The sequence below is a fragment of the Ursus maritimus genome, unplaced genomic scaffold (assembly GCF_017311325.1).
Source record: "Ursus maritimus isolate PB19 unplaced genomic scaffold, ASM1731132v1 scaffold_30, whole genome shotgun sequence".
NCBI lineage: Eukaryota > Metazoa > Chordata > Mammalia > Carnivora > Ursidae > Ursus > Ursus maritimus.
In genome coordinates, this window is record NW_024425564.1 from 19,806,482 (window position 1) to 19,878,570 (window position 72,089).

Genomic DNA, 72,089 nt, shown 5'->3' on the forward strand with positions numbered 1-72,089 from the left:
TTGTCTCAGATCATGATCTCAGGGTCATGAGATTGAGCCCTCTGTCAGGCTGGGTGAGGATCTTGCTTAAGAATCTCTCTCTCTCTCTCTCTCTCCCTCTGCTCCTCTCCCCTCCTTGTGTTCATGAGCTCTCCCTCTCTCTCTCTCTTAAAAAAAAAAAAAAAAAAGGAAGTAGAGAAAACTGCCCTTCAGGAAGAAAGCAAGAGAGAAGCAAGAAATGGCTAGATGAAGAGAAGGGACAGAGGAACTGCAGAGATCCTAATGGTTTTCTTTGTCTTTCTTCCAGTGCCTTTGGACGGAGTCCAGTTTGCAGTCCCTGCTCTTGGGTGGTTCTTCTAAGAGATACAGCAATGTCCTGGTGGTAAATCCACGTCCAGCCTTTGGAGAAAGCTAATTAAATACAACTTTGTAGCACTTGCATTCAACAATTCCTTCATTACCATACTTGATTTTGGCAAACTACTCTAGAATTTAACCAAATTTGTATTCTTTTTCAGCCAGTGTCCCCTTATTTGCTTTCTTCCCCAAAGAAATCATACATAGTTTGCTCAAGCAGTTAGCAATATTGTGCTAATCTGGTCAAGTGTGGCTGTAGACTGAAACTTAATGAGTTGAATGACTCATTTAATGACTGAAATTTAATTTACCAGTTAGTGATCTGGCACAATTTCCAACAAATACATGCTCTTGGTTAAAAAGAAGCAGTCAGGTTTCTGAAAGGAGTTATCTCTGCAAATCCATCACCAGAAATCCAACTAAAAATGCACCATAAATTTAGGTTAGTAGTGTCAGTATGGGAAATGAACTGTTAGTTGTTATATTTGCTTATTGATTAATTTATATCCACAAACAAGAGTAACTCCCAAACCTCACAGAGATCATAATTGCCTGGGAAAACTTCAACATAAATTCCTAGGACTGTCTCAGAACTATGGAATGACAACCTGTGAGAGATGAGGCTCCTGGAATCTGTATTTTTATGGTTTCATAGGTGGTTTTATGTTTATCCAGCTTTGAAGACCACTGTTCCAGAATACATACAATGACCAGGGGAAATATTGTAATTGAAAATAAAATCCAACAAATATAGAAAAGTCAATTGCATTTCTATACATCAGCAATGAGCAACTGGAAAATAAAATTTTAAAAGTACAATTTATGATAGCACTTAAAATACGAAATATTTCGGTATAAATCTCACAACATGTACAAGATCTACATGTTGAAAGCTGCAAAATACTGATGCAAGAAATCAAAGAATGCCTAAATAAATAGACATATACAGTATTCATGGATTAGAAAATTTTATATTGCTAGAATGTCAATTCTCCCAAGTTGACCTATAGTTTCAACTTAATCCCAATCAAAATCCTAGCAGTGTATTTTTTTTTAAGATTTATTTACTTATTTGAGAGAGAGAAAGCACATGAGCACAAGTTGGGGGGGTGTGCAGAGGGAGAGAATCCCCAAGAATAATCCCTGCTGAATGTGGAGTCCAAGGCCAGGCTCCATCTCACAACCTGAGCCAAAACCAGGAGTCAGCCACTTAACTGACTGAGCCACCAGGTGCCCCCAGCAGCATTTTTGAAAAGAAATTGACAAGCCTATTCTAAAATGGAAGGACAAAGAAACCAAATTAAACTAGACAGTTTTGAAAAAGGAGAACAAAGTTGTAGGACTCGTATCGCTTGATTTTAAGACTTATTTTAAAGTTTCAATAATCAAGACAGTGCAATATTGGGGGAAAAAAAAACAGAGGCAGAAATTGATGGAATAGAATAGAGTTCAGAATTAGACTGATGCACATGGATTTTGAACAAAAGTGCAAAGACAGGTTAGTGGAAAAAGGGACATCTTTCCAATAAATGGTGCTGGAACAATTGAGTATCCACATGCAAAATAATGAACCCCATACCTCATATTTTAAGCAAGTACTAACTCAAGAAGAATAACTAGACCTACACGTAAAATCTGAAACTATAAAATTTCTAGAAGAAAGCATAGAAGAAAATTTTTGTGATCTCAGGTAAGGCAAAGATTTATTGGAAATGGTCAAAAGCGTAATCTACGAAAGAACACAATGGGGAAAAAAATCATCAAAACTAAAAGCTTCTGCTATTTGAAGAATATTGTTAAGAAAATGAAGACAAACCACACACTGTGAGAAAATATTTGCAAAATCTGTATCTGATAAAGAATGTGTATCTAGAGTATAAAAGAATATAAAAGAAGTCCTAAAACTCAATAATAAAGTCAGTAAAAAATTGGCAAAAGATTTGAACAGACACTTTACCAAAATAGATATATAAATGACGAGCACATGAAAAGATACTCAACATCATAATCATTAGGGAAATGTAGCTTGAAATCTCAATGAGATACATTTATACACCTATTAGGATGGCTGAAATATAAAACCTTGTAATACTCAGTGTCGGTGAGGATGAAGAGTGGCTGATAGGAACACCACTTTGGAAAACAGTTTGGAAGCTTCCTAGAGTTAAACATACACTTAGCAGGTAACATAAAGATCCTACTCCTAGGTGTTTATGTACTCCCGAGAAATGAAACTTCTGTTTACATAAAAACCCATACATAAATGTTTGTGGTACCTTTATTCACAATCACCAAAATTGGAAAGAACCCGAATGACCATCAAAAAGTAAAAACTGTGGCTCATACAATGAAGCATTACTGTAGTGCAAAGGGACAGCTTGCATTGGCCACAACAGAGATGAATTTCAAATGCATTCAGATAAGTGAAAGGAGCCAGACTCAAAAAGTTGTGCATTCATTTTGATTCCGTTTTAAATGTCATTCTGGAAAAGATAAAACTGTAGAGACAGAAAACATGTCATTGGCTTCCAAGAACTGGGGTGGGCAGGAGAAGAGATGTTGACTACAAGGGCATGAGGGAATTCTGGGGGTGTTTTTTGGCTCTTCTAAACTCTATGTCACAGTATTGTAGGTATTTGCCAAAATTCATAAAACTGCACATAAGAAAGGGCAAATTTTACTGTAAGTAAATGATGCCTTAATAAATCTGTTTAAAAAGAAAAACCAAAATAAAGACAAGCAAAATTCCAGCTTAGTGTATCAAGGGATATGTATTTTGTTTCCATCAATTTTAGGAGCCAAATTATCTTTCTTTTTCCTCAAAATGGCTATGGTAATAGATGGGCTGCCAGTCTATTCCCGCTGTGGTAATTCGGAGAGGACAGGGAGCTATGTAGTAGTGTATTTGTGGCTGTGAGGGGCTTTCGGCTCCACCATTACTTATGGCTCAGGCTTAGGATATAATGGGGAGGTCCCTGTCCAGCTGTGGTGAGATATTAACACACTGGGATAGACAGGGAGATGAAAACCTTTGTTGTGTTTCCACTATACATCAGATAACCTGTGGGATGAAAAAACAATTGACAGACCTACAGATGTTTTTGGAGAAATTTCATTTAAAAAATGTTCAGATTGAATTAAAATGTTAGGTTGAACACCAATTTTTACCCTGGAAATGGGGCATTGTTGAATAGTTCTCAGCTCCTGGGCCCCTGCATGACATTTACCCCGGAATCTTCACGGAGGAGAGAGGGAGCTGCTGTGATCTCAGGGGTACTGGTATGCCTTTAAGCAGGAATTTTGCTAAAAGAAAATATTAGCTACTCTCCAGAAAGCCATCAAATTTTTTAGTATTTGGAAGTAGACAATGAGGACTAAAGAGTTGAGGAAAATGAATTGAAAAAAAAAATACTCAAAATATGACATTTCCAGAATTTGCTGTCCCCCTTATTGGATCTCAGAGAGGTTAAATGATTTGCCCAAGCTGGTAAGTGGCAGGAATCATATATAAACTCAGGTCTTCTGACTCCAAAGCCAGTACACATTGATATTACTTGACTTTTTCTCTTAGAAGTCCACAAATGTAGGAGCCATGATGCTGTGATAGATCACGCCAAGAGAGGCCAGCAGTATTTCTTCTCTTGGTCACTATGGCTATTAAGTTGAACATAAATTTTAATTAATTCATACTTAGCACTCTATTATGATTAGACTGATTTCACTGAGCTACATTTTTAATATTTAGAGTTAGAACGCATATGACACACAATTTTCTTTTATGACTTTTAAAAATATTCTAGCAATGAGGAAGCACCTTGAAGGAAAATACTTGGTAACTTTCTTCACCAGAGAATAACATTTCTTTTCTCTTGCTTTCCATGCCACCAACCTCCTGGTTCCTCTCTTCCATTCCGGTGCCTTGCAGACCCCTTGGTGGGATCATCTCCCCCTGCTTGTCCATTAGATGAGGGTGTTTCTGGGAGTTCTGTCCTTGGGCCTCTTTCCTTCTCACTGTGTATGACATCTCATAGGCCATGTCATGAGTTCTGTTTCCATCTGTAGTCTCCCATCTGTAGACTGATGACTTCATCTTTGGCACAAACTGTTCTAACTTGCAGAACCATAAATTCCATTTCTTTCTTGTTGGACAATGCCACCTGGATGACCCAAGGAAAGCTACATCTCACCAGGTCCCACGAAGAATTCAGTGCCGCCCCAACACTGTGCTCTGCACCTCCCTTCTTCCTGCTATGTTTCCCATGTTATAGATGGCTCCTGGGAGCCATCTCAAGTGTTTTTCCCCTCTTCTCCCATCCATGCTGCCACTCAGTCTTATTGGGCTGCCTCCTTTATACCTCGCAAAGTCATCCCCTCCTCTTCCCTTCCACCATAGACCTCATCAAGTCTAATCTGCATTATTCTGACATCTCCTCGTGAGTCCTTCCCCCCTTCAGCTTTGTCCCCCAGTCATTCCTGAGGCACACTGCTGAATCCTGTTGCTTCTGGCAGCCAGCCGCACAATGGCTTCCCACTCCCAAAGGGCAAAACCCAACTCCAAGCTTTCCCCATCTCCCTCTGCAGCTTAACCCTAATTGAAATCCAAGTTTCAGCTGCAGTGAACGACCTGCAGCTCTCCGCGCTCCCTGTACTGGTAATGATCTTCAGTTACTCACATACGCTGCTTCTCCACCCAACCTCTCAGTGTTGGGTTGGCAGGTTTTGCCTTTACTGTCCTTGTCATTATGGATTTGTTCAGCAAATGTTGTATATATATATATATATTTAACATTTAAAATTGTTTTTTTATTTCCACGTTCTCCCCCGTCAATTGTTCACAATGTAACCTTTACTAAAATATCTTAATAAAAAAAAAATACCTTAACGAATAGGTAATGGCTTTCTCTTTATTTTTCTGGTATGGTTCAGGTGAATATAGGCATTGTAAAACTTCAAAAAAGTTGTTATTCTTGAAATCTATTTATATTTTCAACCTTTTAATTTAATGAGTAACTCACACCATCTTGAAGCAAAAGGCTTGGCGGGGGAGGCGGGTTGTGGATTTGCTCCCAGATCTCCAGTAAGAGATTAGGGCATTCCTTGTCTACAATGATTGGTTTCTTCATTCCCTTCTCTCTTTTGTTCAAACAAATAATTAATAGGCTTTATTTTTAGTATAGTTTTGGATTTATGGAATAATTGAAAAGGTAACATACAGTGTCCCATATATGCACCCCACCCCTCATCCTGTGCCCCCATCCTCACCCCACCACCCCACACATGGTTTCCCTATTATTATTATTTTTTAAGATTTTGTTCATTTATCTGACAGAGAGAGAGACAGCCAGCAAGAGAGGGAACACAAGCAGGGGGGAGTGGGAGAGGAAGAAGCAGGCTCCTGCTGAGCAGGGAGCCGATGTGGGGCTCGATCCCAGGACTCTGGGATCACACCCTGAGCTGAAGGCAGACCCGTAACAACTGAGCCACCCAGGCGCCCCTGGTTTCCCTATTATTATTATTTTTTTAAAGATTTTATTTATTTATTCGATAGAGATAGAGACAGCCAGCGAGAGAGGGAACACAAGCAGGGGGAGTGGGAGAGGAAGAAGCAGGCTCATAGCGGAGGAGCCTGATGTGGGGCTCGATCCCAGATCGCCGGGATCACGCCCTGAGCCGAAGGCAGATGCTTAACCGCTGTGCCACCCAGGCGCCCCTGGTTTCCCTATTATTAACAACTTTCTGTAGCGTTACATTTGTTGCAATTAATGTATCAATATCCAATTGATACACTACTATTAACTATAGTCCATAGTTTACATTAAGGCTTAACTCTTTGTGACATATAGTTCTATGGGTTTTGACAAATGTGTAATGTGTATTCAATGCAGAGTTTCACACAGAATAGTTTCATTTGTGCTTTATTCATCTTTCCCTTCCCTCCCCTTCTTCTCAACCAGTGATCTTTTTACTGCCACTGTAGTTGTCCTCCCATATTATATTTTGAGCCAAAGATTGGGTCACCTTTTTAAGCAGATCTGTTTTCTTAAAATGAAGAAAGAATATCTTCATGAAATTTTAATTATTTTGTATAAACGGTAGATATTCACAGATTGGATTTTTTGTTAGTGGTAGAGGTTTTTCAAGGACCAACCAGGATGCATTTTTCTATTCCCATGAATTTTCAGTGGATACATTGTTGGTCAATGAAAGCTAGAGGAAGAAGAAAGACCCTTGGGGAGATATGAGGGTCCAGATAGACCCAGAAATGCCCATGAAGAACCCTGATTTCTCTTACCTGTTACCAAATTGCAACCAGTGGTAGTGGACAGCTTGGTAAGAGTTTATCAATTTCTCACATATGGCAAAGATAAGATAATCTGATATACGATCTAGGAGATTGCCATGGTCAGTATTATTATTTTCTGTATTTTTTCATTAGAAAAATTTCAGTTGTGAGAGTTCAAACTGCAAACCTCAGCACCACTCAATTTCAAATAGACACAACCTATTTCTAGATGCTACCACTCCCATTTACATTTGGTAGGATTGACACCGAAGAATGGAGTGCATACTTACCACTCTTTGTTTTGGAGTAAATGATCTCAAGACCAATTTAACAGGACAGCTAAAAGCTTGGTGCATGAATCTGAGTGTTACCATGTGCTAGAAGCCATGACCTTTGCTTACCCACGTTCTGTTCTTTTCTTTTCTTTTCTTTTCTTTTCTTTTCTTTTCTTTTCTTTTCTTTTCTTTTCTTTTCTTTTCTTTTCTTTTCTTTTCTTTTCTTTTCTTTTCTTTTCTTTTCTTTTCTTTTCTTTTCTTTTCTTTTCTTTTCTTTTCTTTTCTTTTCTTTTCTTTTCTTTTCTTTTCTTTTCTTTTCTTTTCTTTTCTTTTCTTTTCTTTTCTTTTCTTTTCTTTTCTTTTCTTTTCTTTTCTTTTCTTTTCTTTTCTTTTCTTTAATTGCCAGCAGACTCCCCACTAAGCATGAAGCCCAATGCTGGGCTCCATCCCATGACTCATCCCAAGATCATGACTTGAGCTGAAAGCAAGAGACACTTAACCGACTGAGTCCCCTAAGCGCCCCTGCTGGACCACATTTTAATCATTTGATGGAAAATAACTTTAAAGGGAATGAGCGGAAGTCCACATGGGATACAATCAAAGTTATAAGAGAAATTATTTTTAACTGTGAAAGCAAGATAGTTTGGGGAAGCCTTGCTTCTAAGGAAAGCGAGAAGGGCAAACTGTGTTAGAAACAGAGTGACTGGCATGATCAGTGGTAGAGAAGAATGTGCTCAGACTAATAGCTTAACAGAAATTAATCCCTTTATAGAGCTTTGTAGTTTTCGAAGTGCCTTTTCTCACATCTATTTTGATACAAGTTATCCTTGCCAGATGTGTTATTAACATAGCAGTGTTTTAAGATATTGAAAATCTGCTTCTGAGAGCAACAGATTAGAGTGATCAGAAATGATCCCCTAGTGAAAATATAATGGCTTTCTTCTTCCTCTTTGCTTTAGTGAAATGCTTGAAAGCCTACTCTTTGAGCTGCAAGTATGTTTTGCTATTCCAAAACGATTTGAGTCTCAGCAGAGATGGGAGTTTGCACATGCATTTTCTATAACTGGGGCTGACTCACATTAGGGGAGAAATAAAGTATATGATTCATAATAAGAAATGGCTGCCTTTGAAATCACTTCCTACCATAATACTGGCCACTTCATTACAGTGGTAATTAGAAAGAAAAAAACCCAGAAATGGCCATTTGAGGGGGAAATTAGTGCTTAATTTCCAAGACTGTTTTATTCTAATGAATGCAACACTGGCAGGATTTTATACTTAAATTGCAAATGGAAGAATGAAAAGACTGGTGTTTTAGATCGGTCTTCTAAATGGAAAACACTTAATGCAGCATGTGATGAAAAAGTATCTTAATGACTGACTACTTCCCTTTAAGTCAAATATACTGTCTTAGAAGGCAGGTTTAAAAAATAGATACGTATTTATAGGTAGGCGTGTGTGTGTGTGTGTGTGTGTGTGTGTGTGTGTGTGTCTAAGTTCCACCCATTTAATCAGCTGCTGTCATTAAGAAAGGAATAACTCTTTTCATGTGCACCTTGAGCTTGCTAAAGGTATTCCGATAAAGGAAGTCACCATTAAAATAAAATCTTGTGTTTTATTAAAAGGTCTGATACAGTCTAAAATGAAGGAGTGGATCTTTCACTGAAAGAGGAAAACAAGACTTAAGACAAAGAAATAAGCCTGGTTGGTCTAAGATGCCCCATTTCTTAGAGAGCTGTTGAGTCATCTTCTCAAGAATATATTTTCTGTTTTCCCCCTTATTTCCTCTTTTAGAAAACTGTTTAATGTGGAATGTAAGACTCATACAGAAAACTGCACCAGATAAAAATATACAGCTCAATGCTTTATCTGAAAGGGCACAACTGTGAAATCACCACACAGGGCAACAGAACGTTGCCAAACACCACCCGCCCCCTCCTGCCACCCCTCCTTCCTTCCTTACCCCTCAAATACAAGTCTTTTATCATTCTTTGCTTTCTTCAATAATTTTACCACCCACACATGCATCCCTAAACATTACGGTTTTGCTTTGCCTTTTTTGAGGACCTTTGTATAAATGGAATCATACAGTTTATATTCTTTTGTACTATGTTTTTTCATGCAACATTATTAATTTGAAATTTATTCTTATCCTTTATTTTCATCCCATTTATATGTATATACTACTTTTTTTCTTCTTCCCATTCTATTGTAGGTGGGTGCTGTATCTGGGTGGCTTTCAGTTTCTACTTTTATGAATGATGTTGCTCTGAATATTCTTACGTCTTTTGATATACATGTGCACACGTGTCTGTTACATGTGCATAGACATATGCCAAGTAGCTTTCCGAAGTGGCTATATCATGTACATTTCCACCAACAGTGTATGAGAATTCCTCTTCCTCCACATACTTGTCAATATGTAGTACTTGTGATTTCTTTAATTTTTGCCTTCCTGGTAAATTTGTAGATCTTCACTTGAGGTTAAATTTATATTTCCCTGGGGACTCCTGAGGTTGTGCACCTTTTCTTATGTTGAATGGCCATTTGGCTACCCTCTTTAGTACAATGCCTCAAGTCTCTTTCCAACTTTTGTGTTGGGCTATCCTCCCCCCCCCCCCAAGTTTTAATTTAAATTCCAGTTAGCTTAACAGGGCTGTCTTTTTTTCTTCTTGATTATAGAAACTCTATTCAGAAGAGCCTGGGTGGCTCAGTCAGTTAAGCCTCCAACTCTTGATTTTGGCTCAGGTCATGATCTCAGGGTTGTGAGATAGAGCCCCACATGGGGCTCCCTGCTCAGTGGGGAGTCTGCTTCTCTTTCTCTCCCTCTGCCTCTTCCCCCAACCCCCCGCCCATGCTCGCTCTCAAATAAATAAATAAATCTTAAAAAAAAAAAGAAACTCTATTCATATTCTAGATACAAGTTATTTTTGGTTATTTATGTGTGTGATGAATTTATTCTCCCACTCCATGGCTTGTATTTTTCTTCTTTTAGTGGTATGATTTGATAAGAACTTTCTTTTTTTTTTTTTAAAGATTTTATTCGTTTATTTGACAGAGATAGAGACAGCCAGTGAGAGAGGGAACACAAGCAAGGGGAGTGGGAGAGGAAGAAGCAGGCTCGTAGCAGAAGAGCCTGATGTGGGGCTCGATCCCATAACACCGGGATCACGCCCTGAGCCAAAGGCAGATGCTTAACCGCTGTGCCACCCAGGCGCCCCTTGATAAGAACTTTCTATTAAAATTTTGAATTGAATTAATTTTAGATCTACCATAAGAGTTAGAGTATAGGCAAATCCCATATGTGCTTCATCCAGCTTCTTCTAGTATTAACATATTTATCAAACAAAACATTTAGCAAACTCAGAAATTTGCACTGGTATGACATTATTAACTAAACTACGGAGTTCATTCAGATTTCATGAGTTTTTCCACTATTGTCGTTTTTCTGTTCGGGGATCCAAGCCAGGATACCATGCTGTATGTCCTGTCTCCTTGCTTTCCCTGGGTCTGTGACAATTTCTGTCTTTCATTCTTCCTCATGACCTTTGCACTTCTAAAGAGCACTGGTCAGTTACTTTGTAAAGTGAACTCCAAAATTTATGCTAGAATTTTCCCCCTCCTTTCCAACCCCGTTTTTAACACCTCCTAAATATCTCCGATATTTGTTCCATTCTCTCCAGCATCAATTTCCGAGTGCTTAGTCCTCGTAATTTCTTACTTGGACTTGCTTAAATATTACCTCTTGGAAAGTCTTTCTGAACATTTTATGTGTATTTACATCATAGAAATTATTGCCACATTATAGAAATTATTATGCCGTAACCCTAGGCCTGCCTCTCTCCTGTGGGATAACTGAGTGAAGGAGCTATGGCATTTACATATATCCTAATATATATTTTAGGAGTCTTTCAAATTGCTCAATACACATTTGTTGAATGGATGAAGCAATGTGACATTTGGGTCAATAGATCTCATAAAAAAAACAAAACAAAACAGAAAAGCTTACTATTTTCTCCTTGTTTATTACAATTGCTGATAATTCAAACTTTTCAGTGGAGAGGACATGTGGGTCCGTGGATTGTTATTTATTAACCTTTCTGAAAAGTCAGTTAGTTCAGATGGCACTACTAATTTGAGTCAATGTCACTTTAAAATAAAACATGACCCACTTACGACCATCTCTGCTCTCCAGGAAAAGTCTGTGTTCGTGAGGTTCTAATGAAGCCTCTGACATTATAACCACCTCATTTGAATATTCATGTCTATTTGGAAGATAATAGTCAAATCATAATACTATTGAAGTTGTATGCTTAGAAAAGCTTAGACAATGTCATTTGAATTTTGAATATTATAATTTCAAATTATATACTACTTAATAACAAAACTATCATAAGAAAGAAATTTCAGTTCAGTGGTGAATAGGTTTTGAATTATCTCTTTTTCAATGTGGCAGATGAAGTACAGTAAAATCAAGCAATTGATGTTAAATCTCATCACAGTCCTGACAATAATTCAGGAATATTGATTCTGATTTCTAGATTCTTCCCTTTCTTATGGTGCTGACATGGTCTCAAGCTAACATAGAAGAGTCACATAAAATCATTAAGCATAACTTCTGATTTGGCTCTTACGTGTCATATTTTTGAAATTCCCATTGTTGATGACTTTTAATCCTTACCCCAGCTTTAAGTTTAGTCCCTTCAAGGTCTCCTGCTGGGGGAGACAAATGGACCTTGGAGTTCACAGCTTAGCAAGTTGGATTCCATTCCGTTTTCCTCTGATCCCGACACCCACATTCTCTATTTCTTTCCCTTGTGATTCAGCTTCTGCCATGTGTTCTATCCCAGTGATGTCTTCTCAGCCTTGATCATACTTTCTTTGGCTCTGTGCTCAGTATTTCTACTGAAACTCACATTCTGACAAGTCCTTTGAGTCTATGCCCCAACTCCACTTGTCCCTAAAACTTCTCCCTGTGGTTAAGTCCCGTTACCTGCTGGTAGCCTACTCGAAGTGCCTACCTGTAACATTGGCCATCTCACTGAGGAGTAGGTGGTTTTACCTAACCAGGGACATCAGGAAGAAACCCCCCCCTTTTTTTACCCACTGTCTGGGGATCCCTCTAAAGCCTGGTTGAGGTAGCCAGTCTCCTGAGATAGGTTAATAGGTAAACCAATAGAATTGTCCATAAAATCCCTTCCTTGGAAAAAGTCTTGCTCAGTGTTAAGTGGGCCAGAGAGAGAAGGCAGCATTAAGTCCTTTGGGAGGACAGAGAAACAATGGAGAGGATACCAAGCTTCATCCGGTGGCTACAAAGAGTGGAGGTGCAGGAATGGGTTATCAGACAGGCATGAGGATCCAGAGTGAAAGACACTTGGATTCAGGTCTGTTCTGTCTCTTACTACACGTGAACTTTAGGTACATTTATCTTGGGGAGGCCTATTTCCATGTCTGCACAACAGAAATGATCTCTGCCTTTCCTGTATCCCAGGATTTTGTACAAGTGATGATTCCTTCACTGTGCATTAGACAACAGCACAACTAGAGAACTCTTATAAGGTATATGAATCAGTATCATCTCAAATAATCCAGGCTTTAGGTGTAGTAAAGTTCTCCAATTTCAAACAATTATGCATATGTATTAAAACAATCTTTTCTAATTAACCATAATATAAAATTTAAGATTATTGTTAAAGACTGATTGCTATCTTATATTTCCATTACTTAGTTTTCTTTCCAAAAGATTCGAAATCTTTAAATCGTTAAATGTTACAAATCTCACTACTTCAATTTGAATTTTTACCAGTTTAAGTTGTAAATGAACCAGTATTTCTAAAATAAATTGAATCAAAATAGCAGCCAACAAACTATTATTTATATGGGTTGCAATGGCAAATCAGAGAATCATTGCAATGGCAAATCAGTGAATCGGTAAGACAAGTAAGAATGCAAGAACTTTCTTTTTAATTAGTTTTGGCTCCTATCAAGATGGTGAACCAGCACAGGCTACTGACTTCTTCTAAAACAACCCTGCAGAAATTATAGAAGAGAGAGAGAGAAAGGCAGAGAGATAAACATGTGGATTCTAGGAAAAAAGAAAAACAAAAACAAAAAGTGAGATGTCCTGGGGTGACTTAAGACTGTCTTACACCTTTCAATATGAAGAAGTAGAGAAGGGAGTTGGAGGGGGGTATGCAGCACCGCGCAGTGTCGGGGGGAGCGTGGTGTAGCCGGCAGTGAGAAGGCTGGGGCAGAGAAACGGGAAACTGTAGGCTAACGCCTATACAAAGGTGTGTAAAAACTGTAAAAGGAACATCAGAAACAGAATGATTAGAACAGAGAACCCAGGAATTAAAAAAAAAACATGATAAATGTAATAAGGGAAAATACTGCTAACATCAAGCAAAACCAAGAAATCATTAGAAAAATCTGAGTGGAAATATTAGGTATGAAAATGTAATCGTTGGAATATAAAAAAACTAACACCAGACTGCATGGGATAAATAGTAGGTTGAATAGATGCAGAACAAGTATAAAGATTAGAGTGAGGAACTCTCTGAGCCAGCAAGAAGGAACACAGTAAAGAGATGGAAACCATGAAAGAACAGCTCAGGGATATGGGAGGCAAACGTAGAATCGACACCATTTACAAGAGTCCTAGAGGGAAGGAAAAAATAAACTATTAGACCTTCTTAGTAACTTTGTAAATAGACAAGCCCTCAGAATTAAGGGGAAAAATTAAAAAAAAAAAAAAACCACCCAAAAAACCAAAACGCTGCCTATGCCTCCTTTTATGAGAATGGCAAACTGCTAAGAATGGAGTGAATAATTAAATATATGCCAGTAAGATTAACTTTGAGAATTTTTGAGATAGCAGGGACACTAAGGAGTGAGTTTCTTTGCTCAGCGCATGACCGTCAGCCGGTGTATGGCACCATTTGAACTGGTCCCCTAACGGTGCACTAGCTGCGTGAGCCCCCCGTGGCTGCAGTGGCACTGCACTCGCTGGGCAAGCCTCTCCTGAATCCCGCAACAATTCCTAGCGGTTTGGAGATAGTCTTGAGGGACGCCTGGGTGGCTCAGTCACTTAAGCGTCTGCCTTCAGCTCAGGTCATGAACCCAGGGTCCTGGGATGGAGTCCCCACATCGGGCTCCCTGCTCAGCAAGGAGTCTGCTTCTCCCTCTGTCCCTGCCCCTCTCCCCGCTGGTGCTCTCTCTCTTCTGCTCTTTCTAATAAATAAGTAAAATCTTAAAAAAAAGATAGACTTGAACTGGCTGTGGATGTGTTTGTAGGCATTTTACAGTAAATTACCGCCAGCCCCACCCCATCCTATTAGATCAAACCTCAAGAGCAGACGTTTCAATCAACTTCTTTGATTTCATGAGAGGTGTTCAAATATCAAAACAATCCTGATGATGTGGGAAACACAGACAAAAGAAAAATTAAATTTCCTTACTACTTACAGCCCACTGACAAGTCCTTGAAACAGGCAGAGTGACATTCCTCTAGGAACTCAGCCGCCTCGATGTTAATATTTTGCTAAGGGCAAAAGGAAATGTTAGCCCGAACCACCATGATCCTGTAAATCTACTTTAACATATAAAAATTCCTTTGGAAACTTCCTTTATCTCTATCCCCCAAGAAAATATGTTGGCTGTCACCCCCAAACATATGACCCACTGATATACATCTGAAGGGTCTCATGACTAAGGCTTTATTGGACAGTAATAAATGATAGCTAGCCCCCTGAAGGTCCTGGAAACCTTGCTTCCAAAATTCCTTAGAGACTCACACTACCCCTAACCCCCTCCCAACTTGAAAGTGTATAATCAGCCACTCCTCAAGACCCCAGTGCAGCTCTTTCTGCCCATGGGTCCTGTCCCCGTGTTTTAATAAAACCGCATTTCTGCACCAAAGACGTTTCAAGAATTCTTTCTTGGCCATAGGCTTTGACCCTAACATCTTTCCTACATCACTGACATTGGCACATATATTGCAGACTAACATTGTATCAATTAAAATGTGGTTAGAAACTAGAGAAAAGATGATTACCTGCCCCTATGAGTCATCTCTGGGTACCTATGCAATTAAAATTAAGATATATAAATAGGTCTTTTTTTTCAGAACATATAAAAAAACAAATTCCCAAATGTTCATATTCTGTTGAGTCAGAAATAAAGCACAATATACACTTGAACTGATCTGCTTTTTATTCCTTTCACTGTGACTGGCATCAGGAGAAAAAAAAATGGGAGATGAGTACTGCAAGGAGATCTGTAATAATCAGACTCCAAGGTCTCATTTCTATCATTATCTATTGTGAATAATTATCCACATTTTACTTATTTCATCTATTTAAATCTTATCAATTGTGTTAAACTGATTAAAATGGACTAATTAATTATGTTTTAGAAATTTGGGGGGTATCATAGGATTAAGATATTTAATAAAACACATTTTTGTGATTAAAGTCTCAGAAGAATCCCTTAAGTGTTAAGTCCTACTTCCCGAACCCCTTGTACTACACAGCTCATTCTGAAGCAGGAGTAAATCACTGAAGTGAACATTTTCTTCATAATGTCACCACAAAATAGCATAGAAAGTATTCTAACTACATGCCATGAAATTAAAAAAACAGACCATGACTGGGAGGAAATTATGGGTTTATCTTAGTTTTGTGAAGATTTAAAAAAAAATAACATTTATGGAGAAAGTAATGAATATTAAATCTTTCATACACCTACAATGATTTAAGAACTCTTTTCACTTATGTTAGCAACTCTGCAACATGGTGAGATTTTTGTTCAGTTTGAACAAAGAGACTCGGAGATGTTCGTTAGTGTCTGGTCACACAGGATGGGAAGTTGGAAAAGCAAATGGAAGGGAATCAGGTGGAAGTTATTCGAACAGTTTAAGATGTCCTGACCCTGAAAACAGGACACGGATCTGGTACTCCACGACTCTGATACTCAAGCATGGCCCACGGACCAGCAGCAGAGAAGTCTCAGCTCCAACACAATCCTATTAAATTAAAATCTTTTTTAAAGAAGATCCTCGGGTGACTCATATGCACATTTAAGTTTTGGAAGCACTGCCACTATGGGAGTTATTTTGAAAATTTAAGGCTAATAAGATACCCTGTGACTGGAAGGAAACAGCGTAGTTTTACATAGCAATCACAGTCAATCTTCTTCAGAATGGGTGTTCCTTGAGAGTGAGGGTTGAATTATTTTTTTCCTTTGCATCCTCAGCATCTAGTATAATGCCTGGCTCATATGTGGAGAGTGAGAATGGATGAGTAGATTATGCTAAAGTAAAAACAGAGCAGTCAAGTCAGTGATGCTACAATATTTGTTAAAAACATTAAGATGGTTGCTCAATGGGCAAGTACAAGAACACTTAATAGGGACCTATGAAAAGCAGAGTTAGGGAAAATAGGAAAAAAGTTTTGCTCAAACCCATAATGGGGAAAAAAAAAACCTGTCGTGTACTTAATTAGGAAGAAAGCACACAAAGGTTTTGGGCATCCTATGAGTAACTTGATCATTTGATAACCTTAGTTTAAAGGGTAAATGTGATATTGGAATGCAAAAATATTTTCATTATTCTGAACCCTATTATTGGCCTAGTCAAATTTTGCTAGAATTCTGTGCTCTTTGACCAAGGAAGAATCTAGAATGTAAAGTGGATTTGAGATAAAAATCACTTAAGAAAATTAAGAGACTGAGAGGATATCCCAGAGAATGCTTATGGCTATTTTAGGACATCTGTTCATCATAAAGCCGGCAGTGCATTTCGGACACCCCAGATTCGGCCGGGTTCCGCAGGCAGAGTCTCCACAAGACTGCCCTCACTTCCGACACCAGCTGCAAGCTCTGAGGATCCCAGGCCACTTGTACTTGTTACCTACGGGGTACAAATTGGGCAGTCCCCACTCTGCCCTCAGGTTCAGGTCCTAGGGTGCCAGAACTCACAGAACTCAAGGAACTGCCATACTTTCCTCTCGTTTTGTTATGAAGTTTCCAAATCAGGAGCAGATGCAAGAAGAGCCCCTGGGGGTGGGGTCTGGGCAGGTTACAAACACTAAGTTTCCACGTCCTCAGGACACATGAGCCTCCAGGCACATGAATGTGCATCTCCGGCCTGAGAAGCTCTCCTAAGCCTTCCTGTGTTGTTTTAATGAAGCCTCACTACGGAGCCATGATTGTTGAATCACAGACTACATAAATCCCTGCTCTTCTCTGGAAGTTGGACTGATATCACGAGGCTCAAAACCCCTACTCCACAGTCATTCACAGCGTTAGTCGGTCCAGCACGGCCAGTCCCTACTTTGGAACTATCCAGGGACCCACCATGAATATTGAAGACATGCCTGTCCCTTGGGAAACCCCAAAGATGAAAAGCTCCTTCCCAGAAACCAAGGAAAAAGGCTAGCTAAATTCTTTATTACACATGTTGGCCTTACTGAAGCTTCTGGCTAGGCTGGCTTACCTTCAGGTCAAATCTAATACAGTGATCCACAGGAGATGGCCAGATTCTTCTGTTATTTTGTTGTTGCACTGATTATACCAGAAAAGGGGATGGCAGAATTCAGAATATATATGATCCAGTGCAGTTTTTGGCCTAATGGTGGTATTCTTTGTTCACTAGTCTTATATGACACAGATATTTACTGAGTGCCTACTATGTGACAGGCACCTAATATGAACACCGCTGAAGAAATAATTTATATCTACGTACTGCTTAAACAAATACATGTATCTGCATTTAACTAATGTTCCAATCGAATGATCTTTGCCTATTCATTAAAGTATGTCTTACAAACTCTTTACCAAAAATATTTCATCATTTATTATGTTACTTTGGGTTACTTCTGTGCTCATAGAGGGATATGGCAGACGGAAAATACACTTTGGGGTATAATGGAACTGGGTTTGAAATCCAGTTAATCGTGAGCTAGTAAGTACTTACTTTGGTCCTCAACTTCTGTATCTGCAAAACCGTGAACATAATCACATCAACTCAGAGAGGCAACATAGTTGGCTAAGAGCCTGACTCTGGGACTAGGCTGCTTGACAGACAGCTCTGGTTCTTTCTAGCCACGTAAGGTTAGCGATGTCACTGAATCCCACTGGCCACAGCTTCCTCATCTGTAAAATGAGGACAATACTTGGCCTCATAGAGATGTTGTGAGGATTAAATAAATTATTGAATATTTCACTTATAATAGTGCCTGGCACCTAACAAGCACTTAAGTTTTAGTCATTTTAGCAATTACTATTTTTAATTCCCTTATTAATTGTATTACTTTTATTTCTGTTGTTGCTATCATTAGTATTTATGAATGCTATTATAAAATGTGACACAAAGTATACATTCAAATGTTGATTTCCTTTACTATAGAAATTACTGGGTTTCACAGTATTCACTAAAAAGAGTACTCCATAGACACAAATAAGTGAGATGAGGTTTCCTTCATCTGATGGCAGGTGAAAAAAAAAATAAAAGGAAATGGGAGTATAAAGGATTAGGCTGGCAAACCAATTTTTGAGCAGTGCTAAACTGCTTAAAATTGGGGGGTGGGAGGAAGAATTCTTAATAGGCAAAGGTAAAAAATTAGGAAGGTGTGGATGTAAAACAATGGCTTGAAAAGTTAAAATTATAATCTTTTATCAAGAACTTGGGAAAATTGTTTTTAAAGCACAAATCTTTACCATCTTAAGAGTTTAAGAAGGCATAATGAAGTACCAACTAAGATTCCTTTCATTTTAAAATACGAAAACTTAAGAATGATCACCACTTAGGGAAAAATACCCCCACAGTATTTTAATATACGACAAATGAAAATCAGTCAGAATTCCTTATGCTAGATCTTTAAATTATTATAGGCTCTGTTGTACCCACATATGCACCTACTAGTTAAAGTCACCATCAGAACACAATGGAACTTAAGAATGAGATTACATATTCCAAGTATATTATACTCACAAAATGTAAGTGATATCACCAATAATATAGAAACTAAGTTGTTTTAACTAGCATTACCTATACTGAAAATGAAGATTGATAGGATTTTTTAATACACTAGAAGCAATTCCAAAACTCACTGCTGAAACATAAGGGCCACCCACACCTTATGAGTTTCGACTTAAAACTGTGCAAACAACATACTGTAAAAATTTGCTAAAATCTACTTGTGTTTCTTACATTTACCCTATTTAATCTTCAAGCTGTCAAATTAAAATTTCACTTTTATGAGAAAAACTATAATTTTATTATTTTATTATAACTTAAGACATGAGTTATCTTCTCTTTAATTAAAAAATTCAAATCATTCAATCTTTTAGCACTCCTTTGATGGATAGCAGCATTCTTACAGGATGCAGGGTGTTGAGTCCTTTTGTTATACCATCTATAGTCCACAGGAAACTTAAAGCATGTTTGCTCTAAAGCATACTTTTAAATGATCAGTGAAAAGCCTAAGGTTTGAAGTTTATGTAAAGCCTTACTGCAACCTTCACTTCCCTCTTCATAATAAATTCTAACAACGCATTTATTAAAAAAATCACAGAATAATTTTTATTTATAATGAAGTTATTCTTTCTAGACTTTAAATCATCTGTTCACTCTTATAACAGAGAATCATTTAAATAACACCACCAAAATGAATGAAGACCAATCTATTAATTGATATTATTATATCAATTTCTTTGAAATGTCATAATGATATCCAATTAGTTTTGCAACATGGTCCATATGCAGTGAAATTCTCAACAGAGTGCTAAGAATTAGTCCTTCACACTGACATTTTATTCTAGGGTGTGGCAGACGTGGCTCTCTTGATTGCTTCAGAAGTCAAGCAGTTAAACAAGCGCTCTGCGGAAGAGGCTGACTTCACAGGTGACCCATCCGCAAACAGACAGCACGCCTTCAGATCCTTTGGTTTTTATAATAATCCCTTTGGAAAATTAATTATTTGATGATCGTTCCCTCAAAATTCTACTTTAAGCAGGATGAATCACTGCCTACACAGTTTGTGCCAACGTCCTTGACTTTCTCATTTCCACTGCTTTGTTTATTAGATCACATAGTGATGGTAGTCTTATTTTATCCATATTTTTGCTGTAAACATTGAGAAATATACCAAGGACAACTAATAAACCAGACCACACGTACCTAAGAAGAGAGAGAAGGAAAAAATATTAATATCAAGGTAACAATTTATCGTTAACCACAGAACTTGGTGATAAGTTCACAATAATTCGGCAATAAAATAAAATTTTGCTACTGGAGACCTATAATAGCATTAAAATAAAAAAATTATTTTTAGATCAGATAGAATTCCATCTCATTTATGTTAAGTATATAAAGAGAGACTTTACAAAATACTAAATGTAGTTCATTTGAACTTTGAAAGTAACAGGAAATTCAAGTCTACGTCCTAATCAACAGTCTAAGCGTATACTTAAAGCGCCAAGTACGTCAATCTGCCAATGGCCATCTTGGGAATTCAGTTTGGCAGTCCAACTGTTTATCCAAGTTGGGTAGCATATAACCAGATAAAGAGGGGCACATCCTGAGAAAGTAGGGGAATTGGCATAGATTGCTATAACGTATACGTAGCACGTGGGGAAAGAGAAACTAATTTATAGAAAACAATACACTGACTGAAATTTATCTTGTGGTTATCTTTAAGCTTATACACTGATAATTTCTAGGTTTGAATCTTCTCAATTACTAAGCAGCATAAATGTAAATGATACTGATTTCAAATGTATACTAGATGGTCGAGAAAACAGTAAATGCTTTATAAGAAGCCATAAACTAAATAACCTTAGAGCATAATTTTCTACCTCAAATCCTTTGTGGGAGAGGGGGACAAATAACTTTGAAAACCACGTACATATATATTGTTTCACATGTATGTCTGTATGTATTAGGGCAAGGTGGAATCCCTTAATCTCAAGATATCACTTATGTTCATTTATATTGGAAACCGGTCACAACTGCACTGGGACTCTGGCTAGGCAATTTAAGTGTACAATATGATTTCTTCAAAATAATTAAATTTCTGAAGTAGAAGACACATCAATAAACTAGGGCTCCAGATGAAACTGATTTTTAATAGAGAAATTAAGGCTGCTTAGGAGGAAATGTGAAACCAGGTATCTATAAGTAGATAAACTTGTTGAATTAAAAAGTACTTACTGAAACGTGAATGGTTTAGCAAAGAACATAAATGAAAGTACAATGGTCATGGCTTTTCTTCCTGTTGTCACTGTACGGAGAAAAAAGGTTGATTTAGAATGTGCCTACTATCTTGGTAATATTTTGGAAATAATCTTCAACAAATATACAGAGCCTACTATGTGCCAAGATCTATGCGACACGCCAAGAAAACACTGAAAAGCAAAAACCAAACAGAAAGTCACTGCTGCTGCTACTATGCTGTTTACAGTCCAGGAGGGGTACAGACGTTAAGCCATAGAGTTAAATGGAACGTACAACCTAGTAAGTACTTGATAAAGGCCAGGACACCAGGGAGGCAGGTCATCCCTTAAAAACCCTCAGTCTGGCAGGAAAGATGGGCTTTCCCAAGGAAGGTGTGATTAGGTAGCACAGGGGTTGGTTGGTCTTTAAAAGTAGTAAGCTAAAGTACACTTAATATCTTAATCATGGTCATCTTTGGGAAGACCATGAATAATCTTTACAGTCCTCGTTACATGTTCGCGTTAACTTTCACCTGTCTTTCAAGTACGGCCTGGAAGTCTGCTGTCAGGTTTGAAACTCTCCTCCCCGTCCCACCCACGTGGAGGTAGGACCTTGGCATGTCTCCATCATAGCTTTCTGTCCCACTTTGCATTATCAGTTGCTATCCTCCTCTCGATGGTGAGCTTTACTTAGTTTCTTTTCTTATTTATCCTGTATCCCTGGGCTCTACAGTTCCTGGCACTTATTATACAAGGCATAAATAAATGAACTCCAAATGAAGAATCTGTTTTGGAAATGTGTCAGAGCCTGATTCCCCAAATCTGTTTTTCCTTCCGTGTTAGTAAACGGACCCCTATTATGGGCACCTTCCAGCCTTTCCTACAGTTAGGTGTCATCATGTGATGAGGTTTGGGCCAAAGAAAAGTGAACAGAAGCGCTGTTTCTAGGAAGTGTGCTTTCTAGGAAGACTCCATAAAGAGAAAGATGTATCCTTCGTCTTCTCCCATCCCACTGCCTGGAAAGAGGATGAAGATGGCAGAGAAGATATTAAAAGGCTGGTTTCCTAATGAGTGTGACGCCACCACACCAGCTCAGAAGGCAGTGTAACATGTGGGTTAAGAGCACAGGTCGGGAGCCAGACTGCCTCACTTGGAATCCTGATTCTGCAACTTACTAGCTGGTTGACCACTGGGCAAGTTACTTTACCTCCCTGTGCCTCAGTTTACCCTTCGCAAAATAGAACAATAACAATGCCTACTTTATTATGGGATTGCTGTGAGATCAAAATGAATAATGTATGTAAACTGGTTTCTGGTACATAATAAAGGATATGCATGCTGGCTATTACTATTACTGCTGAATTTCTTTTACATGAGATAAAAATAAACCTGTCTGCACCTTTAAGACAAGGAATGCATCTCACATTTTTTATACCTATCACAGTGTTTAATCAATACCTATCGATTGATATCAAACCCTTTTTGAACAGTTATTATCTTATGAGCAAAACTGGAAACCGAGCTAAGTATATGAATTTGCAATCTTTCTTGGTAGCATGACATGACATAACCTGACAGATTATGGATATGGCCTTATCTACAGTCACATGCCCTCTGTTTACCATTAGCAATGTAAACTTTAAAAAGGGGAGTCATAAAATAAATATATAAAAAGGGGAGTCCTATGTGAGCAAATAAAGAGAAACATTACAAAGCAAATAAACTTTTACAAAGAGAGAGGTAGTTATTCCTTTGATTAATTTACTCTGTAGTATTAGAATAAGTATTCCCCTAAAACTATGAAATATTAAAATCAGGTAATGACTACTGCATGTATGCATTATGATGTAAATCCTATGTTTCTCTGATAGAAACGGTCAAGTCCAATCCAATCTCTTCATAAGAAAGAAATGAAGCCCAGACAAGAGGAGAGATATACTCTCCAGGTGACATGTTATTAAATGTCAGAGCTGGGACTGGGCTCTTCTTCTCTGACATCTCAATCGAGTGCCCTTCTGTTTCCATCCTGGGCTTCACTCAGGGCTCTCTCCATATGGAAGAGGCTGAGAGCATTTGCCATCTGGACCATTCACTGGGCAAATGATACAAGGTTAGCACATGGAGTCACCTGTCCTCCTCACTGGGCCTCATCTGTAGCCCCTCATCTGTTTTCCTGACTCCTCCAAAGCAAAACCAATACAGCTTCCATTCCTCTAAAGTGCCAAGCAAAGTTCCTGCATAAGGCAGGTGCATGATAATTATTAGGGACAAGAAAGGATAATCTGGTTAATGCCCATTAATGCCCTAGAAAGTGTATAAATGAAAGGTCCAAAAAGCTTTGTTTAAAATATACCTGCCATACTTTAAGTGCATCAAAATGGGAGTTTTCGGTTAAAAATTAAAAATGCATATAAAAGCAGGATTTTTCTCTGAGGGTATTCAGCCCATCAAACTTTTTAATAAAAAGCCCTTTTAACGTATTTAAAAGTTACTATTTAGATAAATGTATATATTTGATTTTAAAATTAACCCTTCAAATAAAAGATTATGAGCAAACATCATTTTCTTTAGAATTTTAAAGAAATACTATTAGCCAAAAAAATTAATTGATGAAATATAACAATTTTCTTTTTAATGCAGAGTAGATGCTACCTGTGTCTTTTGAAAAGCAGCATCAGAGAAAATTTAAATGCTTATATCAAATCGAAGCAGGTATATCATTCCTACCTGTTACAGCAAGAAGTGCACCGAAAATTTTAATCAGAGCCAGAACAAAGGAGATTCCAAAATACCCAGTGAGGGAAAAAAGGAAAGCATAACCGTAAGTCTGAATTGGATTCTGCAACATATAAAAAAGCCTGTTAGGAAAATGCAAAACAAACCCTGAGGTATTACAAATGAAATAAAACTACAGATTTTAATCAACTTCCTGAGCAATAATAAGCCGTTCAACAAAGCAGTCAAGCAAAGACTCTTATTTAGTTCTGATTTAATGGAAAAACAATGATGAAATTAAAAATCCCCAACTTTTACATTATGAATCGCTTAAAAATTAACTTATAGGGTAGAACAAGGATACAATAAATTTAAATATAAATCATTTCATTTCCGAAATAATTTCTGATCTGCATACATTAAAGGAGTTATCAAATTACATAAAAAATAATCTTTTTGAACAAGAAATACAGAGGGACTACTTAATGGAAGATGTTTATTTTTAAAAATGTGATTAGTGTTTACCTTTGAACAAAATGTTACTGCAGGGCCTAATCCACTAGTGCATGTCAATCCCAATAAAATGTACACAAAACCGATTGAGTACGAATACAAAACCTATGGTAGATAAAAAATAAAGTGGAAAAAAATGCTATCAAACCAAAGGCAGAAAATGAAGGATTCTCAATATATAGCTCAATTAATCTACTCAATTAAATCTGAAAAACAAACCATTTTAAAGTGACATCATTGTTTCATATGGCCTAGCTTTCTGGAGATGATGACTGATCCTGTTCATAAATTTATGGATTATTTTACGCACATCGTAATATAGCAGTACTGATCCTTCCACATACATAGTTACATAATATTCATTTTTTTGCCTGGCTTGATTACTGACTTCAAAACACATTTGAATTCTGGGGTTCCAAAAACACACATAAACAAAACAAAACAAACTTTATTTATTTCTTTAAAAAGATTTTATTTATTTATTTGACAGAGATAGAGACAGCCAGTGAGAGAGGGAACACAAGCAGGGGAAGTGGGAGAGGAAGAAGCAGGCTCATAGCGGAGGAGCCTGATATGGGGCTCGATCCCATAACGCCAGGATCATGCCCTGAGCCGAAGGCAGACGCTTAACCACTGTGCCACCCAGGCGACCCCAAAACAAACTTTAAAGCTACTTATTAAACATCAGAAAACCCAAATGTTAAGTTTGTTAAGATATTAACAGATAATGAAAATGAGCAGGGGCATATCTATTGGCATATCTATTGCTTGATTTCCCAGTTTTCCTACCAATCTTTCTATTCCAGTTCCTCATACTCTTCATAAGCACAATCAGCAGGAGCATTGTCATCACACTTGCGCACCTGTCATGTGTCGGGTACTGATAATGCTAGTAATGTGCTAATAATGCTCTACCTGAATTATTCCACTTACTTCCCACAACCGGCCTAGGAGTTAGACACTCTTAATGATCACTTCCCAGTCTGCAGGTAAATAAACTAAGAGATAGTAAGTCATTTTCCCCCAGTAAGAGAACTCGTAAAGCTAGGATATAAATGAGGTGATCTTAGCTCAGAGTCTAAGCTCCTAACCACTGTACTATAATAACTTTCTAGCTATTTACATTTCCTTAATTCTCTGATCTTTACCTTATCTAGGAAGAGTGGTGATGATCAAGAAAACTTCTGACCAAGATTAAAGACTCCTTAAAGATGCCCACTCTGCTGACAAAGTAACAGGAAAGACCATTCCTATATACTCTTAATGTGGTATGCTGTCTAGCAAGGGGCTGGCTGTGAAATTAATGTAACACACACACAATAACTTTCCTATATACAAATACCAACCAGGTAGAAGATATAAGGAAAGAAAGGGTATTATTGGCAGTAACAATAGCAAAAAGATGAAACCCCTAACAATTACTTCAATAAGAAATATGTTGGATTTATATGAAAAAAACTTTAAAAAACCTAAGGGACATTTAAAAAAAGCCACCTGAATAAAAGGAAAGTCATACCTTATTCTCGGACTGAAAGACTCAAGTGTATAGATGACATTCTCCCTAAATTAATCCAATGCCATACCAATCACAACTAACAATGGGACTTTCTAGTTTATTTGGGGATATGAACACCCGAGAATAACTAACGGTAGTAATATTCTAAAAAACAAAAGGAATATTGTTGGCTAGTCCTAACAGATGGTAAATGTATGATAAATGTGCTGTCATCATATGGTTTTGGTGCAGAAGTAAATTTAAAAGAATACAATTCTGAATCCTACATTAGAATAGTATATGATATTACATGATAGAGAAGGCACTTAAGCTGGAAAAGTAGATTTTTCAATAAGTGTTACTGGGACAAGTGGATAAAGAAGAACATTTTTTAAAGTTTTGGTTGGATCAAAGATTTAATTAGGGGCGCCTGGGTGGCTCAGTCAGTTAAATGTCCGATTCTTGATTTTGGCTCAGGTCATGGTCTCAGGGCTGTGAGAATGAGCCCCATGTCAGGCTTTGAGTTGGGAGTGGAGCCTGCTTAAAATTCTCTCTCCCTCTCTCCCTTTTCCCCACCTCCATCTCTCTCTTTAAAAAAAAAAATTAATTAAAAAGAGGCAATCATAAAACGAGTAGGCAGCATGGGTAAAATTCTTAAATCTTAAAAGTTGGGAAAGCCCTTTTCAATCATTATAATAGGTAGCCAGAACCCATGCAGGAAAAGACAAACCACATCAAAATTACAAATTTCTAAATGGAAAATAAGTAATACAATACCAAATACAAGAAGAGGAGAAAAGTATGTAACAAAGGATTTTTTTTAATATGTAAAAAACCCTATAAATAAGGAAAAAATTTATCAAATATTATATAGTAAGTTCTTAGCAGGGGTAGTGGTATCTTTATTTTTTAGTTACCATAATGTTCGAATGTATTACTTTCATGAAAACAATGGTGACAAACTAGTTTAAAAATGCCATGCAAGTCTTTAATATCATAACTATTTCATAAAGTTAAGCACATCACCACTTTTGAGACCCTCTGCTGTGAAGAAAAAGCGTTCGAGTACTTACCATTTCGGAATTAGACGCATTATGCAGTTTCATAGCTTTCTCTTGAACGTTTCCAATGACAGCATCTGCACACAGTGCCAGGGAAATAAGGATCACACCTTCAAGAAAGCATAAGAGAAACACAACCTCCTTATTTAAGTAAGTTTATGATAATCGAGATTTATCAGAGATTTAATTGAGTTAAAAAACAAAAGCAGATCTTAAATCACATTGTTTCAGTAAAAGTTGATGATTTTTATCCACAACCAGCTGTAACGGGCACATATAGGATGACGTTAAAAACACAAGTAACCAACACGAATAAACTACATTCAAGCTTATTGTGTTTCCCTATTAGATCAAATACTAGTTTTGCTTTTAAATTAGATGAAATGTTTGAAAGGAATACTGTTTTAAACAAATAGAGAAGAAATTCTTAGGAGCTCTATCGGGACTGGTGGTTAGTTCGTTAATTGAAAAAATCAGATGAGAAGGGAAATCATAAAAAATGTTACCTTTATTATTAAAACATTTAATTTAAAACACATAAACATGCACGGGGTTGCCAAGGTCTTTTCTGAGTATAACTAAAATTCTGCACATTCTCTTCTGTATAAACCACACTCATAACACACACTGTTAACGCTTTCCTAGTTGTTTTTGTTAAAAAGCACATGGGAAATGCAGGAACTTCTCAAACAGTTGGGATGCAGAATCCTTTTACACTTGTATGATATCCTGCTCTTTTTACAGTTGTTTCCTCCATACTTAATTCAATAGTGATTTTATTAACTAGTCAACCAAACTGTTTCAATTAACAAACAATTCTGTCTCTCTTCAAATTGTTTTTGAACAATTTAAGTAATATTATTACATGGTTATAGTGACAGGTACAACTGGCATAAGCAAAACTGGAAATCAACACTCATGCAAATGAGCATGTCTACTTGAGAAGCAGGCTGTTAACTGCAAGTGTTTGGGACACTGGTCACCAGCCCCAGTGCTTTACAGAAAGAACAAAAGGCAGCCTTGGTTAGGACCCTGAGTCTGATGGGATTTAGGACGTTTCCCTTTGCATTTTTTTAACAATGTATAAGCAATCACAGGGAGCAGAAAAATATATGCACGTGTGTGAATTTAATTGAGAACTTTCAAGTTTTCATCTTATTCTTCAATTTGCCTTTTGATCATCTAACTTTGTGGTATTCATTACCTTACCATACATTTTTACCCACCAAACTCGATTCTGAATGCTCTTTTACTTACTTCAAATACCAAATCTGTCCTTGAAACAAAAAGATAAGCTGCTCTTGAAGACCCTAAATACAACATCCTAGCTCCTAACACGCTATTTGAAGACATTCCAAAAATGTTCTGAACAATGGCAATGGCGTGAAAATACCTGAATTGCACCCTAAGGGGAATATTTAAAGGCACACATTTATTTGAGTAAGTAAATTCTGATATATTCGCTCTATACATTCAAAGTTTTACTTATATCTACCTTAAGTAATGATCTTAATAATCTAATCTCCTTTAGATAATATATTGTCACAGACCAGGGATTATGGTAAGTGCTCATCAGTTATTCTTAGTGATGAAGTATTATTAGGTTCTCTTACCAAATCCATGGGAGTCAGAACGGGCTGGCACTACAGCACTGTGAGAAGTTGCAGGACTACCGACACCACCTCATTCCATCATTATTGCCCCCCCCCCCCAGCACGTGCATGTGCTTTCATATCCATTATTCCATCACCTCAGTCAACCCTCCCACTGCTGTTGTTGAGAGGCAAGCTATCATTATCATCTGTTTTAAAAGGGAAGCATAAAAGGCTCTGACAATTTACCCATGGTTGTAATTTTAAGTGATTTGAACAGAACTGGAAGCCATCTCTCTGACTACAAATTCTGTGCCTTCTCTAAAACTGCTTTTTCATAAGTAAAAGAGTCAATTACCTCAGTTTTCATATATAGTCTTCCTTTTAGCGTTGCTGACATGAAGTGTTCCTGAAAAATCTAAACCATGTCAGACACATCTGTAACTATAAGCTTTCTCAGAGTAAAACTCATTGAAGTAATGATCACTTGTACTGGGAACAATCAAAACTGAAAGAGATATAATAGGTTCCAGCACAATCTTCTGCTTGTTAAAAGGATGGCTCCAAGAGGCTGTACTGGTTACATTTAAATCCATTAACCTAGCCTGGTTAACAGTTATAGAAAAGAAGGTTAACTCATAGCCAGTAAGAAAAATTTTGATTCTTAGAAAGAAAAACAAAGCTGATGTAAATGATTTTCTTCTTTATGTAATACTTTTTTTCTCATGAATAATTAAAATTTTTACCCATTTCTCAGAGTTTCTCTGAACACCTTTTTATCCCTCCCCCCACACCGAGGATTTACTGGCATAAATGCAACCATATAAAAGCATAAGTTATGAAAAACAGTCACAGTGTGACCTCCCCTGTCCAGACTCCTAAAGCCCGCTCTGGGAGGGAAGGGAGGAAGGGAGAGCCCCAAAACTGCTCAGCCCTTGGGCCCATGCAGGGCCGGCCTGGCTGGGGTGGGAGAAACCGGGTGCCACCAGTAGTCCATGGAAAGCTCACACAGCTGGCCAGTGAAGTCCAGGTCAATGGTGAAGTCCAGGTCATGATTATTCTTGGCTCTGGGCTGCGTGCCAATGGTGCCAAAGATCTCCTCACTGGTCTTCACTGTCAGGTAGACTTCCATGTAGAACACTGCCTGCTTCCAGCGTACCTACAGGGACTCGGGGCTGCTGAAGCCTGTCCTCTTGCAGCGGCGAGGGAACTCGATGTTGAAGTAAACCAGAGCGCATTCCACTTCACTTGCAGGCAGAAGGGAGACGTTGAAGGTCAGGTCTTCTGTCTTGACAGTGTAGATGTCCACCTCCTTTATAAGGTAGGCCTTGGTGACCAGCTGCTTGGGGTCCACATCTACCAGGGGCTCCCTGATGGCCACATCTTTGATGCAAGACATGTCAAAGCCATACACATTCTCCCACCAGTGGCTCTTGTCATCTTTGTACTTCCAGTCTTCAATGGCTGTCACATATAGCATGGCTCAGTCTGGGAAGATTAGGCCACTGGGTGCCAGCCACTTGCCTGGGGCACAGAGCACCACGTTGAGCACTGATCCATAGAAGAGGCAATAGCCCATCCGCTCATTGATAATGATGTCCACCTTCTCCACTGAAATGCCACTTGCTCCATCTTCCCCTTGATGCTGGCCACCAAGTGGTCTAACCTGTTGGCTTTGACAATCTTCACTGCATAGTCAGAGATCCTGGAACACTCGATCCCAATGGCCCTGTGGGCTCCAGCCTAGGGAGCAAACATAGAGGACTCCCATGCCTGAGCCCATATCCAGCACCACCTTGTCCTTAAAGAGGTGCCAGTTGTGAAACGGAGTTTTGGTACGTGAAGGCGTGCACCTCATCTTTCAGCATCTCTTTCTGAATGCCGAAGTGAGCACAGGAATCAAAGTAGTAATCTCTGGACGTCATGTCCTCAGCATTGGGCTTCTCGCTGCTTTCTGCCTGGCCACAGGAGACCTCCATGACGCAGTCTGCAGCCTTGGGTGCCACCATCTTCACCCGCACCTACACCTCCTCTTGCCACAAAGAGCCTCCCCTCCCAACACACAAGTATTTTAAATACTGTTTCCGTCAGGCTAAGAGATGGGATGATAATAAGCTTATGAATAAAACTCAGTAGTATAAGATTGATAATACTGTATATATAATAATTTCTCTTCAAGCTCTTTAGAATAAAAATATTCTAACACATTTATGCTTATTTAATTCTAAATATACTATAATACCAATTCTGCCAGTGAAAAATCTAAATTTTATTTACAAAATTCTATCTGGCACACTATGAGGTAACTTCACGGTGGGAAGTTCAAGCACTTTAAGGTTCTAACCTTACTTAGAGCACACTGTTCAGTATTAACTTTCCCTCTTCAGCTAAAACAATGACAAGCAAACGTTCAATTTCATTTTTTTCAAAAAAAAACAGAATAAAAACAGTCACTAATGTGATTCTTCTAACACTCACGTGTAAACTTCCAACTCAGCCCATGAGAAACTGCTCTATCATGTACTCAATCACAGAAGATTTTGACTGGCCAAACAGCCTCTTGTCAGGTCAAAATACAAGAGCACTAAAAATAACTATTACATTTCCAGGACTGTAATATTTTTACTATATCTTATATGGAAGGTCTGAAAGCTTTATGTTAGACATGAAAATCACAGATGTCACACCATCATTTGAAATCCTTATGAAATTGTAGACGTTCTTACTCTTAAACCAAAATGCCTGCAAAATCCAGGAGTACAAATCATTTCCTTACCTGTCAGGTTGAAATTCGGTGCAATCGTGCTGTCAGCTAGGGTGAACCATATCAGGCCAAGGCTCATACATACTGCCGCAGACACGTCTGCAATGTTATAACGCTTCCCTGTGTAAAATAAATGTAAGCCAACCTCATTACGCAAATGCACACTTGGCACAGTGTTAGATCTACGTGTCTAACCAAGTAGAGCAGGATCTGCTTTTTTATATCCAAAGTCAAAAATAAATGAAGAACACTTAGATCAATGCCTGAGATAGTCACAGAAGGGCTTGTGAGAATTAAATGACCAATGAGCACAATATGTCCTTGTAAGTCAGATAGGAGATCCTACTTTATATGTTATGGTAGTGAGTAAATATGAACATTTAAAGTTTGTGGACACCAGTGCCTTCTTTATTTCATATACAACAGAAGGTATGAATTTTCTTCTTATAACTTATACCTTTACAAAGTAACCAGAGCAACTGTTCAGGTTATATAACTGTTTAAGTTTACGACTACCATAATCAGATAACTTCTAGGTTGGTGAGAATTAACCTGTTGTAGTATATCCACATTTAAATAAAATCATGTAGTGTAACTTTTTCATAAGGATCGCTAAGGAAATATTACACATGCACGTGGTTTCTAATAGGGACTGGTGTCAATGCTTCTTCCTGCATGAACAGTAACCCTGAAACTTTACGTGAAGTAGCCAACAGACATACTTTCATTACAAAGAGCCTCTGTGGGAAGGCATCAAATGGAAAAAATGAAGATAGGCTGTGTAAGAACTTTGGCGATACAGGGGCCCTTGATTATCAAAACATGAGTATTTCTCACGACAGTGACATGAACAACAAAAACGTGCTCCAACTGCTATTTCAGTTTCCTCTTTACTCCTATTTCCACATTGCTTGTAACTTAGTTGGGGCTCTAGGAAGCCAATAAAGCCAGGAGAGTTGGTAAAAAAGCAGTTCTGCTCAGGTTAAGCCGACTTTGTTCTGAGACTTATCCATTTACATAATGGAGATAGAGGGAGGAGCCCTGAGGGGAACAATGAAAGAATTGAAAAAGGGAGTTTTCCAGGTATTTCTGAGCTACGCCTTTAATACGTGGATGCAGTCTTTCTGGAAATGTGGTAGATTCCAGATTGAAAGAAAAAAAAATAAAATACTATTTTTATTTTTCTTGAGTCCGTATTGATTTCAAATACTAGAGGAGGATGATATGACAGAAGTACCAGTGTTTTTATAATACCTTATTTTTATAAGATGTCACTCAGAACTATTCCAGTATCGAGAATGTTCATTGAAAATATTAATTGGAGTTTAATGTTTTTCCTAATGCTAGATGCCATAACATATCCTATTAGTTTCAAACAGTATGAAAATATATCATTACTATACCTTGAATAAAAACTCCTCCTAGCATAACAGGAATCAATTTGCAGCACTTGAAGATGACTTGGGTAGGATAATTCAGGTAGCCCAAGGAAGTATTTGATAACCCCATAGTACCCACAGTTAGAAAAGCTATTATCATGTAGGTTTTTCCTGGTATTCTGTAAAAGACAATTTTTAAAATCTTCATTTTGGGACCCAATTCATACTACTGTAAGATAATGTGTTTACAATGTGTAAATGTCTAATTTCTGTTGAATATTTCTAGCAATATTGGTGAAATAGCACTATTTTAAAAGTTATCACACTTTACTTGTATAAAGCAATGTTGGTAAAAACAACAATTTACCCTTAGTTAATTAATCACAAGTGAGAACTCTCAACTGTGTGAAAAAATGGTGTACCGGAGTTAAAGATTCTTACCGATGGTATAAAAAAAAAAAAAAAGTTGGTAAGATGTTTTTTATATAACTATATAAACTATCTCAACTAAATTTAGAAAAAAAAGAGTTGAGTTTTAAATATTGACCTCCATAATGGTAAAAGGCACCTTAACTAATTTTCAACTTCTATATTGTTGTTCTGTTTCCTAATGTTCCCATCTAGCATTAGGAAAAATACATTCAGCCCTTCTGCTAAAATAACCTGAGCAGAATATCTCCAGATATTCTACAGTGGTGGCTTAAAACTCTAAACATGATTTTTATTACCACAATGTCAACTCTAACTCTGTATTCTGTAAGATGTTATAATAATCAACTTCAAGATGAAGAATCTGATTCTTTCCTCGCGATCCCAAATCACTACTTTGGGTTCTATCTGAATTTCCTAAAGAGGTCTTTAATTTGGCATCTTCAGAATTTTGCGCGATTATTGTGAGCATATGCTCACTTTGACTAGATATTTAATGGTCTAAAATAATCTTGTACGCTGGTGTGACTAACACATGAAGTACTATTCACATAATCAGATTATGCTGCATACTTAGAAGTGGCTTCCATTTTGGGATTTGTGTTCATGTTTAAATCAAGACAACAAAATTACTCCACATTTTTTATTTGGCTAGATATAAGGCAAAATAATTTACTGGAAAATTCAATTAAAATGTATCTTTTCCACTTATATTTCAATTTCCAGGCCTTTCCTACTTAACTGCTAATACAGTAGTCAACATTTAAGGTCCATGTGGAAGTAACTTGGCATCCACGTATGCATTAGTGCACCCAAACATGGATTTATATGCTGTCTGCAGGGCTTACTACTCAGTGAGGTATCATCAGGGAAGAACAGCACTATTCCAAGTAATGATAAAAGTCACAGTGGTCAAATGTCCTCAGACATAAATTGCAAACAGTGGCTAGAAAATAAAATTTTTTCTGCCTCAAGTCAGAAAGAATCACAAGGAATGGTGATTACAGAAGTAACATAACACAGGTAGAAAGAAAAGCAGCCTGAAACTCAGAAGGCCTGTATTCAGAGGGTCACAACTCTTAGAGCAACTTTCTTTACAGACTCACAAAAACCCCAGCCTTCGAGGTGTGTTTGCCCACTGGTGAGACCAGGAGGTGAGGTTCATCATCGTCCTCTAGGGTGCCGCTGTGGCTGTTTTATTTAATACCCCAATTTCTTACTTCTTTAGGCAGGGGGATGGATTGTGACTTTCAATAGCCCCTCAGAAACCAATCTGACAGATCTCCTTTGTTAAAACCTCATGCAAAGTAATAATAAAGTTACAAGGTAACTTTGGTGAATAACAACAAGTAATGCATATAGGGTGTTACGGCTTACAGTGTGCTCCCCACACATTACCACATTTGATCTTCAAATGTCAGAGAATTTAAGCAACTCCCTTGAGGTCTTAAGAGAGCTAATTACAGGTTGTGCCAAGATTCAAACACGTGTTTTCTGACTCCAAATCCTTTACTCTTTCAAGTATGTAGTATTCATATAAACATAGGAAAAAAGAAAGAAAAAAACCCCAACAACTAAGCAGAGTTTGGCTACCTAAAGGTCTAAAGAGCAGTGCCACTTAAATAAATTCAGAAATACGTGATTAAGCAAATTCATTGTAACATGCCTTTAAAAGCTTTTTCTAAAAATGTTTTTATTGTGCCTTGGAAATGAAAAGGTTTCAATTTATAATTAAATTTTTTATACATCTGTAAATTCTTCTATATTCCTTCATTTATGTTTAAATCAAACACAAATTATTTTATCTTTAAAAATGTTATGGTCATTTGGTTTAAGGGTTGAATAAACATGGCTGGAGGCTCACTCCCTATTTCATTCGGGTAAATGAGAGGGAGGTGTATCTTTTTTTTTTTTTTTAAGTAGGCTCCATGCCCAGGGTGGGACCCAATGTGTACCTTGAACTCAGGACCCTGAGATCAAAACTTGAGCTGAGATTAACAGTCGGACGCTTAACTGACTCAGCCAACAAGGTACCCTGGAGGTGTATCTTTTTTAAAGGAGGTGTATCTTTGTGTCACTTTCCATTTTATAAAGATAGCATTAGATTCTTTTACTTTGGAAACAAACCTCCAGCAGTTTGTAACTGGTAATGGATCATCACGCTTTCTTACACGTTAGTCTTGATAGATATATTCAATTACTTTCTATTTTATCACCTATATGGCTGAGTACTGCAGTTTTAGAGCATGAAAATAATACAGATGCTAACCTCAGATTCAAACATTATTTTACTATCACTGCTATAATTATTTATTTGCAATAAAGAGAGGCTGAGAGGCAAAATTAGAACTATGAAGGAATACTGGTATGACAGACTGGAATACTTCAGACAAATATCAAAATACTTCAGACAAATATCAAAAACATTTTTGTAAGAAAAACAGTAGCTGTGAATATTTTTTTATTTTTATTGAAAGACTAAACATTTCTATCATTGAAGACAGGCTATCAGTATTATAGTCTTTGCTTCATTTAAATTGCCCAATGTATACATGAAATATTCACATTTTAGAGTCTGGTACGACAGGATAACCACACTTACATTTATCAAGAAGTTACATTCAATTTCCTGATCTCCTCCTGTTTATAATCAGGTTTTAATTGCATACTGTTCTGTATACCATTAAAAATATTTCAAGATATTTCTCAAATCTAGATGGTCAATGCAAAATGTTATGTCAAACCAACTCCTTTGGTTCTGGTGAAAAGGCATGCTACGAAGCTTCTCTATATCTAAACATGCAGTCTCAGCGACTGCACATTATAAAGACAGTGTTAAATGGAATATATCCCACAAAACATTAACTGTATATTTTAAAAACCACTAAAAAAGTGGCATTGATCATTCACCACTTTGATCTTTCTTAGTGGCACTGTAAATCTTTCAGTAATCACACCCATTTCAGTTAAATTTACAAAAACACGTATGTACATCTGAATACTTTCTCCTGTTTCAAGATACATTGACTGTAAGTTGAGCCTAAACTACATTTTTCTGATAACATTACACTAAAAGAGAAACCACTTTCTTCAGTGTACAATTGAACTATATTTAATATTTTTTTGTAAGTTGATTATACTGATAAAAATTCTTGGGTATTAGATATGTTTTATTAATTGCAAATGTATATATTTCATGTATAATATATTCCATATTCCCAAAGAGCAAAACAAAAAATTAACTACTACTAATGAACTTAACTGTCAAAAAAATAAAAACAAACCACATACCTTCTCCTTTTGTCCTGAATAAGCTGAAGTTCTATTAGGCCAAATATGGAGTAAAATGCAAACTGTACTAAAGTAAGGTACCAGCCATAGGACTTAAAACCCTCCATTGAAAATATTAATTCCTGTCAAAAGATACATGAATACTGTTAAGTACTGGGGCACACCAATTTCCTCACAATAAATTCCTATAAACGCAACATTTTTAAAGGAACCCAAGCCTCACCCCCAACAACAAAAAATAAAAAGCAAAATAAACACCCAAATCTCAAGGCTTCTCAGAGGTGAAATTAGAGAAGTTCAGGAGACTGCTGGAGAGAACTGACGCTAGATATTCAAGTGAGAAAAGCAAACGAGGAAGGGATAACTATGAAGCAATGTTATCCCAGGCTTTTCTTTTTTCTTTTTTTTAAAAAAAAGAGGTTGCTAAAATTAAGAACTGCCCCAACAATGAGAAAGACAGTTGGTTCAAAGACTCTATTTACTGTATAACAAATATATTTCATTAGAAGTCTATTATCTCAGGCTTGTTTATCTATAGGAATTTAATCAGTTCAAACTAATAATGTGATTTTTTGGGAATATTTGTGCCAGATTATATAAAGTTTCTCCTTGTAAAGGAAATGGTTACTTTGTCTAAACATAATCTTATATTATGAAGTAACATTTACATTGTTAATAAGCCATTAACAATCAGTAAGAGGTATTCCAATACCTAACTTAGTTGATCAATCACCCCCTCCCCAAACATAGGCTCTGAACTAGATTTTGTACATTTAGGATACTGTGTAATTCCCCAAATTTAGGTTTCCTCTTCAAGTAAGTCTGAAAGATATTTAGTATTTTTCTGGCATATGAACTATAAAATATAAAAATAGCTTTATTAAGTATGTTGGCATTCAGATAGATTTCACTATACTGTATTTTATATAGACAACTTCATTACAAAACCCCAAGCATTTTCTTTAAACTATTTTAATATGCTATTATATGTAAGAGTTAGTAGCAGTGTCAGTTTTCACAAAATGAAAGTAATGTTTATCTAATTTTAAAAGCTTTGCATATTTTATAAATTAAAATCTGTTGATTAATCAAACAGAAAAAGATTAATAAAATTTGTAAATTTCTAATTCATTTTCCTTTTTGCAATGGCTAACTCTGCTCCCAAATTATTTAACAATTGTGTTTTGAAAAAGAAAAAAAATGTTTCTCAACAAGAAACTGAAACTTGTATTTGATAAAATTTACTATTTTTCACCATTCTTCATTGTGATATCTGAATTTTTATATCATCCTCTAGTGGGGAAATTAGTTTTTATAAATATTAAGATTTTTAAGCCATGTTTTTGTCTCACATACTCCTCATAGAATTTTTATAAACTAAGGAACAGTCAATTCTACCACTTTCTTTATTTATACTTCCTTTTGTATTTCATCTCTATAGGACAATGGGAAAGAGTACAATAATTTTTAAGACCATTCTAATTAATATCAAACAACACCAGAAATACTGTTTCAACAAAACACATCCATTTCCATTTCTTGAATTATAAAAGGTTTTCCGTTAGAAAGCTGCATAAAAAAGCAAAGTTGATAATGTCTGAAAATACTAATGAACTGACCATTAAGAATAATAGTACCCATTCAAACATTGTTTACACTAGCGTGGCTCCTCACCCATCCAGCCCATGTCCCTGAAGGTCTGGAATTTACTGCTAGTCAAAGGTATACAACTATCCCATAACATAATACAAATAGAAGACAATTGGTGGCAATGTCAGAAATGTTTTGCACCAGCAAAAATCACAGAAAAATAAGGTTCTGACAAAATTAGACTTGAAGAGGAAGCCAAAAAAAATGAAACACGACAGGTGCTTCATAAAAAGAATAATTCAGATAGTACAGGATTAATGAAAAACTCCTGGAAAAACTATAACGCATCCTGATATACTTTTGCAAAAATGACCTTATATTATTGAGCTCCGAGAATCAACAATGGACTAGATTATGGCTTTTGTGTTATCATTCAATTTTATTGGAGAATTATGTTCCAAAATACCACCAAATACTTCAGTCTCTTTTAGAAACACATGGGTGCAATCATAACCTACATTTTAACATATTTCAAATTTTTTCATAATTTTAATTTTTTAAGTTTATCTCTGCTCCCTTCTCCCCATCTGAAATATTTAACTGTGAAATTTTGACCCCTGCTAAAAATAGTAAACTAACTTTTAAGAACCCTTTTTCTATACTAAAAAACCAAAAATGTGAATGAAGTGGTATCCTATAAAGAAAAATATCTTGGACAAAACTATTAGTAATGCCCATATTGACCTCAACTGTTATAAACAATTAGCATCTTGGAAATAAGTAACTATTTTTTACCTGTAAATATCCATAAATTAGGTAAAATACAAAAACTCCAGCAACACATATGAAAAACTGAGTAAGTTTGTTAAATCTGCTGAGATTTATGCCAAGTACTACAATGTCATCTATTGACTTGATGTGTGGTGACATTGTCTGTGTTTTGGGAGGGACAGTGATAGAAATGTATTTCCTGGAGTTGTTGAACTTGAGATCCATTGTTCTTGTTTTGCTGCATTCAGTGCTTCTAAAATTATCTTTGTTGGTTTCCTCTCCTTTGTTCAGTGTTTCTTTGGCTTGCTGAGGCAAGTCCTAAAGAAGGAAATAAGCAATTAAAGCAAAAACACCTGGATCATAAGATGCTATGCTCCAAATATTTCACATCATGCTTTAAAAATTACATAGGTAAATCTCATTTTCTCTGGATATTAATATATTCATTCCTCCATGCAATCTTCCAAGCAACCAAAAACAATGCCTACTCTCCAATTTATCTTCTCTTGATAAAGACCAATACAACTCTAAATATATGCCATTCTCATTTCCACAGCAAAAATCAAAAGCTAACTTAGTGTTTACTTCTTTTTTTAACTTAGTGTTTATTTCATCAAGGAAGTAAATATGCTTTTATTATGGCTTTATGTGTACTAAGGATTTAATTTGTAAAGCCCATGATAGGTTATGAGTGACATCTTCAATATTAAAGTCAGTCTTTGATTGCAGAAAAGAGATGATGCTCCTTTAAATACTAAGTCAACTGTAAAATGTATTTGTTAATGATGTTTTAAAATAAATTCAAACAACTTTAAGTTATTTAAAAAAGCTAGATTTATCAGAGACAACAGAAAGGATATTATGCTTTTAGCAACAGCATTTCTTAAGTCAGAATAAAAGAAAATGTTTTCTTCCTTTGGAGAAAATCATTTTAATTTAAAAAGTCTTTGGGGAGTTGTTGCTCAATGAATATCAAGCTATGGTTATACAAGATGAGTAAGTTGTAGAGACCTGCTATTCGACATAGTGCCTACAGTTAACAACACAGTGGTGTGCACTTAAAAGTCTGTTAAAAGGGTAGATACCATGGTAAACATTCTTAACCACACATACACACACACAAAGGGGGAAACATGGAAGGTTCTGGAGGTGACAAATGTGTATTACCTTGATCATTACAGTGATGGTATTACTGGTACATGCATGCGTCCAAACTCACTAAATTGTGTATGTTAAACGTGCAGGGTTTTTGTGTAACAATTATATTCCAATATAGCTGTTTTATAAAAAAGAAAGAAGTCTCTGGGATTATAAAAAGTTGGAACACATAATTTTTTGTTATCTGTGAAAAAAAAATCATGAGGGCTCCACAGATGACTGTCAATGTCCGTTTGGATTTATATAAACCGAAGAACGAGTTCCATGTAGAGGTTGAAGAGAGAGTGAAGAATTATGACAATTAAAGAACAACCTGATGATGAAAAAATTATCTTCCTAGAAAAGACTGTCTGTTACAATCCCAATGGGAACTAAAATTTAGAATATCTGAGGAAAGATAAGGACAACTTTGACAGATTTGGAAATCTTTTTAAAAGAAACTGTCATGATGGTTTAAAATGGTAAGAATTAGAGTCACTTCTTCATGATGACTTCTCCCTTGCTGACTACAGAGATTAAGTAGGCCATCTTCAGTAATTTAAATTGGGATCAAGGTTCGGAATACAACTTGTAACTAAAAATACTCAGGCATCAAAGAACATTTGTTTTACAGGGCACCTGCCAAATTTCTAAATAGAAAAAGCATAACTTTAAAAAGTTTTACTATATTTCTTTTCCTTTACCTGTTTTGTCTTCTTTATATATTGTTCTTCCTTCCCACACTGTTTCAATCAGTCATCTCTGACTTTTTAAGTCATCTTGCAGGATACCCTTGAGATTTGACTTTCTTTATAAACCATGCTTTAAATGATCTTGAATGTAGAAGAAACAAAAACCTGAGTAACTACTTTCCATGTGTGCAGGCATGCATACAGAGTACCATTTAAATAAATCTGGCCCCATGTAAGTTTCCCCTCCCTCCACCTCTTTCAATCAAGCCCTAAATTGCCCACAATGAACTATTATTTCATTCCTGAAATATACCATGGACTTTCAAACACCCTTGCCTTATGTTCACAATGTTCTTTCAGCCCGATGTCTTTTTTCTCTAGGTCAGGATTTGAAATAAGCTTTAGTGTTTCTTCTTTTGCAGTACCCTCCCTAATTCTCTCAGTTGGGAGAGAAGAGAACTGGAAAGGCAAGACTCAAATCTTTCGTGTTTCTGCATCCTTGATATCTGGCAAACGTTGCACCCAAATACTCAGATGAACCAAATAAACTGGCCCTTCCCCTGGATGCCCTCAAAACCCCACCCTGCAATCACTTGCTGTCTACCTGAAGACGATTTTTCAAATGTACAGTGGTGCCGGCGAGCGAAACTAAGGATCGTACAGAAAACAGAGGTTGAGGGAAATGTGCAAAAAATGTTTCTATATTTACACAGAGAGAATAAATAAAACTTCTAGAAGACCTCTCTCCTGCTTTTATTAGTATCAAAAATTTTCCCTCACCCATCTTTGGCTGAGGTGTTTATAACTTAGCAAAATGGATGGCATACTGTGAAGACTCAATAAAATTACAGCTACCGTTAAGAGAAGGCTGTACAGCATGGTGCTTTCCCCAGGCTTTGGATTTTGACAGATCTGAGTTCAAGACCCAGCTTTGCTACTGATTAGCTGAAAAGCCCTGAGCAAAATACTTAACCTTTCTGAACTCGAGGTTGTACATTTTTAAAAGGGGGTTAAAAAAAAAAAATAAAAAGTGCCTATCGTAGAATTTTTGTTAGGACTAAATGAAATAAACGTAAAAGTGACTAGCACATAGTAAGGCAGACCACAAATATTGGCTGTCACTCAACTTTTTAGAACTACTGCTAGTGTGATATAGTCTGCTGACAGATTCATCATCCTTTTGATGTGCAGCTGGAAATATGAATCTGGATATCCAACCCAGACTTCTCTTCTGGGATCCAGATTTCTATTTCCAAATGTTTCTTTGAAAGCATTTCTACTCATGAGTTCCACTGGCACCTCATTTTAAATGTGTCCAGAGCTGAACTCATTATGTTTCCCTCCAAACAAACCTCCTCTTCCTCTAATCCCAATCTCACTGGTATTAAGCAAAAAATCTGGAACTTATTAGACTCTTTCCTTTTCCTCACATTGTATATTTTGCCAAGGTTCCTGTTGACTCTACATCCATAAATGTACTGAGAATCTGTTTCTGACCCTACCATTAGCAGCTCTTCTCTCTTGCCCAGATTACTAGATTAGCCTGTTTATAATCTCTTCTTCCCTTTCTGATCCCTCTTTCACACTACTCAACACGAATGCTCATTATTAAGGTCCTATAAATTATAAGCTAGTTGATTCTCTGGACTCTCATAGCACTTTATAAATATTTTTACAAAACCCTAAATCATAACGGCCTTTTTGTTTTTGTGTCTGCTTCTCTCACAAGCTTATGAAATCTTTAAGGAAAGACACAATACCATCTTCATTATGTTTTCACACATACCAAAAGTATAAGATATGAAATGACAGACTCTACTGCACTTCAGTAAGCACCATTTAATCAACAGTATCCTGCTCCTTTCTGACAATTTGCTGCTTTTAACACACCTATTGGCAATCTTAGGAGCCGCAGATCTGTGCCAGACATGTAGAGTTAAATCCCTCCACCACTGTCACTTCTTGGACATCTGTGCCAAAATATTGACATCTCCACTGAAATTTCCCACAAAGCATCTGAAATGAACATGGAAATAAATTCATTTCCTTTGCTTACTTGAGGTACCAGCACCAGAAAATCTGCCCTGCAAGGCTTTGCATTTAGAATGCACTTTTATTAATCAGAACATCACTGGTCAGATCATGTGACTGAGTTAGATACTGTAAACTCTGACACCCAGTAACTGTGATCCTGAATGTTTGCCATATGCCTTCCATTTCAGATATTAATGATGGATATTAATCAACATCGAAAGAAACTAGGCCAATGTTCTTTTGGTGCAGGAAAAAACAAAATCAAGCATAAAAACTGTTTTCAAATTAAATGATCAACATTTTGCTTTGCTTTAGAAATTCACAGTAACCCTTGAAACTAAGAACAAAAAACCCACAGGTGTGACTCACTGCCTCAGGCCTCTTCCTAAAGTCAACACAGATATTTAACGTTACTTGGAGGTACAAAACTAACTGCTAAAATGGAATAAAAAGGCAGCATTTCTAGAGCATACCGATATTTATAAGTTATAAATAACTGGTAATAACACTGATTTACAATGACCTACCTAAGTCAAAATTATTTCAGTTAATGTCTTAATCTAGTTTTTTCCAACCTTTAGAAGAAAAGTCTCCCACTACAAAACGGTAGAATATGAGGAAATTATGTCATTGCAGTGTAAATAACCCGAACAAACTTGATTCTGTATTTTGTCACACTCAATGTTACAAATAAAATAACCTTGCCACTATATCTAAATTAAGTGGACTCTAAATATTAATTGTGACCTATGGGTTATGATGATAAAACAACGAAAAACAAGATTCAGTCTCATTTTTCTGTACACACTTCATTACACAAAGTTCAAGAAACAGTGCACTCATTTTTGATGGTTACTCTATTTTTTCCAAGGGATAAATCTAAACTTAGGACTTGATATATATTAAGAAATTAAGTACATATAACACTTATCTAAATTATTTTCAAATGCTGCTGTATCTGTCTTCGAAGTCCCAAACTATCCCAATTCACTTCGGAAAGCGTTAATCCAAAAACCAATTCTCAACATCTCAGGTCCCACCATAGAAGAAACGCATATACCCAACACTAAAAAACCCTCCGTTAGCACACCAAAGCACTCCAACTGCTTTCAGCATTTCCTTAAAAGAAAAATCAGGTGGGGCAGAAAATTAAGCTGCAAAGACTGGAGAATCTGCATAACTCCTAGTGGAAGTTTATCACATAAATTTAATAACCTAGCAAGAACAATCACTTTGCACCACAAATTAAATGGAGAGCAGGGCACCCTAAGTACCCTAAAAGAGAATCCGGAAGTAGCTCTTAACTAAGATGAAGTCTTGGGAACCCAGGCGACTGACAGTTATCCGGAAGCCCCCTACTATAAGCTTAAAAGTCCGTCCTGGAAGTGGCCTCATGTCTCAAGAGTCCACAGGCGGGGACCTGAGGGAGTTCTAACCAGCCACAGGGCGGAAAGGGTGAGAGGAGGAGAAGATACTCCTCCCTAGAAACAGTGCCAGCAGGTTTCCGTTCTTTAGAAATCACCCGTGCCCTCCATCCCGACCCCGCACGCTCCTTATAGATGAAGATAAACTGTGTCAAGATTCTCTGGGGAGGGGGGTCTGGGTCCCAAACACGGCGAAGGGCCGGGGGGACACGTCCACTCCAGAGCCGGTATGTCACCTGAAAGGGTGACCCCAGCCCGAGCGGTGCCAGCCAGACGGAGCGTCTCCCCCTCCCCGGGTCCTTCACCATCACCTCCTTCTCCTCTCCGCCTACTCCTGCGCTTTCCACAGCGGCCGCCGCCTCCTCGCAAGGTGCTTGCATCGCAGGCGTCCGCGCGCCACTTCCGCCTACGTGTCTCCGCGCGCTTGCGCAGTTGCGCGGTCCCGCCCCCTCGTCGGCTTAAGGCCGTCTGGCAGCGAGGGCGCGTTTACCTCTCGCGCATGCTCTCTCCTCTTCCGAACGCGGGAAGACCGCAAAGTAAGCTTGGGGGTGCGAGGGCTGCGCTTCTGCGCCCACAAAAATGGCGTACGAGCGGCGAGCGCGGATCTGGTCGAGAGTTCTCATCCTCCGATCCGTGTTCGTTTGTTGCTGGTCTCCGAGCCTCTGCAGCCTCCCGGGTTGCTGCGGCCTGGTACTCCCCGGGGCCCCTCCACCCTGTGGGCCACCACGCAGGAGACCACTTCCACTGCAATGGCCCTGCGCTGAAATTTGAGATGGAAGCCTAGTGGAGAATGTTGAACCTGCATTTAGAAACCCTGGAGTTCCCTCTTCCCTCTTCTTGATCCAAATGAGTTGGGTATAGTCACCCTACCTGTGTCTAGTTTTATGCTCTTGCCTGACTTGCGCCTGCTTTCTGGTGAAGGTGGACTGAAGGCGCTCTTGGGTTGCTTCTGACGTTATAATTCACCTTGTAGCTACAGCAACCCCAGGCCTTGCAACGTGACATGTATGTTGCCAGCATTGTTCCGACAGTGCCACTTACTGCTCAGAATGTAAATCCCGTAGCTGTACCAGCTATCAAAACTAAACATTTATCCTGCATTTAGGGCTACATCTACACTCACTGAGATGTATTGACAAACACCAAAATGGGATCGCTGCGATATTTTTAGGTAACAATAAAATGACATAGAAGGCGAAGATTACTGTAAGGAAGCCAGAACATTTCAGAGTGCATGATTTAGATACCCAGACAACGATGAACTGGATTAATATTCATATGTTAGAATCCAGTCAGTTATGGCTAGGTTTTAAAATTTCACAGGCATTACACAGAAAGGGCAGCACTTGTATTTTCTATTGGGTGTGCGGGTTTATATGAAAGAGTAGCAGATAACGCCTACTATAAGTGGTGAGTCCTAATAGGCTATTTTATTTAATCCTTAACAACCTTGTACAAGATCAGTGTTACCAGCATTTTATAAATGGTGAAATGAAGACTTAGAGAATTTTAATTTCCTAAAGAAACAGTAAATGACAAAACCTTTAATGATGCCATATTGTTACCCAAATAATGTGGATTTAAAAGCATTTAGGCAACATTTATTGAGCACCTATTAAATGGGCATACACATGGGTCATATACCTAATCCATAAATTACAAGTATGGGCTCCCTGCCCTCAAGGAGTTACAGATACACAAGAAAAGGTAAATGTCAGTATAAAACAGCTTACTGTATAAGAGGTGTCATAAGGTACCATCTACTCTTGCCTGGACAGTTATGGTAGCCTTCTGACAGGTCTATCTCCCCTTTATTTCTCAGCTTCAAATTTCCACTCAGCAGCCAGAATGATCCTTTTAGAACTTGTGACAGAATATATCATTCCTCTGCTCAGAATGCTTTAATGGGTTACTGTTTTACTCTGATTAAAGTTCAAAACCTTACCATGGCTTCTAAGTAAGAACTTGATCTGAAGGCTACAGCTTCCTACGGCTACTCTTCAGAGCCCATCTACCCCTCTCCAAGAACACTAAGTGCCAGTGCTCTAACTTAATGTTCCATCTGCACAGACCACTCCTCTTTCAGATACCCACAGGATGTGCTTCTTCACTTTCTTCAGATCACTGCTTAAAGGTAACCTGGTCAGGCAGTTTTTTCCTGACTACCCTATCAAGGACCGGCAACCTCTCTATGCCCAGACACCGTCCTCACCCTACATTTCTTGTCTTCCTAACAGTTATGATAGAGTCGCATATATTTGTTGTTTGTGCCTCCCGCACCTATCTTTCCCTACTCAAATGTTTGTTTTATGAGGCCAGAGATTTTTGTCTCATCCACAGCTGTAGTGCCATTGTCTAGAACAGAGTGCTTGGTACACAGTCTGCACTTGGTAAATATTTGGTAAATGAATGATGAAATGCCAAATGGGTGTTAGGACAGTAGTATGGGAATCCAGAAAAAGTAAAATATTGGATGGCACGACTTATGAAAGCTTATGAAAGCTTCCTCTGAAAGGCAGAACCTAGGAGCGCCTGGGTGGCTCAGTTGGTTAAGCATCTGCCTTTGGCTCTGCTTGGGTCATGATCCCGGAGTCCTGGGATAGAGCCCTGCATCGGGGCTCTCTTCTCAGCAGGGAGTCTGCTTCTCCCTCTGCCCTTCACCCAGCTTGTGCTCTCGCTCTCTCTCAAATAAATAAATAAAATCTTAAAAAAATGTCAAAGGCCGAATGTAGATGATGAGGAGGATTCCATTGGGTTTGGAATGGGGAAAGGGGAAGAAGGGCAGTCCAAGCAGGGTCAGCCAAAATAAACAGAGACATTAGACAAGGCAGTAATCAGCGCTACAGTAATGCTAATATGCTGATCTGCTTTCTCATGTGCCTGAAAGACAAAATAATAAAACATTAAAAAATTAGCTGAAAAAGGGAAAGGATCTTTAGGAATTCAGAGTAATTTTTGTATTAATTCAAACAAGCAGTACTTTAACCTAATATTATAAGTATTTTTTTAAATGTAAAGGCCAATATTATAGGTTAAATTGTGTTTTCACCCAAAATTCATATGTTGTCATCTTAGCAGCTAGTAAGTACCTCAAGGGTATGATTGTACTTGGAGACAAGATCTTTCAAGAGGGAACTAAGGTAGAATGAGGGGATGAGGGTGGGCCCTAATCTAATCTGATGGGCGTCCTCAAAAAAAAAAAAAAAAAGAGGGAATTGGGAATGTCTGCATCCAAGGGACTATGGAAGTGGCTGGAAGGCTCAGAGGTTTTTTATTTTTTCCCCTAGGACAAGCTGGGGTTGACATCACTTACCTAGATGTCTCTCTAAGGAATCACTTAAACTCAAAGCAAGAGCAGCAGTCATTTAACAGTAAATAGAAAAGAGGAGAAAAAAGTGAGGTGTAGCAGTTGTCAAAACAAAAAAAAAAAAAGAAAGAAAGAAAGAAAAAAGAGAGAATTTGGAGACAGACATGTACAGGAGGAAGACCATATGGAAACAGCCAGGGAGAGGAGCCTCAGAAGACACCAGCCCTACCAACACCTTGATCTCAGACTTCAAGCCTCCAGAACCATGAGGAAATAAATATCTGTGGCTTAAAGCCACCAGTCTGTGGTATTTTGTTATGACAACCCTAGCAAAGTAATATAATCAGTGCCATGTTTTTGTGTGTCAAATATAAGGTATATGACGGACTGAGTAGTACTTATTACAGAGCAGGTGTTTGTGGATACTGACTCCGTGATATCACTGTGAGACCCCAGTGGGAAGCTAACGATGCCAACTATGAACTCATTAATGACTCCTAAGAAATTTATAGTCCTGTTCATTCAAAAGCCTAGAGGGTCCTGACTCATATTCTGAGCACGGCTTCTGATTTCAGACTTGGTTGTGGGGACAGTTTCTTGCAAACTTGTCACTTTTCCTTGACAGCTTCCTTTCTCTACCATTCTATGCTTTCTACCCTGAGGCTCCTCTGACTTTGCTGACTCCAACGGCAATAGTAGCCCTCTCAGCTCACACCTTGCACACCTTTGAAGGGGAGGAGAAGGACCTAGGAGGGGGAAAACTGTGTGGATGATCTTAGAAACCCTACACCTCGAAATTCACTTGAGTGCATTGGGCTGGTAGAAACACCCCTTCCCCCTTGTGTAGGGAGAACCACTCCCACTCCCACCTGAAGACAATGAAAAGACCTTATCAGAGACAGGTGCCTGACAAGGTCATGCTGGTCCTCAAGATCTGCTCCAACCTCCCCTCATTGCCTCCAGACTAAAACTTAGGGTTAGCTCTTGGTATAGCCTGAGTGGGAAAGTGCAGTCCTTTCTCTGGGAGGAAATAGTTGTGTCATCCAAAGAATCACTAGATCTAGCTGATAAGAACTGGCAGTGACTGGGAGGACACATGCCAGAATCAGGGAGTGGATATTGCAGGTATTATACTGGGGGTGGGGGGAAGGGGACAAAATATCAGGCTGGATAATGGAGGATTTGATGATGTAGGAGCCATGTCCATGACTCAATTTAGTAGCCAGGCAAGGCCACCTAGAGGCAGTCCCAATGGCCTGCTGAGATGGTTCGTTGAAACTTAAATGCAATGAAAGCCCACAATAAATGAAGTAGGGTTGATAAAATGGCCTTTAAAGAATATCAAGGAAGGAATCAGGGAGATGGGTATTTTTGGAATGAATTTATTATGTGAGAACAAAGAACCCAACACCTGACCATTTTTCCTTGAAAGGCTGGGTGAGCACTGCTTTCCATAAAGCGATAAGGAATCCACTGGTGAGAAGGGCATTAGTATCTTTGAGAAGTTTGGTTTCCTCTGTAAGCCAAGGCTGAAGTAGGAGATGCTTCCATGGAACTAGGACCCCTAGTAAACAGTGGGAATAACAGGGGTGATAGGATTCGGAAGAGCAGAAGCTCTGTGGCAAGGTTTGGTTAACAGAAGCAAGGTGGATGTAATTACTAAAACTAGTAGCAAAGCCAGAGTGGCAACCAGGTTGCTTTGGCCTGCAGGCTCACAGTCAAAGTGTTCCTAACAATGAGGCAGATGTGTACCCCTAGCATGTTGTTTGCCTTGAATAGCCATAAAGACAAACAGAAGTAGTGAGCAAAAGGCTGACATTAACTTCCTTAATACAAGTAACCTTACACCCAGACCCATCAGCTGAGGGGGAAGCCAGGTCCTTTGAAGAAGAACCTTGCAATGCCACTACCAATTACCTACAATAAATGTTCCCAATACATTCCCAAGGGACTGAAAGCCATTTGCCCAAGGAGAAGCACACTGTGGAAAGTGAATTACACAGGGATGAAATTGACACCAAAATCTGTATCATTATGTGTCCAGTGCATCTGTGGACTCCCCCAGGTGTAATTGGTACTGACATGGTTGGCAACTGATAGATCCCTCCCTGACCTGTTGTTAAGAGTTCTTGTGCTAGGAAGGGCCAAGTGAAAGCTCCCTAAATCATCTCACCTCCAGGGACTAGAATAAAAAATCAGAAGCTTATTGTACCCAAGAGGGATTGCAGAGACTGCGCCAGCCAACACTGAAAAAAATGTACAGGTGATGATCTCCATCATAACCCATTTAATTCATCTTTCTGGTCTTTGAAAAAATTAGGATTTTCATGGTGTGTTTTGGTAGATCTTCTAAACTTAACCAAGTGGTAGCTCCAATAGCTACAATAGTCTGCTATTGTACCAGACGTGGTATTTTTGTTAAAATAGATAAAATAGCCTCCCATACTTGTCACGTGGTTATTGAGCTGGCAAATGTCCTATCCATAAAGCAGAACAAAAGCCCTTCACTCCCTTGTGAAAATGACTTTAGTACACATTCACGGTCTTTCTCTAGGGCTGGGATAACCTTCCCGCTTTCTGTCAATATTGAATCCTGCAGGAACCTTGATTGTCATGAAGTCCTCTATATCATTGACATCATGCTCATTGGACCAAGAGAGCAGGAGGCAAGTGCTGGATATCCTAGGAAGATAGTCTAGGAAGAGTGCCACAGAGTGAGAGATAAACGCTATAAGGATTCAGAATCTGCCTCATCTAGGGGCATCTAATGATTTATGAGTTGGCAGCATCCTCTCTTAATTTGGTTTCACCTGACATAAGACCTTGAGACAAGAACTTGTGTGCAGATAATTTGGTTGGAAAGTCATCTCAGGAAGCAGAAGGTAAACAAGAAGGAGAGGAGGAGGGAGAATGAGCAAAGGCAATACTAGGGTTCATATAGGGTGGTTGTTCTGGAAAAGCTTGAAGGACTGGAGTTCGGATCATTTATCCACAGCTCCTGTCCCTCCAACCTTCAGAACTCACATGAGCATTGTCTAAAAGGCACCTGTAGTATCTAGGAGACCCTGGGGCAGGAAGCAGAGAGACTCACAGTGTCTGCTTCAGCTGAAACCCTGCAAGTACAAAGTGGATCTGAGCTCCCACAAAAATGTTCACCAGAGCTATGGCTTAAATCAGGGATTTGCTGAAGGAAAGTCATGTGGGACACAGAAGCATTGGCTACATCCTTTCAAGGAAAAGAAAATCTATTTCACTTTGCAGTCCTTATTGAAGAGAAAGAGAGAGAGAGAGCCAGCACTTGATGGCCTCTTGATTTTGGAGGCCACATATACCACATTTAGGAATACTGTTTCAATCCATTCAAAAAGTGATTCAAAAAACATTTAACTCTGAGTGTGGCCCACATCTGCTCTGTAGCAGATCCAGGCTCTACTGGAGTACCAACTGCTCTGCCACTTGAGATGTGTGACCCAGTAGATCCGTTGGGGCTGGAGGCATTGACTGTAGAGAACAGGGTTAGATGGAACCTCTGGAAAACACCAGGAGAAGAATCACAGTGCAGACTGGCAGATCAGAAGGGCGGTGCATGCCTTCTGTAGCAGAGAACTGCTTGATTTTGACAAGCTCCTGTGATGCTCCCGGGGCCTCGTAGAGTCTGGGTTGTAACCATGGGACATGAAGTGGCTATGAAAGGGATGATGCCCAACATGACCTCGCTGTTGTCAAATTCAGACCCACTGAGTCTTAAAGTTGGATAGGTACAGCAGCATTCTGCTGCAAGAGGAAAATGGTACATTAAGGATCAGGCCTGAGCAGGCCGGGAGGACAAAGTAAGTTAGGTATTGCCTACCTCTGTTGTACCCATACCTCTCCCTCAGCTCACACCTATAGCCTCAGAACAGGCTCAGCAACAACACGGAGCTTTTTCAAGGATTGTTGGATGAATAGCTTGGTGTGAGCTGAAAATGCATTATGCTCTACTGTAGCCCTCCCCAAGGATGGCCCTAAGAAGACATATGGGTGAAATGCCCCCACTGGACAGAGCTGTGAGCACTTGATTATCCCCCTTAAGTATGGAAGGAGAAATGGCCTCTTCCGTCTTATTAGTGTCTACTTCTGGTCAGGGGTCAAGAAGGTACAAAACTGACAGATTGGAGACAAGGAGCTCTGGAAGAGGCACGTGGATAGATCTAGGGGCGTGTACACAAAATTCATGAATTGTTGTATCTTATTTTTATGGCTGGTATAGAATCTGTGTCACAGAGGCGGCATGCAGTAAGCAAGTGGACAGAATGACTTGTCTAATGTGTGTTAGTTAGCTTTCGTTCTCAGCTGCTTCATTGTCTGCCTGATAGGCTTATAGACAGAATAGCCATGATGTTAAGGAGGGGATGCGTGCCTGGCTCGGCAGCTAAAGCTCCTGCTTACTAAAGCTGGAATAATTCTTGGAATGTCCAGCCTGTCAGCAGCAAAGATGTATGGTAAATCCTGAAAGGAGAGCAGCCAGCTACCTGATCAATTACATAAGAGCCCATCTTTCCTGGAGAGAGCAGTGCGTTGTCCTTATGGAACTGGTAACTCCCTTGTTATGAATTTGTCCTGTTCACAGGGATTCTGCCAGCCCTACAATCTGATGGATTTACAATATACCTGATTTTCTGACATGCTGCCTCTGACTAAGGGACCCACTTTATGGTAAAAGAAGTGTCACAAATGATATATGGTTCTACTGGTCCTACTGTGTGTTGCATCTCCTGGAAGCAGTTGGCCCAATAGGACATTGCTATGCTCTAATGAACATCAACTCTCCTTCTCAGGAACTCTATCAACTCCTGATATAGTTGGAAGGCCGTCATCCAGGATACTTACATGCCTAAAACCAACAGCCGTTAGATATGATCTTGTGCCCCACAGAGCTAGAATATATGAGTCTGGGAACCAAGAAATGGAAATAATATTGGCCTTCCTCACACTGATCCTCCCAGTGACTTAACTGGAGAACCTGTGCTTTCCATTCCCCTGATAATTAGAGATTCTGATCTCCATGGAAGAACCAGGGGCCATAAGAGGAGCCACTGAAACTGGAGTTATGACTACACCTTGATTATTTGGGTACCTCATACTAGTGGGCAAACAGATGGAGGAGAGACCTGAATTCTTATCAGGACCGGTTCATTATGAATGCTACTCTATTTAGTGGGGACAAGGAGGATCTATGTCTACAAAGTCAGGGCATTCACTGGGGTGTCTCTTGGTGTTTCCATGGCCAGTAAAATTGCTGAAGGCAATGGCAGCAACAATGGCCTGATAAGGGCAAAGCAACTAAGGGCTCAAATGTCTCAGTCACCCCATTAGGCAAGCAACCAGCTGTGGTGCTGGCTAAGAGTGAAATAATTCTAGGATGGATGTTGAAAGAGGAAGAAGACTGGCCATCAACTATAGCCTCACCACGTGTTGCGATAGCAGGCTCTCTAGTTGATTCAACTAACCCTTGAGAATTAAATCTTTGCATACGCATGCGTGCATGCACACGCAACTGTCCCTTAAAAGGTTTGGAGGTGTTAATATCCCCAGGGAACGATCCTCTGGTGGAGGATGGGCACCTATAGATAAAAGCTATTGCATTCTATCCCATAGGACAATTCTTTATGGGAGGGTTCTTATGCTCCTCAGGTTCTCAAATGTCCCAGTGAATCATCTTGCATAGTGTTCTAGGAACAGACTAAATTTATATCCTTGCACTGGTCCTTGCTTGTTGGGTGTCTTTGAGTAAATTACTTAAATCTTCTAAGTTCCAGTCTTCCAATGGGTAAAATGGGTATGACAACAGTACTTAATCTGGTTAGTTGTAATATTTTTTAAATCTTTTTTTTTTTTAAAGATTTTATTTGTTTATTTGACAGAGACAGCCAGCGAGAGAGGGAACACAAGCAGGGGGAGTGGGAGAGGAAGAAGCAGGCTCCCAGCAGAGGAGCCCAATGTGGGACTCTATCCTGGAACGCCGGGATCACGCCCTGAGCCGAAGGCAGATGCTTTAACGACTGCGCTACCCAGGCGCCCTGGTTAGTTGTAATATTAAGTGAAAAAGGGTCAAATGTGGTTAAATGGTTAGCACAATGGGTATTATCTGGTAAGCCCTCAGTAAATGTTAGCTATTATTATTATTATTCCTATTTTTATTTTTGGGGGGAGGGGCAGAAGGAGAGGACGAGAGTCTTAAGCAGGCTCCATGCCCACAGGCTTAAGCGACTGGGCCACGTAGGCGCCCCTATGATTTTTTTAAATATCACTTACTATCCTTATACATCATTATTAGAGAGGAGTCCTATTCCCCACCCCCCTCCGTTCTTGAGTTTGGCCAAGAAAGAATTCATAGCCAAACTCCTAAGCAAGCAAGCATTTAATAGTCCTCGGAGCCAAAGTACACTCTCAAGGTTGGGGAGCCGGCAGACCCAGAGGTAGCAGCTGGACAGCGGTTAGGGGTCCAAGCCAGGGCCGTCTGTGACTGAGGCTGCCTCCAATCATCTAAGGGACTCTGTACAGATGGGGAGGGGGAGATTTTGGCCCTATATGGTCCTTGTGGGAATGGTCATGGCAGCCATCCCCTGCAAGGGGGGGGCAATCAAAACCGCATTGTATACATTGTAAATGTATTATAATGAAGCTATGGGTTATTCTAGGGCAGCGGTTAAGAGCTCTTTCAAGTCGTCGTCATGTGTGTCCCCCCCCCCCCCCCCCCCCCGCGGGGTTCTTGGCTGCGATGCCAAAGGGTTGGGTCGTTGGCGGTTTCTGTCTTTCTCACGGTCAGAGAGTCCCATTCCCCTGACTGCCTACTCCATATCATCATTTACATATCATTATTATTGGTCGTTTCTTTTCTATCTCTGCCATAACGAATAACTTCGATAGCATTTCCAAGCTAGACAGTTCACTGATAGATGTGTGGCTCCAGGTGTGCTGAACAAAAAAACTACTTAATTCAATTTTTATTGAATATTCATTTAATAAATAGTGGTTGAACACTTATTACTTATACATGCTGCTGGGCATTGTGGACATTTCCCCAAGTAAGACAGACACGGATTCTTGCCCTCACAAAGCTCACAGTCGTGGGGTGGATTTATGTACACAAGTAATTGCAGTGTGATTAGTGTTAATGATGGGAATAGCTCTAGGATGTGATGGGAACCGTAGGCTATGCTAATGAGACTATGGTTATACATTCAATTCCCCTGGAGGATGATGGACTCCCGAGGCTACAGAGTTTGCTCTGCTGTCTCCCAAATGCACGGAGGTTCCCTGAGCCTGGGCCACTGTGGACACTAGCCCTCACTCCCCTTCTTTCTTGGCATCAATAATTTGTGTGGCACAAAATTCTACATGAAGAATTCACATGTGTAATGAGAAAGATGGACTATTTTACTGGTTTAGCACCTAGTTTGAGAATCCCTTTTGGGACAAAAATTTTTTTTTTCGATGAGTAATTTGTTAAGCCTCTTACAAGATTATTCCTAAAATGCTTCCTACGGAGGGTTGGTCGTTTTACTTCTTCTTCTTCTTTTTTTTTTTTTTTTTAAAGATTTTATTTATTTATTTGACAGAGAGAGAGACAGCCAGCGAGAGAGGGAACACGAGCACACGAGCAGGGGGAGTGGGAGAGGAAGAAGCAGGCTCCCAGCAGAGGAGCCTGATGTGGGGCTCCATCCCAGGACTCTGGGATCACGCCCTGAGCCAAAGGCAGACGCTTAACGACTGCGCCACCCAGGCGCCCCATGGTGGTTTTACTTCTTAGAGCAGTGCAAATAGCAATATAATGTACACTACATATGCAATTTTAAATTTCCTGCTCATTACATTAAAAAGGTAAAATGGAAAAAGTGAAATTAATTTTAATAATGTTTCATTTAACCCAATATAGATGGAAGATTATTATTTCAACATGTAATCAATATTGTTAAAGAACAAAAATTCAACTTAGTAAATTCAAAGATCTAATTGGCTTTATTAAGACATTCGTGAATCAGCATCCCATCTAGCAACTAGAAGGGAGTTATGCAAAGTGAAAGGTTTTTATAGGAAGCAGGGTGGGGCAAGAAAATCATTAGCAAAAGAAAAGAAAGGATCTGTTCAGACAAGGTCACCTTGCCTTGGGGGGAAGAGCAGGGAGTCTTTTTGGGTGGACTACTTCATTTTCCTTCCAGGGATGGGGAGGACCCATTGGACAGATTCATTCATTGGTGCTGACCAGAAAATTCCTGACTGGCCAGTTAAGACTCTATCTCTTGGGGAGGTTGAAACTGCAATTAGGTATTAAGCCCCGGTTTGGTGACTTGGCCTGGCCTGGCGTGAGTGACTCCATCTTGGGCCTGTGCTTGCTTTGCTTTCCTTTTTTTGTCCTTTCTTTCCTTTCTTTTTTCTTTTTAATAAAATAAAAATTATTAGTGAGATATTTTATTATTATTTTTACATAAAGTCTTGAAAATCCAGTGTGAATTTTACACTTCCATGGCATCTCAGTTCCGATTAGCCACATTTCAGGAAGCACATGACTGCTGGCTACTGTGATACCGTAGTTTTAGAGCATTTTAATTAATTCCAGTGGTAGATTTGGAGGGAGACAGAGTTGAAAGTGCTAGAGAAAATCCAGGAGCACAGATCAAAGCTGCATGGAGTACGGAGAGAGGAAACAGGATCCTCAGGGTGGTCTGGCTGAGAAGGGACTGTGGGAACAACAAAGATATCTTATTGGAATGAATTAGTTACGAGCGAAGTATCTAATTTGTAATTCCACACACCAAAGGTAAACATTATTCTTGTGGAGTTTTGCTCTTACTGCCTGTATATTTTCTGGGCACAGATTTTGACCATCCAACAATGGAACGTATATTATTTTAAAACAAGTTAAATTGAAATTCCTGTCTAAAAGCAATTGCTTTATATTTTCAAATGGATTCAGTAGAAATGGTCCTCATAGATATAAAGAAGTTTGAATTTTGTGTATGCCTTGGGCCAGGGCACTCCATTGTATAACTCCAGGGCCTCCCATGTTGGTGTCTTAGGAAGCAATATTGCAGCAGGGATTAGAAGCCTGTTCTGCATTTTTGGAATAAAACAGTTGTTGCTTAGCAAAACCTAGTGCCAGACAAATCAGTCTTGTACCTATTTCAAGGGGAGAACTATTCAAAGGAAGTCTTTATCAACAAACTTCTCCCAAGATGCTTTATGGAAATGGTGTTTTGGTTCACTGATACAACTGAATAAGTAAAAGTTTATAGCTAGTATCAAAGCTTTGATTTGTCTATAAAATCTATTATAGTTTGTTATTTTAGATATTTTTTTACTGCCTTCTGTAATAAATAAGTTGAAAGATTTCATTAGACTAGTCTGAGTTGTGGAAGTCACACTAATATCTGGCTAATTGTAATTGTGGTTAGAGGCAATTTGCTCTATTTAGTACTAGAAAGTAGGTAAAAATCTCAAATCAGCAGGCAAAATGCATTCTGAAAGTCTGCCAAGAAACTAACAGTATAATATAAAGGTATATTTAATATTATAATATATAAAATAATACCCATATTTAATTGACATAAAAACTGCTTCCTAAATACACTGTATTTTTGCATTTCAAAGAAACAAAGAATCAAAGAACTAGGGGGAATCTTTGTTCTATTCTATGCTATTTCAGCTTATAGCTAATATTTGACCAATTCATGACAGAAAGATATGTTTTTGCTTACTTTTATTTTCTCTGTACTCTAGAGAAGAAGTTTCTACAGTTGAATAAATATAATTAAATGAAGTCTGGAGAGGTATGTGACATGGCTATTTTCTTTAATTTTTTAAGGTATTGTATATAAGGTTTAAAGAAATGATTACTTCTTTCGACTTAAGAGACTCTTAATATTAGGAAATAAACTAAGGGTTGCTGGAGGGGAGGGGATGGGGGGATGGGGTAACTGGGTGATGGACATTGGGGAGGGTATGTGTTGTAATGAGCACTGGGTACTATATAAGTCCGATGAATCACAGACCTGTACCCCTGAAACAAATAATACATTATATGTTAATTAATTGAATTTAAATAAAAAATAATTAAAAAATTTAAAAATGTAATACCTATGAGCCCATATTGATATAAATAATTAACCGAATAAATAAATAAATGGCAGAGAAAGGACAGCTCCTCCTCACAATAAAAAACAAAAACAAAAATAAAAAAAAAATCCAAAAACTTCTTTCGACTTCAAAGCTAAAGCCCTTAAAATGAAATTTTATAATCAATGACCAGAAAAGCAGTCCAAAAAAGTATAATGATAATTTTAAAACCCTAGAAAAATATTAGCTCCCTTTTTTAATATCACTTGGGTTAATAATGACTGAGGTCCCATTATATTCCTTTATTGTACTGAAAACATCATGATGCATTTCTCCAAAGGTATCTGCTTAAGATACTCATATGCATTCTTGTTATTCTTATACAGAGTAAGAGTGAAATACCATGATGAGGTTTAATGTGATGACAGCTTTTCTCAGTTACTTGAATTAGTCTTAAAAATGAGAGTTTGTCTTTTCTTACTAGAAATTTGTTACCAGGAATTGTTTTTCCTTTGAATCAAGTCTATTATACGTATGGTTGCCAATCTGATTACACCATGTCATAAAAATTTAGTATCCTTCTATGGCAGTTGTTACTGGGTTATTGTTCATTTTGAAGGTATAATCAAGTCCATAAATTGCTAACATGACTATTGAATTTAAAGCAACTATTTGAAGTTGTTTTTTTAGTAACCCTTTTAGCAACTCCCCTCCCCTCCTTCTGAAGTTCTTTTAATCAATTTTCATCACAACCAAATAATATCTGACCATGATTCCGCTGCCTTTAGTTTTATTTCATTGCAATAATTTTTCATGAAATAAATTTTTATTTCATATCTATTTCTATGTATATATTTCTGTTTTCCTGCTTACTCCAGGTATGATTATTATAATGTGATTTAGGTCTTAGCAATATAAATTCTTTTAGAAATAGAACAGCTAGCTTTCATTCATCTAGACATTCAGTATTATCTGCAATAGAACTAATATGGAAAGAGAAATTTACTTAGACAGTTTCTTGTAACAACAACCAATTGGATTCACCACAAAAAAAGACTGGGGACCAACGTAACTTGGAGAAAAATTGTAGCATTTTGGTTTATTTCATTTTAGCATGTTATGATGTCAAAGATGGTGTTCTTCCTTACTTTTGTTCCCCCAGTTTTTGTCTTAAGCTTCCTAAGGAAAATGGAATAAAAAATGAGATAACAGAAGAAGTTTCATTTGTATGTGTGACAACATATAAAGCTGAGGAACTGGGGAATAACATCGCTGGCATCAGGATGTTCTCAAACATTACACACAAGCTTTATTTCCAAAGGCACCCTGCTGAATATAACCTCTATGAAGAATATCTGATTCTGGGGAGATCTAGTGCATATCACTTTAACAGATAATACTTAAATATTCTTTCTTCTTTTAAGATTTTTATTTATTTGGGGTAGGGAGCATGAGTGGGAGGAGGGGCAGCAGGAGAGGGAGAAGCAGACTCTCTGCTGAGCAGGGAGCCCCACACAGGGATTGACCCCAGAACCCTGAGATCACGACCAGAGCCGAAAGCAGACGCTTAACTGACTGAGCCACCCAGGCGCTCTACTTAAATGTTCTTAAAGGCCATTGTTTTCTGTTTTTGTTTTTGTTTTTAAAAGTGGCATCCCAGTCTTATAAGAAAGGCATTCTTGATAGGAGCTTTGAGAATACCAGGAGTTGTGCACAAGCTGCATCTTCTCATTAAAATGGGTGGCAATATCCACCGATCCTTATCCATTATTATTACTATTGGCTCTGACACATTACTACAGCATCAGTACTCCTTTGAAGGCAGTGCATTGCCGCCGTATTGTCCGTTATCTGGAAGTGTGAAATTGACCTCTTATATTGCCAAACTTGGTCTTTTACCACCTGTTGGAATTGACATGTGGCGTGCTCCCGTACTCCACTTCTTATCAAACATAACATCAGAGGTTTTCATTGCTTTGCACACATTTGAAGAGGATAGGGTATTTGAACATTCTAAGTAGCCAATTTAGTTTTATATTGAATTAGCTGCATTAAACCAGATAATCCCTCTGAAACACATTCGGTTAAATACGAGAGACAGCAATAATGAAAAGATTCATCCTTGCTTCCCATCTAAGCATCCTGTTGGGATAAGAGTTTTGTAGCGACACAGTCTGACAGCTGGTTAGTTAATAAGCTTTCAGCACCAAAGTCGTTATAAATAAGGTGAATTGGGCTTGTGGTTTTGAAATAACACTTCTCATTAGCTATGCATGTCTGTTAACTTCTAAGTGAAACTACATACCCACATATGTGTATCATACAGTGCCCGTGTATAAGTGTTAAATGCCTTTGGTACAAGGTTTAAGTTGTTTAAAATATATTTTTTTTTCATTCTGTGAGGTACGTAAATGTTAGCATGACACATCTTGAAAACATTGCTTAAATTAAATCTCACTCCTGTGTCTGGAGCTAGAGCTGTAAGTACTGATGATCTTTGATCAAGTTGTTAAGGACAGTACAGCAAAATGAATACTATTGGAAATCCAAAGATTTGAATTTGAATGAAGTTTCTGCCATTGGCATGCTCTCTACTGCAAAAATTAGATCCTTCACCATTCCCCTCCTTGTCAAATAGATGAACAATTAATTCACTGTCTTGGGCCATTGCAATTCTTATAGGTCATATCTGTTGGCTTCTATTAGAACAGAAATCAGGGTTTTGTAGTTTTTTTGCTTTCTCTCTCTGTTCCTTACTTAGCTGGGAACTCTAAGAAGGTAGTGACCATATCTTGTATTTATTCTCCCTGCCTAATACCATGCTTGCTTTATAGTGGCGTTCAATGAGTATGTGCTAAATGAACAGGTTTGTATGTAAGGAAGTTGGAATGGGGTATCTTTAATGGCTCTTAATGCTTCTGTTTATAACTTGATACATAGTTCGCACAGTTTTTGATACAATTGGTCTGTAATACATGTAGTTGAGTGAATGATTCCCAAACCTGTTATTGAATTATTTCAGATTACAAATTCCTAAATTGACTGGGTTTGTCATGGACATCTGAAGTGCATTATTCATTGGTTTGTGACTTATTAAGAGTAACCGGAATATTTCATAGTCATTCGATCACATTCTGAACCTCAACAATGGGAGAAATTATTTTTATGGCTGTTCATGAAACAGTACAATCTGAAGGTTATTTTGCCATACCTTTAAAAATGTATTTCTGATTCTCAGTCTTATTAGGTTTATAAACACATTAGTTGCTGATGTTGCTGAAATGGGCAGCAATGCCATAGTTTTAAATTTTCTTAAAACCTCCAACCAGGACATACGTGCACAATGCAATTCTGGATGGTTGACATATATAAAGGCATGAAAATTTAAAGGTAATGATATTTAATATACAAATGTGATTTTGAGAGTCAAACAAGAGGATTACTTTACTCCTTCATTTTCAGGTATATGTAGGGAGTCTTGGAAGAGAGTCAGCAATTTAGGGATTGAACTCAACTCTGGGATTATATCATTTTCCCTTTTTAATTACTCGGTGAGGCTTCAGACTACTTGTCAGAGAAAATGCCCCAGACATGTTTTATGTTGACATTCATGCAATTCTTTATTTAAATATTTATATATTTTTAATTTTTATTGTCTTCTTAAAGTTTGAATGTTACTTATGACTATATAACACAACCACATAGTTAAAAATTCTAAAGCTGCAAAACTACATCAAAAACTAATGATGTACTATACTGTGGCTAACTGAACATAATAAAAAAAAAGTTGCAAAAGCATATGTAATGAAAAGTTGGTCACACACCACAGGTCTCATTCACTTAGTTCCCCTCTCCTGGGGCAACCAATGTTACCAGTATCTTAATATGTTTCCAGCAATATTATGCATACGAACTATACACACACATATATATTTTTTTTTATGAAACTTAAGGTGGTAGGATAATCTGTAATTTTCTGCATCTGTTTTTTTTTCATCTAATGGTATCTTACAGGTTCCTAGCTGAAAAATTAGATTCAACCAAAGCAGAGGCTCAGGCTATATAAAACATGTTTATTTTTTGGTCTATTCGTGTATATTTATTTTTTATTTTTATGTACTTTTTTTACTTATAAACAATGGAAAGTTATTTCTCACAGTTCGGGAGGCCAGAATCCCAAGATCAGGGTGATAGCATGGTGGGGGAAGGGTCCTCTTGAGGTCACAGACTTCTCGTGGTATCCTCACATGGTAAAAGAGCTATGTATTTATTTTTCAAATCTGTCATTCTTACATTTATATTTTTCATGTATACTTGTATTATGCATAATTTTCATGCATTTAATCATGACATGTTTGGTAGGACCAACTAACTGTTCCTTTCAAACTGGTTTGGGGGAAGGGAGGAAAGGACAAGTGTTTGAGGGCATGATATAAGTTTAAACTTGGGGCTTCAAACAAACATTTTTATGCAGAAGAGAGGGACTACGGTGTGGACAGAGGTGAGGAAACTGTGACATAAAGAAAAATCATTGAAATAAATGGGCCCTTAATTATTGTCCTCAAATCACTAAAAGTCTCTTATATAAAAGGAATTACGCTTATGTGGCTCTGGAAGGCCGTACTGGACCTAAACTGAGATCTACAGTACATCATTTCTCATTCCCCTGACTTGAAGCATAGTTGTTTTCCAAAATGAAATGCACTGTCTCATGCAATGCACAGCAGAGACTGGAATGGCCTTTTTCTGGGATGTTTTTATGCAAGGGATTCCTGAACTGTAGACGTGAACTAGATAACCCTTTACGGTTCCCCACCCTGGTATGCTGTCTTCCAGAGCAGCAATCCTGACAGAGCCACACCTTGGGGGTTGCTCCTTCTCCGTCATGCAGCTCCTTATAGAAGAAGCAATACCCACAGATCAACCATGCCAACAGCAGCTCACCATTGTAGGCAGAGGTAATGGTTACAGATCTCTTACTTACCAACAGATAAGTGTAAAAGAAATAAAGGTGGTTTCTTTTGTGTTAAAAATAATAGAAAAATGTAAGGAACATTTCAGACCTAAACAGCACCATTTCTGTGCTGAAAGAAACAGTCCACATGGACATAATTTTCCCTGTTAAGAGCACTTGGTTGTATATGTCAGTCTTCACGCGTATACAGTGAATAGTGGAACAGGGCTGACTAGTTTCCTGATCTATTCTTAGGTTATAAAATCCTGTAATTCTCAGTTTCCAGCAAGCTTCTTGAGAGCAGAGTTGATGTCTAATACATCTGGAAGTTCCGTAGCATCCTATCACAATGTTGCTCAAATAAATATTTGTTGAATCCATCAATAAAGCTCAGTCAAGGCCAATTTCTTCACCGTCTTATACGGATGTTTGTACTGTTCATTTTCGCTAGGAGTGCACCCCTAATACTGTTTCTCCTTCTGAACCTTCATTCATCCTGCTTCACTAGCCTACACTGTGCCCTTTTCATCAGTTTGTCTCCACGTTCTACAATCCTTCACATTTGGGGTCTGCTTTTTTACACCTCATTATCTCTTTCCGTTCCCCCTTCTCTGTCTTTAGATACCTTAATACTTAATACCATATAGTTTACACTAAATTATTACAATCTTTTATTATTCATTATATATACTATGTATTCTTTATATACATGTATAGTATACATATCACATACACACACGCTTCGTACTTAAACTACTAAGAGTTCCCGTATACCTCCCCCACAGCTTCCCCTATTAATAACAGCTGGTTTGAGAATGGTATATTTATTACAATTGAGGAGCCAATATGGATACATTATCATTCAGTAACATCCATAACTTGCATTAGGGTTCACTCTTGGTGTCCATGGACTGGGACAAATGTATAATGACATGTCATGTATCCACCATTACAGTATCCTACAGAATAGTTTCACTGCCCTAAAAATCCCCTGTGCGCCACCTATTCATCCCTCCTTCCCTCTCTCATGAACCTCTGGCTTTTTCCAGAATGTCATATAGTTAGACTCATACTAGTATGTGGCCTTCTCAGCTTGGCTTCTTTCACTTACTAACATGCTTAACTTAAGGTTCCTCCTTAAATGTATTTTCATGGCTTGATAGATCATTTCTTTTTACTGCTGATAATATTCTAGTGTATGGATCTACCACATTTTGTCTATCCATTCACCCACTGAAGGCCATTTCCGTTATTTTCTAAAGAGTATTTTTTTCCTTTGTGCAATGTTTAAAAGATTAATTAAATACAGAGCAAAATCTATAGCTCACCTATTCATTACTTCCAGAAACAAAAGACATTAGAAAGTATGCCTCATAGTGAACCTCTAATTAAATTCTCTTTGACTCCGAGATCAATATCTATATTTTGTCAATAGATGACAATATTTAGATTTTAAAAATAAACATGCATTTTGATAGGAATTGCATTAAATGTGTAGAACACTTTGGGTAATATAGACATTTTAATAATATTTGTTCTTCCAATCCATGAGCATGGAATGTCTTTCCATTTCTTTGTGTCATCTTTAATTTCTTTCATCAGTGTTTTACAGTTTTCAGAGGATAGGCCTTTCACCTCTTTGGTGAGGTTTAATACTAGGTATCTTATAGTTTTTGGTGCAATTGTAAATGGGATTGATTCTTTGATTTCTCTTTCTGTTGCTTCATTATTGGTGTATGGAAATGCAACAGATTTCCATATGTTGATTCTGTATCTTGCCAGCAGAAGGAAGGAAATAATAAAGATTAGAGCAGAAATAGGGGCGCCTGGGTGGCTCAGTCGGTTAAGCATCTGACTCTTGATATCAGCTCAGGTCTCAATCTCAGGGTCGTGGGATTGAGTTCCACATGAGGTTCTGTGCTCAGCACAGTCTGCTTATCCCTCTCCCTCTGCTCCTCCCCCCACTTACACTTTCTCTCTCTGTCTCAAATAAATCAATCAATAAATACATAAAATCCTAAAAAAAAAGATTAGAGCAGAAATAAATGAGCTACAAACTAAACAAACAAACAAAACAAAACAAACCAGATCAATGAAACCATGAGCTGGTTCTTTGAAAAAATTAATAAAATTGATAAACCTCTAGCCATACTTATCAAAAAAAAATAGAAAGGACCTAAATAAATAAAACCACAAATGAGAGAGGAGAAATACTAACCAACACCACAGAAATACAAACAATTATAAGAGAATATTATGAAAAACTATATGCCAACAGTTGCACAACCTGGAAGAAATGAATTCCTAGAAACCTATAAAGTACCAAAAGTGGAACAAGAAGAAATAGAAAACTTGAAGAGACCAATAGCCAGCAAAGAAATTAGATCAGTAACCAAAAAAATCTCATGTCGTGTCTCAGCAACCTGTGGAGAATCCCCTGTGGGGAGGAACTGAGGCCAAGCACCGAGCTGTGACTAGGTATGATGAGTCTGAATGAACCATTTTGGAATTAGATTTACCCGACCCCCCCTCCCCTCCCTGCCAAGCTTTTTGTTGACTGCCTCCCAAGTCGACATCACACATCCAACCTCATGGGTGATCCCAAGTCAGGACCACCCAGCTAAGCCACTTCTGAATTCATGACCTACAGTGACCGTGAGATACACACATTCATTGTTGCTTTGAACCACTAAATTTTGTGGTGGTTTGTTATGCTGATAACTGAGGCAGAAGGAATGTGTCAGATTGCTTTTGGTTTCAAATAACATAAGCTCCAACTAAAAGCATCTAAGCCATGAGGCGTGTGTTGCAGTACATGATAGGTCCAGGGGTAGGGCCCCCAGGGTTGGTCAGTCCTGGGGCACAGTCACGCACCCAGGTGCTCACCACTTTCTGCTCTGTCCTCCTTGCCATGTCAGTGGTATCTCCTCATAGAACCACAGACCTGTAGCTGGAATCGGCCATCACCTGGACGAGAGACGCGCTTCTTCCTGTGTGTCTTTAACAGATCGGGAAAATCTTTCCCTCACACTTGGTGGCCAGAACTGGATAAAATATTGTCCTTAAGCCCATATCTGGCAAATGAGTTGGAGGAAGCAGGGGCTTTGGAAGATATCTAGATTTCTGGCTTAAGCAACTGGATGGAAGGTAGTTCCTTTTTTTTTTTCCTTTTTTCTTTTAGTGGTGTTGTGAGGAAATCTGAAGAACGCCAACGAACCCCAACATCTCAGAGCCGGGTATGAGAGGAGCCAGGGAAGGAAAACCCAGGTATGCAGGAGGTAGGAGGGAAGGCAGAGAGTGGTATCCTAGAAGCCACAAAGGCAGAAGGAGGGAGTGGTTAATTGTGTCCTATTTGCCAAAAGGTCGAGGAAAACAAGACCCAAAAGTGACCTTTGGATTGAGCCCTGCAGTTTCCGTGGAGTAGTGAGGAAGGAGGCAGATTTGTCAGAGGCTGGAGAGTGCATAGGACAGGAACAAGTAGAGACAGCCTGCAAATACAACTCCTCAGAGAAACTTTGCCATGCAGGGGCAAGGAAAGCTCTAAGGGGATACAGGATCAAGGGGATGGAAGATAAAGTCAAAAGACTAGAGCACATCTATATGCTAATAGGAACTTTCCCTTATAGAAAAAGAGGATGATTGATGACATAGAAGGAAAGAAGGACAGCTGAAGGTGTAACATCCCTGGGAACAACACACACACACACACACACACACACACACACACACACACATATGTAATTTTTAAGTTTAATTAATTATTATAGCACAAGTAGAATATTCATTGGGGAGAGTAATTTAAGTAGTATGCTGGATCTATTAACTATTTTTTCATGAGGCAATTTTGCAAAATGGCTAAGACTCCAGGCTCCTAGAGACAGATTGCTGGGGTTCAAATCAGCTGTGTGATGTTCAAGAATTCGCTTAACCTCTCTGTGCTCTACTTCCCTAATTTATAAGCTGGAGATAGTAGTAAAAGTACCCACTTCATAGGGTGGTGCTCAAGGTGACTGAGTTAATATATGTAAAGCATTTAGAGCAGTGCCTGGTACATGGTAGGATGCTCGAAGTGCCAGGCACCTACTTGGTGAGATTTGCTGGGTTTGGTTCTGTTAAGTAACCTACGATAAAGTGCTGTGGTTAGGGGGAAAAATATTGATTTAAATTATATTAGTATTTCTACATGCTTTTTCTGTACAACTTTATAAAAAGTGTCATGTATTGAGATTCAGTCTCAAGTGAGAAAGTGAAATTTACATTTTGAAAGACAGTTCATGAGAAAGTGAAATATACATTTTGAAAGACAAGTTATTAGTAAGAAACAACTGGTTAGTATTTGAGACTTGTTATTTTCTGCTATTTGAGACTTGTTATTTTCTGCTTGTGGGAACCCTCACCTTGAAATATAAAAATTTGAAAAACGTGGTAGATAGACGTTCATCAGAAAGCATCCAAAGAATATTTGGGGAGGCAGTCAAGGTGCCAAATTAAAGAGTAGTATGAAATGGAAGGCGCGTATACAGATCTCGTGCTCCGTGCACAGCACTTTCTTCCTCTCTCGCTCCACTAAATGTTAATTCCCACCCAAGACTGTCTACTTGTTTGCAGGAGTCTGCAAAGATAGAACATTTATAGGAATTAATGCTCTGTGGGTATACAAGACGTAGACCCTGAAGAACTAAAAAAGCATGAATAAATGTATTCCAATTACAGGCTAATGCAGGTAATGGGTTTATAGTACTTAGAGGTCTGGATCTGTTCTCTGACAGCCTGCAGACATTAGGAGCCCCTCATGGCTCGCCTGCAATGCAGGCATTATGGAGTGATTTTTACTTTACTGCCTTTTCCATCAGATCATCCCCTTTCTTTCACACACAAGGTTAATTCACTTCTTGATCACATTATTTCCTCGCTGCTCTTTGACAATATAAAAATTCTGAGTGGACAGCTCAATCCCTCTTCCATCTCAGATTTGATTGTTATGGTATTGCTCGGCGTCCCTCAGAGGCCTCCAGCAGCCTTTGCTGCACTTTATGACACTTAAATGGCTCAGTTACAATTTCTCCATCTATTCACGAAATGCTGTTAATAACTCATTTCCAAAGAGGCCCTTCTTTATGTCTTGGCATTAAAGGAATTTTTATTAGGTGCCAGGATAGGTGACACACAGCCCCAGTAACCAAAGAGTTAATTAATCTGTTGAAATTTATTGCCTTTTATACTGCACTCAGTGTGACAGTCCCTAAGAGAAACAGATACTATATTTACAACCCGGGTTGAAATATTCAGTAATATAGTCTGCATACTGACCTACTCCATCAGTGTATGCCTTCTGCTGGAATGTCCATTAATCATAGAAGATGAATTTGTGTAATCTGTCTTCTTTCTTATTCTGAGATTCCAATAAATATTGAAATAATAATTTATTGATTACCTTGCAATATAAATGTGTAGTAAAGTCACCCGAGACATTTGCATGGTAATGCATTTTGGAAGTTCTTGGCATTCTATGGGAATGAAAGGAGAGACTGTGTTAGGAGTGACATGGAATACTCTTGTGGGCAAAACACCAAACTTAATTTCATACTATGTGTAGGGAAATGATAAGGTTGCTTTTGAACGACCAAAAATCATAACCACAGCCATGATAATTACATTCTCCAAAGTAAACAATACGAGTATTTATTATCACATTTGCACCTTACCTTCTTTGTATATTATCTCCAGAATATTTTAGATCACAAATAATTTCTCTGTGGCAACTTTCACTTGTAAAGCCACTTCTTTCCTCCACTTAATACAGGCAAAGATGAAAAGGATACAGGAATGTTGGGTGCTATCTTCCATTTAATTCCAATAAAATCTTCTGGGACCATTTTATTAATTCTTAAGGCTGACTGTGTATTTCCTAGGACCACAGTTTGGATAGTGCTTTGGGCTCTCATCCTAAATCTAAACTCAATTCTATAATTTTCATGAGTTGTTGCTGTTACTTATGGGGCATTAGTTTTGAAATAATTCTAGGATCATGATAATTTTTGTATCAAATCTGATTTGGTCCAGACACACCGGAGAGGTGCATGGTGGGTATTAGAGAACGTTGGGATGCTCTTGTGGATCAAGCATGATTATTGCTAACGATGCAAAAACTCTAAATGTCTTTGTATCTGGATATAGCGTACATGTACTTAATGCTGCATTGGCTAAACATGAGCTGAATGACCAGCATTTCTTTTCTGCACATGCCCCACCACCAGTGGCATTATACCTTAGGGTTTGTTATGGGTGCCATTCTTCTAGTTGAATTCAATCATGTATAGTTAATGTAACCCATTTCTGGTCTCCATAATAATTTATCTCAGTTTTGGGCAACTCTTTATGATCAGGATAACTCTGCAGAGTGGATGAAATTCTAATGTGGGAGGTTTGTTTTCTAGTGCTTTACTGATAAGGTTAACCAGATGGTGAAACGTAATAGCTTGGAAGATCCGGTTTTGATATATGGTCAATCATTTCTGGAATGATAATGAAAAAGCAAAAAAGAAACCGAGCTTTTTAGATTCTCTTCTTGGTCATGAAATTGAAAATATCCTTTTTTGGAAGATAAGGAAGTATCTCATCATCATTCTCCTGACATTTAAACCTCTTGGCTATCTATTTCTAAAAGAAGACAAAGTATTTTGAAAATTTTGCTATAAATTTTTGTATATAGTATATTTATATCACATTTGTAGATGAAAATTTGTGAAACTTTTTAATGTTGCCTGAGGCAGTGTTTCTGATGTAGATTTCAAAATAAAATATTTTCTTTATTATTTTTGATAATGAGGCCAGTTAAGTAATACGTTTCTCCTATGTCTGTTTTATTTTGATGAAACTTTAAATCAGTGACTATCATTATATTATAAAATTAAGCAGCTCTGAACTTTATTCTGCTATAACACTTGCTAATTTGGCACAGATAACGTATTTGAAAGCCGATATACGGTTTTTTGCTGGGTTTGATTTCTGCTGATTTGAATTATTTTAATTATGGATTATATATATTTAAGTATCTTACAAAGGAGTTATGTAGATGCATCAGACTATTTCTTTGGTGGTTAGGTGTCCTATGAGATGGCATATTATCACATAATTGCTGTACTTACCCCTCTTCTTCTTCTTCTTCTTCTTTTTTTTTTTTTTGGTCCTTTTTACTTGTCGGTATTAATAGTTGCTCCTTGTTCTGCTCATATAAAGTTACATTCTGATTTAAGTTCTCCCTGGTGTTTGGCTAATTGGACTATTCATTTAAAGTATACTATGTTTTATTGCCTTATCTTCCATGGTATTTTACATTTTGGATTGACTGATTCTAATTCCTGTTTCACAGTAGTATAATTTCACAGTAGCATAACCTTGGGAATCCATTAAATTTGGCCTTTAAAACACTGCTTTGTTTTTCTTCACACGGTAGTGAAAAGCTGTGGCATTTTCTGGCACCCACATTGACTCTTTCCCTTTTTATAGCAACACTACTTTCCCTTCCCTTCTTAATTCAAATCAGGGCAACACGATGCATATTTATTAAGCATCGATCACATGGCAAGTTCTGTGTTAGGTACTGAATATATCATGTTGAATAGGCAAAACTGCTACATTCAAGCTGTTCAAACTCGAAGTCTGTTCATTGAGACAGAGAAGTAACAGATAATGATTTTAAGAACCGTCTCTCTCCAGCCATCACATTACATTCTCAATTTCAGAATTTGAAGTTAAATAATTGTGGAAGCCATTTTTGTAGCTTTTGTCCAAACCATAACCCTTGAAATGGATTATTTTACTTAATCTTCATAAGACTATGAGTCCACCACTATCATTATATGACCCCCATTTTACTGATGAGTGAGGTGAGTGAGAGAGGGGCGAGGTGACCTGCCCTGGCCCTGGATTCTAGTATATCTGAGGAGGGACGGAATGTGGCCAGCTGACCCCAGCAATGGGGCCCTTAGCCACTTACTCTCCCTGCTCTGTTGGATGAGACATCACTTATTCCAAGAAAAAAATAGCCATTCTTTTTGTGTATTTATTGTCCCGCCTCTGATTAATGAATCATTTCCCAGAAATTTTCCGTGTCCATTTGTTTCCAAATTCCTACATACACATTTCTAGGCTCTATTTTGTTCTTAGATCATCTGTGCTGATCCTTCAGTTTATTTGTTCGTTCTTATCCTATTCCTAAAACTGATATTTCATAAAAGTTTTTTTTTTTAAAGATTTTTTATTTATTTATTCGACAGAGATAGAGACAGCCAGTGAGAAAGGGAACACAAGCAGGGGGAGTGGGAGAGGAAGAAGCAGGCTCATAGCTGAGGAGCCTGACGTGGGGCTCGATCCCATAACTCCGGGATCATGCCCTGAGCCGAAGGCAGACGCTTAACCGCTGTGCCACCCAGGCGCCCCTGAAATTTCATAAAAGTTTTAATGTCTGATTGGGTGCGTCTCTCCTTTTTCTTATTCAAAATGTGTTTTCTGTTCTTGGCTCTTTAGTTTTTTGTTAAAGTTTTTATTGTTAAATTTATTATGCATACAAAAGAATACATAAAAGTTTATGTCCAGTGTAAGGAATAATAATGAGAGCCATCATGAATCTATTACCATGTTCAAGAAATAAAATATTGCCCTGATATTCTTTTTGTTTTGATCCTCCTTGATTTCATTCTCCTGTACCCTCTCCCTTCCTCTCAATGGTAATAGCATCAGGGGTTTTGTATTCATTTTCCCCTTGACTTTCTTTATAGTTTTCTTATCTATGTGAATACTATATTATTTTGATTTATTTGTCTATGACATTTATATAATGAAAAAAGTTGGATATAATTTTCTCTAACTTGCTTATTTTGTTCAATGTTATGTTTTTGAGACTTATCTGTCAATGTAAGTCACAGTAATTTATTTTTACTAGTGTCTAATATTCAATTGTATGAATATAACAAATTATTCTTCCATTCTGTTGATTGATATTACATCATTTCAGGTTTTGCAATTATGAACAATGGATGAGACATGTTTGTACATATATTCTGTATGTATGTTTAAGAATTTCTCTCAAGTAAATACTAACTAGTGGAGTTGCTGAATCATAGGGTGGGGACATGTTCAAATTTACTAGGAAATGTCAAACTGTTTCCCAAAGTGGTTGTATCTATTTATGTGCCTGTCCCCAGAATGTGAGAGATTTTGTGGCTCTACATTTTGCCAACGCTGTGTTGCCTGAGGACTTAAAAATTGTTTTTCTATCCATGGGTGTAAAGCCATATTGCATTATGGCTAAGTTTTATTCCTCTGATTACTAACGAACACTTTTTTGGTCTATCTTTCTATCTATCAATCTATCTATCATCACCTATTTATCTATCCATCTAACCGTCCATCAATCCATCCATCCAACCATCCATTGGTCCATCCATCCGTCCATCCCCCTATCTATCTACCAACCTATCTACCTACCTACGTACCTACCATCCATCTACTGTGTATGGCTATTTTTTCCCCGTCCCAAGTGCCTGTCCAGATCTTTGTATCTTAGGTTGTTTGCCTTTTTCCCCTTGATTTCATAAGGAGTTTTTGAAATATTCTCAAAATGTAAGTTCTTTTCAGTTATATGTGTTACAAATATGTTCTCCTACCTTGGTACCTATGTTTTCACTCTATGATAACTTTTAGTCATCAGGCATCTTCAATTTTAATGTAGTTCCAATG

General features: G+C 38.1%; 1 protein-coding gene and 1 pseudogene across 4 annotated transcripts; both read right to left on the bottom strand.

Moving 5' to 3' along the window:
* Positions 1 to 18,695: 18,695 nt before the first annotated feature.
* SLC35B3 (solute carrier family 35 member B3) lies at positions 18,696 to 44,406 on the bottom strand. 4 transcript variants are annotated; one of them, XM_008692828.2, is made up of 12 exons: positions 44,304 to 44,363; positions 42,425 to 42,550; positions 40,547 to 40,675; positions 38,730 to 39,023; positions 36,345 to 36,466; positions 32,649 to 32,803; positions 31,258 to 31,365; positions 26,902 to 26,999; positions 24,346 to 24,438; positions 23,833 to 23,944; positions 21,104 to 21,173; positions 18,698 to 20,071 (listed from the first exon to the last, which is right to left on the bottom strand). In XM_008692828.2, exons 4-12 carry the CDS (start codon positions 38,928 to 38,930, stop codon positions 19,921 to 19,923), a joined length of 1,110 nt encoding a protein of 369 aa, XP_008691050.1. In that variant the 5' UTR covers positions 38,931 to 39,023; positions 40,547 to 40,675; positions 42,425 to 42,550; positions 44,304 to 44,363; the 3' UTR covers positions 18,698 to 19,920. The 4 variants fall into 4 exon arrangements, with proteins under 4 accessions (XP_008691048.1, XP_008691050.1, XP_008691049.1 ...); XM_008692827.2 differs by lacking the exon at positions 42,425 to 42,550 and having other exon boundaries at positions 44,304 to 44,398; XM_008692829.2 differs by lacking the exons at positions 42,425 to 42,550; positions 44,304 to 44,363 and adding an exon at positions 44,229 to 44,247.
* Positions 27,009 to 30,738, bottom strand: LOC103664928 (annotated as a pseudogene).
* Positions 44,407 to 72,089: the final 27,683 nt, after the last annotated feature.

What these genes read in the sequence shown, in the direction of transcription:
- SLC35B3 (XM_008692826.2), bottom strand. Translation starts at nt 44,372, where the DNA reads ATGCAAGCACCTTGCGAGGAGGCGGCGGCCGCTGTGGAAAGCGCAGGA. An exon ending in TAATTTATGGATATTTACAG is followed by an intron (nt 36,467 to 38,729) that starts GTAAAAAATAGT and finishes ATCTTTTGACAG; the next exon opens with GAATTAATATTTTCAATGGA. An exon ending in ATGCGTCTAATTCCGAAATG is followed by an intron (nt 24,439 to 26,901) that starts GTAAGTACTCGA and finishes TATCTACCATAG; the next exon opens with GTTTTGTATTCGTACTCAAT.